Genomic DNA, 72,089 nt, shown 5'->3' with positions numbered 1-72,089 from the left:
TTACAAACATTTCTTTCCAACACCTGGGGCACACTCACTTTAGTCCCTAGACAGAGTGGTTTCAAATTTTTAAAAATTTCTACATTGTGTTCTTCCCAACAAATTTATCTCTAAAAGTGTAATAGCTGCTGATCCCTCAGGTTATTCCTTTAGGTCTTTCTACTTCTTTGTTTTCAGTTTTTCGATACCACAAAAAATATTGCTACTAATATTTTGGTGCATTTTTGTCAATGACCTGCTTGGGGTGTATTCCTGGCAGTGTGATCTGTGGTCAAAGAGTATGGATATTTTTGGCTAGATGATTTATAATATAGTGGAGAGACAGGACTCTCCATATTTTGTATTATAACTTTTTGTACTAAATTATTTTGTAATAATAATAATAATGATAGCTAACATTTATATAGTGCTTTGAGGCTTAAAAGTACAAATATTTTGTCTCATTTAATTCTCACAATTATTATTATCTTTATTTTACAGTTGAAGAAACTGAGGCAGACAGCTATTAAGTGATTTGCCCAGGATCACACTACTAGTATATGTGATCCTGGATTTGGACTTGAGAGAAATGATTATTTCTCTCTTATGTTAATAACCAATTAATATCAGGGGGATCCAGGTTTTTTCCCTTCTTATTTCCTCATTCAAAGTCCAGTCTCTCAAGAAGATTTCTAACCTTGCTCAAAGAATTAACTCCATCTAGACCATCTTATCTAGGTGGGATTCTTACCCCATCCAACCAGAAAACCTTACAAAGAGAATCTAATCTAGGTGAATTCCAGCCCATTGTGTTCTACTGACAGATTTGGGGGTGGGGGTTGGGGAGAGATCCCTTTGTCTGGATTGCCCAAGGATGGGGATGGTCTGGGTAGAGAGGAATAAAAGTGACATAATCATAGTCACATCTCCCAGGCCCTCATTAGAATAGGTCCACTTATTGTTATAATATTACTTCTCTCATTATTTGTTTACCAGTCAGAGTTGATTTCTGCCTGTTGGGAACACTCACTCTTCCAAGGCCATATAAATGTTCAGAAGCCTTCGTGATTCATCTTTGGTTTACAAGAGAAAGCCAAATGACCACCCTTTTATTAGTTATTCACTAGCCATAATTAATAAAATGATTGATTATCCAGAAATTACTTCTCTCAGACTTTTCATTCACAAACTCATGCCTTCCTGATTCTAGCTGCCTATTTTAGATGTGTTCTAGAATTATTATCCTCTCTTTGGCATTTACAATCCTTCACTATCTAGCCCCTTCCAATCCTTCTAGGCCACTTAAACACTACTCCCCTCTATACTCTAGCCACACTGACTTTCTTGCCATCCCTAACACCCAATTCTTCAAATCCTTTTATTGTGCCTTTCCACTGGCTATCTTCCCTCTTCTCTTTTGACTCTTAGAGTTCTTGATTTCCTTCAAGTCTCAGCTCAGAAACTATGTTCTTCAGGCCTTTCCTGGTCTCCTCAGCTGCTAATACTTTCTTTTGTAAGGTTATCTTTCTTCCACCTTCTCTGTACATATTTTGCAAGGACCTATTTATTTACATTTTGTCTCCTTCGTTAGAATACAAGCTCCTTGAGGACAGGAATGTCTTTGCTTTTTCTTTGTAACAACAGCAGTTGGCATTGTGCCTGACATAGAGTAAGTGCTTAATAAATGCTTGTTGATTGGTCAACCTCTCTATATTCCAATAATTCCTATTATTAAACTCCTAGTTACCCACACCAGAAACTATGTCCTGGAGGAACTTCTCTGAGGCTTCCTCTCCTGATTGATGACTCTCAGGAAACACTATTGCAGGAAAACCAACCCCGCTTCACTTTGCCCCCTCCTCTCTGACCACCTCTTCCACAAACTCTCTGTCATCTGCTTTACAGCTTTCCCCCAAATCCCCCAGTTCTGAAACCATAAACTGAGATCAAATCAAATCTGCCATTTTTCCTGAATTTTCAGTCTTCTCCTTTATGGTTCCACTCACCATCTCTGTAACTTTCTGGACCAAAGTGGCTCTCCCTGACTCCCACTCCATATATGTCCAAGGTAAGCTCTTTGAGGACCAAGACTGTGTTGCTTTTGTATCCCTAGAGCTTAACCAGTACAGAGTAAGGCTGTTTTTCATTTATTATTCAATTTTTATTCATTTTATTCATTATTTTTATTCATTATTATTTCATATTATTCCATATTTTGATGGCCTTGACAAGATGACCGTCAAAATTCTTTCTACCTCTTAAATTCTGATTTCATGTGAATAGAACATAGAATGTAGGAGGTAAAGAAAATGACTATGACATGTATGAAGAACAGCGAAGAGACTGCCCTAACTGGCTGCAAGGTTTGCATTGACTATTCCTGGGAAATAAAATTCAATAGACAGATTTTTGCTTCTTCTTCTTCTTTTTTTTTTTTTTTTGGTGAGGCAATTGGGGTTAAGTGACTTGCCTAGGGTCACATAGCTAGTAAGTGTTATACGTCTGAGGCCAGATTTGAACTCAAGTCCTCTTGACTCCAAGGCCAGAGTTCTATCCACTGTGCCACCTAGCTGCCTCCAATAGGCAGATTTTTAATAATTACAACACTCAAGTATTCTATAAATACTAGTTCAGTACTTTACATATCTGATCTCATTTGGTCCTTATAACAACCTGTGAAGTAGCCTTATTTTACAAATGAAAAAACTGAGTCTCAAATGAGCCTCAGGGAGGTCAAATGATTTGTCCATTGTTACTCAGCTAGTTCATAGAATGAGAAGTAGGTTTTCCTTATTCTCACTCTAGAACTCTTTCCCACTATACCTTGAAGGGCTCTGAAAATAAGAGAGAACAATTTGGACTTGATTTAGTAGGTAATGGTTAGCCATTTTGGGTTCTTTTGCAGGAAAATGACAATCATGAAAGCAGCACTTCAGAGAAATTAGAGCAAAAATCAAGCAAAAGCATCTTTGTGGAAATCATTAACTTTTATTGTCTACCAAGAATGTGTTCAAGTCTTTTCTATTACATACTTTTTAATAAAATCCCAAGGTCTTGTCAACATTATGTTGAAAGAAAAATCATAATTAGAGCTTTGCCCTAATAAATTAGGCAAGCTCAGAAAAAAGAGGCAAAAAAGGAGTTTATTATATGGGCCAAGGCCTTGAGCTCAGGTTATTCTCAACCTTTTAAAGACAAATTTTCATAACAAGAGAAATCAATTCTGATAGGTTTATAATTCAAAAGGGAATGGGCTGGTGTTAGTATCAGTGTTGAATTAACAATCCAGGTAGGATGCTAATTTCTAAAGGGGAATCAAAACCCTCATGGGTCTACTCTTTCCTACACTAGGTTTGGCAGGTACTATATTCCCCTTCACAAGAGAGTTGTCCCATAAACCTGTGCAGCCCTCCTTATGAGAGAGCTGTTATTTTTGCCTGTGGGAAATCATGCAAGTTCATGCGACTTAGCTTGTTGTGGCTAAATTCTACAAAATAATTCAATAATCCTGCCATTTGGTGCTAGCTGTATTTTATGGTGCAGCACCACAGTTAGATTTATATCATTTCTGTATCCTCAACTGTATCATCCTAATCTCTGCTAAGTGTAATTTAGGAATTGGCCCAGAGATCAGTTCATTGCACCAAGGCAGTTACCATAAGCACAAATAGCACATGATCCCTCTGAGAGCACACTGAGAAAACCCACAGACAGATAACTTTAGCCAGTGAAAGGTTCTGCATCCCAAACACATCTGTGCCAATCGGCACAGACTGGCAATTCAATCTTCAGGTGTTAAAACATATAAAGTCTTGGTTCATTGGTATTAGTACAAGCAGAAATGTAGTAGTGTACACAATGAGTAACAGCTCCACAACACACAGACACACACACACACACACACACACACACACACGACTAACATTACGAGCAGAGTTAAAATAAGTAAATAAAGAAAATCAAGACAGCAGTAGCTTTAGGGGTGTCAAGACCTTTTGCAGTATTCATGATCTTCAGGGGACTGGCAAGTACTTCCTGCACAGCTCTCAGACAGCTGTGTATGGATCAGGCAGATCTATGGAGACAGTTCCCCAACCATCTCCAGGGACCATATCTAAGTCACTTTTAGAGACTCACTAGAAAATGCTGCTAAGCCCTGCGAGTGATAAGACTTTGTATAATTCAGTAAACTGCGATGAAATCTAATCAGATTGACTTTCCAGTAATTAGTTCATGTGACAAGAACCAATCAGACTGTATGGATCTAACCCTAGTAATAACATAATTAGAAGAACAAATCAGGAACCCATAACTTACCTGAAACTTCAGAGAATTTCTGTTTTTACATAACACTTTCTCTTTCTATCTTCACCCAAACTCTACCTGATATGGACGATGTCATCCACAGGCTGAATTCTTTACAGTTATTAATGCAAATTTACATATAAAATTTCTATCTAATTTCTGAGAATTTATTACCAAAACATACTCAGGACCTGTATATCCCAGTAGAAACATTTAGAAGCTAATTGTAGACAGATATAACTATATAGCTATAGCTATATCTATCTACAATATATCTATATCTACAGTGATATAGATATGTGTATATCTATCTATATATATGATTGACTTTCAAATGTATGTGTATACACATATGTGTATGTATACTATAAGTATACATATATATGTATATACACACACACACACACATATGTGTGTGTCTATATTTCCTAGGTCTTAGAGAGAACAATCTAATCTTATGTCTTCCCAAGTTTACTACTCCATTAAATTTAGAATTTTTTTTACATCCTTGTGTTATTCCCCTTTGGGATATGCATATTATCCTTGCATTATTTTGAAGGAATGAAATACTTTAAGGACCTAATCTTATACATGACTTTATAGCTACCAGCAAGGGAATGGCAAGTTCAAGAACTCATTTATCTAGTTACGTGGGATATGGAGTTGACCACAAATACAGATTAATAATAATAAGCTTTTTCATACTTGCATCCTAATATCATAACTCAGATATTTTGGTATTAATCTATCAATCAATAGATTTATTATTGTAACAACAAACTTCCACTGTTCACTTGCCCTTATCATAGAAATTTGCCATGAAAGAAAAAGAGGGCCATGATTATGACAATAACAAGATGATTACTTCAAGGGCACAGACTAATCTGACATAACAAGGGGAAAAATCCCTTAACTCTGTTTGATTACAGGCAAGAGTCATAGTTAATAGCCAATCTCACAACAAAGTTCCATATTATTCAGGCTCAGAATCAATCAGGTGGGAAAATTTCCTGTCCAAAAAGGAAACTGAGTCAAGAGGCTCCTACCTTAGCCCACACCAAGGTCATCCTGTCAACTTTTCCCAGGGACAGAAATCCACCTGTAGCACATGGCATGCCCCTTGAATGGTGGACTACTGGCCTCATGACAATCCCGGCAATCATACCTGAAATAAAACTTAGAATAGCATCAGATTATAACTTTATGAGATTTCACCTCAAATAGCAAAATTTCACTGGTCACAGCTTAGGGCTAGGTTATTATTTTTTTCCTATTGTCACATCAGTTAACAATGAGCAAACATAAGGACATTTCATTTATCCTTCATTTACAAATTAAGAATAACCACATTCTGGAATTTTATACATACAGTGAATACATGATAGTTAACTCCAAACCCTAGAAAAATGTTGACTATAGCAAGCCTCTAATGTCTACTGCCTATTAACTCCTACGGCAAAATGAAGTCTTTGAATCTAAGGTCTATTGTTACCAAATTGGCTCAAAAATGTAACTTCAATATAGACTGTTTATTAACAGATACAATTTTATAATTTTTCATAAGTGGTGGTCAAATAATATTAGATGAAATTTACTCTTTCCTATAAGCAAAACTTTAAGTTTTCACACTCTGACTGTTAGGTCCTAGTTTTCTCAAACTTTCACATGTGGTCGTTAGAGCTGATAAGATCTTATGACTCAACCCAAATATAAAATCCCCACAGAACCTCACAGATATGGATAACTTAAGGGGTCTATGGTACTTTTTCCCCAACAGTGAGTTATTTTTATTATTATTATTATCCACTTTAAAACCAATCTAACCCACTAAATATTGAACATTTTTCAAATATTTTTACCACATTCCTTTTACAATTGAATTCATAGTATAACAACATACAAATTAAAAGAGAAGTTTTTTTAAACAGCATTTGTGATACAATGGTTTCCCAAATTTCACAATATTAAAAAAAAGTTAGAAACATAATAACATACACAATATCATGTACTTGAAACATGAAATACAATTTATTATCAGTTAGGTGACATCAATTCAATTGAATGCATTTCTAAATTATATTACACAGAAAATCATTCATCTTATCACCTTTGGCATTTTAGACTGATCACATCTAAATCCTAGTATAGAGTTATGCAGTGTGGAGTGATTATATTCAATTAAAGAAATAATAATAACAATAGTTAATCATTCACATAGTCTTGGCCATATGCCAGGCACTATGTTAAGCATTTTACAATTGTGTGATCCTCACAACAGTGGGTGTTATTACTATGTTCCTCATTACAGATCAGGAAACTGAGGCAAACAGAGGTGAAATCACACAGCTAATGAATTTCTGAGACCAGAGTTTGATTCAGGTTTTTCTGATCCCTGCATTTGCCCGCAGTTTTATGCTTTAATGCCAAATAACAAATGCATTTTTTCAGAGTTCTGATTTACCACAATTATCCTAACGGGCGAACACATCTCACTGTAAAAAAGATCAGGATAGGGATAGTTAGGTGGTGTAGTGGATAGAGCATCAGCCATGGAGTCAGGAGGACCTGAGTTCAAATCTGGTCTCAGGCACTTGACACTTAATAGCTGTGTGACCCTTAGCAAGTCACTTAACCCCAATTGCCTTGGGGCAAAAGAAAAAAAAAGATCAGGATAAAACTTCAATCAAATCAAGTTTGGGTTTACAATCTCAAGTGGTAATATTTTAAAACCTCAATTTCCCAAGGGTTCTTTAATCCTAGAACTTCGAATTATAGGGCAGTTAATCTACTACCAAAGATTTAGAGTGACAATCTTGTTTTATCACCCTTCTTTTAGGATCCTTAAAGATTTTCTGAAACATGAAAATTGCAAACATAAACTCTATTATGTTGTAATGAAATTATGAACATATATTACCTACATAAGGACTAAAATACACAATTTTAATATTCTATCCCCAAATAATTCAATGCTGCAAATATGTTTCTATATTTTCCATATCATAAAGAACAGCTAAAGTTTCTCCTATCCTTATTTGAATGAGATAAAAACACCCTCAAACCCTCTCATTTCCAAATTCTAAAACCCTTTACTTTCAAACCCTACTTGCTTAAACCTTCTCTCTTCCTTTCTTTATATATTCCTCCAATGAACTTTGATTAAAGCCCTTCTAAACAAGTACCTGTCTTTTTTCTTTCATATACTTATCTGACTTCCCTTATTTTCTTCTATTTCCTTGATTCTTCTAGTCTTTCTGTTTCCCAGTTGTATCCCAGACTAAATATAGAACTAATTTTCATGGCACTGAATATTTTCCATTACAATTTAGCACTAATTTTTATTACACAATACCAATTAACTGCAATACTATCGCCTTAGGGGTTTAAAAAACTTATAAATGGTCTGTTCAAATACCTTTTGGTGACTTTGCTTCTAGTTTATCTAAACAATTAAGTTCTTTTATGTCATTCACAGAAGAAAATACAGTGGTTACACAAACATTCTTGCAAATTAAATTTCACTTACTTTTTCCCACCCACTGTTTTAAAACCTTTATTGGAAAGGCCACAAACTTTAATATTAAGTCACTGTATTTCTTTGTTCGGTGCTTGTGGGGGAGTAACCTTGGATACAAAAACTATTTTGTTGATTTCCAGGCAAGGCTGGTGTTAACTTTTTGGTACAGTGCAGGTTGTTGGGTAATAACTTAAGTCTCACAGGACCTGATTATTGTCAGGAATTTCTCCCTGAAATTTTCACTCCTTCAGATTTTGCTAGACCTTAGAATTAAGGAACCCAAAGTCTTGGTTAGCCAGGCTATAGGGTGCATAAGGCATAATTCAATAGGTCAGCTTTATTTCACCTCCTTTCTTTATGTGTCCCATTTAATGGGACTATTAGATGCTATTAGATGATGTAGTAGATAGATAATTTGACTTCTACCTTTTCTTCTCAAATCAATGTGTTCAATGAATATCTACCAGGGAATAAAGGAAAGATCAGAGGGCAGAAAGAACAGAAACATAATACCTTCAAATTTTTTTTTTATACCTTCATGTTATATGGTTTTACCCAATTTCTCTTACATTAGTTTAGCCTTACTTTTCTAAAATACTACTAACAAATCATTGCTCCCCCAGTTTCAAATACTCAATGGAAAGTGGAAGACAGAGCATTATTAACTTATTTAACATTTATGAATACAGCATCCTAACAGGTTCTATGTAGATATGGTTCTGCTACTGATTTGCTGTAACCTTAGTTGAGCCCTATAAAAAGGGAGTAAAAAAAGCCTGGCCAGCATTGCTGGGAGGATCAAGACTTGGTGGTTACATAACTTAGACGGCTTTGGCTGACACACGCTACAAAGCCTCATTTTTATATCAATCAATCCTGTTTCTACCAACATCCAACTTTTGTCATTTGTAACTGCAAAATGGGCAGGTGCTTAGAGCACAAAAACTTTACACCGATGGGTTTTCTTTAAGGGCTGTTTAGGAAGCAGAACAAGATATTTTCCCCTCTCAATGTGTATGCATCCGTCTAAAAATGTGACACATGGGAATAATTTCCACCAACTGTTTTTACTATTTAGTTTAGAAACTTATACAAGATGGTAGAAAAAAACAAAACCAAACAAAAACTCCCCAAAACTTTACAACCACTTCCAGTATAGTTTTCCATTGTTCCTACTCAGCTCCAAACCCATTGTGTGCAAAGTCTATTGACCAGGCATCTAAATGATAGATACAGGCTATGAAATTCTTTATTTTATTTGTAGCAGCTTATTCAAATACAAAGCTTCAGGACAAATTGTACACAAATTTTACAACACAGCATTTGAATTTAAAATAGGAAAAGAAAATCTAGCAACTGTAAAAAATTAAGCACAGATACCAGCACTGAAACTCAGAACCCATGTGAAAGGGAATCTTGTTTTCCTTTTGAGTGCTTTATTCTGCTACAGAACAGTCAAAATGAAGATGTAAAGCTTTGCAGTTAGTTTAAATTACATACTCTCTGCAGACACTCTAACAATGTAAAAGTTACATATATAACAATAGATGTCCATCATTAGCTCATCTGGATTGCTTAGACAATCCAGCTGGATTGCTGAGAACAAATCAGGCAAAACTAGAAAGTATTTCTTCTTATGCAACTTTTCTTTCTTTCTTTCTTTCTTTTTTTTTTAAGCAATGTTTATTGGTGAGCACATTGTACTCCAGGTCCATGATGGCTACTTTCCTCATTAGAGCTATCATTGTAGAGCCTTGGCTGCTATCAGACTCCTGAAGATCTACTTTTTCAGTGTCACCAATCACACTAAGAACTTCAGGTCTAACTGGAAGAAGTTCTACAAGTTCAGAAAGTTTCTCTGGGCTAATCCAATTTTCAGGAAACTGTACATCAAAAGTAATGCAAAGATCACCTTTTTCAAAGGGATTACAATACTGTGGCACCCCTTCTCCTCAAACTACATGGACACAGCCTCGTTCAATTACTTTGCCAGGAGGATATTTCACCACAATCTGACAGGTGCTTAAATGTGAACTGAAATCCATCCACACAAAGCTTCAACAAGTCCTTTCTTGTGTGTCATATGTAAATTGTTTCCATCTCTCTGGAATAGCTCACGCTCCTTCTCTTGTAGCAAAAGAACAATGTCTCCTGATTCCACTCCTGGGGCCTGGTCTGCTACTCTAGCAAATGTAGTTCTCTGTCCATGTTTCATGGCTTTATCTACATGAACGTCAAAAATCTTCTTGTATCACCTTCCTCCCTTCATATTTTTTACAATAATCCTTCTCATTAATTACTTTTCTTTCTCCATTACAATTGGAACACACAGACAGTATCTGCTGTACCATCCCAGGAGCCATCTGGCTTATCATTATTCATACACTTTGACCCCAACATGCACCTCTTTTCTGAATAGCTCCTATCTTACCACCTTGCCACTGGATGCACTGCAAAGAATATTTTTGCTAAGTTGCAGTTTGGTAGTCTTGCCATTATAAAAATCTTCTAAAGACACTTGGAATGGGTGCATCACGTCCTCGTCTCTTCTACCATTTCAACTTCTATTTTGATTACTCTTAAAACTGAACAATCCTCCAGCAAATATATGAGAAAAAATATCTTCTGTGCCACTGCCTCTACCATGACATTCTTGAAGGCTTTGCTCTCCATATTGATCATATAACTCCCATTTCTCAGAGTTTAATAAAACTTTATATGCAAAACTTATTTCTTTGAATTTGTCCTCTGTATTTGGATTCTTATCAGGGTGGTATTTCTTGGCCAACTTTTTTTTGGTAAATGGTATTTTTTTCCAATTATATGTAAAGATAGCTTTCAATATTCATTTTTTGTAAGATTTTGAGTTCCAAATTTTTCTTCCTCTCTTTTTCCCCTCCCCTTTCCCCAAGACAGCAAGCAATCTGATATAGGTTATACATGTACAATCATGTTAAATTTATTTCTACATTAGTCATGTTGTGAAAGAAGAATCAGAAAAAAAGAAGAAACAATAACAAAACAAAAAAATCAAAAAAGTGAAAATAGTATGCTTTGATCTGCATTTAGATTCCATAGTTCTTTTTATTTATTGATTGATTTTTTGTTTTCAACATTCACTTCCATAAATTTTGAGTTCTAAATTTCCTCTCCCTTCTCTTCCCCTTCCCCAAGACATCATGCAATCTGATATAGACTATACATATACATTCATATTAAACATATTTTCCCATTAGTTGTGTTGTAAAGAAGAATTAGAACCTATGGGAGAAGCCATGAGAAAGAAGAAACAACAACAACAACAAAAGGAGAGCAAATAGTATGCTTCAATTTGGAATCAGACTCCATAATTCTTTCTTTGGATGTGGATAGCATTTTCCATCATGAGTCTTTTGGAGTTGTCTTAGATCCTTGCATTGCTGAGAAGAGCTAAGTCTATCATAATTGATATCACACAATGAAATAAGCTTTTAGGAAAGAGTTAATGAAGTTAACTGAAGTTCTGAAGTACTAGATAAATGTACTGTGTACAATGTTCTTCTGTTCTGCTCACTTCACTCAGCATCAGTTCAAGTAAGTCTTTCCAGGTTTTTCTGAAGTCCGTCTGCTCATCATTTCTTATAGCACAATAGTATTCCATTACATTCATATACCACAACTTGTTCAGCCATTCCCCAACTGATGGGCATCACCTCAATTTCCAATTCTTGGCCACCACAAAAAGAGCAGCTATAAATATTTTTGTACATCTTGGTCCTTTCCCCTTTTTTATGATCTTTTTGGGACACAGTCCTAGTAGTGGTATTGCTGGATCAAAGGGTATGCGTAGTTCGATAGCCCTTTGGGCATAGTTCCAAATTGCTCTCCAGAATGGTTGGATCAATTTATAGCTCCACCAACAATGCATTAGTGTCCCAATTTTCCCACATCTTCTCCAACATTTATCATTTTCTTTTTCTGTTATATTAGCCAATCTGGTAGGTGTAAGGCGGTACCTCAGCGTTGTTTTAATTTGCATTTTTCTAATCGATAGTAATACAGAGCATTTTTTCATATGACTGTAGATAGCTTTAATTTCTTTATCTGAAAACTGCCTGTTCATATTCTTTGACTATATATCAATTGGGGAACCTTGGCCAACTTTTTATACGCCTTCTTCAGCTCATTCTCCCTGGCATCTGGAGGGACCCTGAGATTGTCATAGAGCTTCATATCATCCATGTTCCCCATTGTGGGGTAAAGGAAGGGGAGATGGCAGAAAACATTGGTGAACCTGGAGCAATGACAGCAGCAGTGGGGTAGACTGAGAAGGAGAAATGCAAAGAGTAATTTTTTTTAACTTTTAAGTTGCTCCCTGATTTAAATAAACTTCCAGGAAAGAGTTAATAATAGGCAGTTCTGAAGTACTAGATAAATTTAAACTATAAACTCATTTAAAAATTCTTTAAAACAAATTCTGCAGAAAGATACCCCCAAACTCATAAAATATATTATCATTTATAAAATGTTCAAACTGAAATTTGAAAATTCACAGTAGAAAAATTATATTTCAGTCACAAATGTAGTCTCTAATTAGTTTGCAATTACATACATTTCTGCAGACTGGGGAAAGTTAATTTTCCTCTGATTTGCATTATCTCTTCTCTGCCTTCCAACTTGACTAGAGTTAGAAGGTAGAGATATTCTCCTTACTGAAGGCCTTGAAAGTTCTGCAGTCCAGTAAGAACAACTTGACTTCACCCTTCTAATACTTCCCTCCCCAATTTGGGTTTTTTTTGGCAAAAATGTAGATTTTTGGCTCATGATGAGAAAGAACTTTCTAGCAATTAAGAAATGCACAGAAATGTTATGGATTGCCTTAGGAGATTGTGAGCTTCCTGTCACTGAATGTATTCAAGCGTGGCCTACATGACCACCCATCCTAAATACAGTAGAGAGGATCATTTCATATGATTGGGGAAGTTGAACTGAATGATTTCTAAGGCTCCTTTTGAAAAAACAAAGCTCTTGGTTCTATAATTCTACAGCAAAAAGAAGGGTAGAGAATGGTGGAGGAGTTAAAAACCAAATAGCTTTATAAATTTCCAGATTTGGTAGCTAAATGATGAGTTGATTGTATTAATATTAATTCAGCACTTTCAAAGAATATAATGTTTGCTTTACAAATAATATCCTTATGAGTCAAAATCAGACATTTAATATGTAAAGTATCACTACAAAGTTTTTTTCCCCCAAGAAGAAAATTTTATCAAAACAAGGGAAATGAACATAAATCATAGATGGACAACCATTAGTTACAAACATGTATGTAAATATCCAAAGTCATGTGAAGTTCTCATGTCCTCCTAAGACTTTTCTTCTTCATGAGTTTTTTCTTTCTTTCTCTTTTATTTTTCATTTTTTTCTTCTTTATATTCCCCTTTCCTTCCATTAATCCATTTGTGGCTTGGACCTAAGGCCCTTTATCATCATAATTGGCTTCCTCTGGAATTTCTGCTTATGAATGTCCTTCCTAAATTGTGGCAAGGTTAAATGAACTGCCTAAGTCAACACAATAAAGTTAGTAAACTTTAAATTCCAAAATGCTGACCTCAGGCCTCCAGCTGAAAAAATAAAGGAAGCAAGATGTTTGGGAAGGAACATTTAATGTTCCAGTTGGAAGGCTTGGATTCTTTAAGTTGTGTGACTTTGTGCAAATCACTTTTCTTCTCCAGTTCTCCATCAATCAAATGGTTCAAAAAGATAACCAACCTATTAGCTCCAGAGCACAAATCTCAGCACTGATGTAAGCCTCCAAACTGGGCAAGTCACTTAATCTTATCAGTCTGCAAAATATAGATAATAGTATTTGTACCCATCTACTTAGGAAACCCCAAGAAGAGTCAGATATGACTTAAAACGACTTGATAAAAACAACTTCATAGAGCTGTGAGGAAAGCACTGTACAAGACTTTAAAGCACCGATTTTATTAAATGTAGTGGGAGGAGGGTAAGAAAAGACATATAATTCCAGGTTTAGAAACACCCTCTTCTGATGCAGGTCTGTTAAGTCATCATCCCAGAGCCAGCATTTTAACATATTTAATATCATGGATGTCTTTGGCAGTCTGGTGAAGCCCACTGACCGTTCTCAGAGTAGTGGTTTGTGGCTTACATTCATAACCGAAGGAAATAATAAATTTCAGTTAGACGTTTGTGAAAATAAGGATATATTTTTTCCCTCCATCTAAGTATATGGACTCCCTGAAATCTAACCACAGAACTCGTGGATCCCAAGTTATGAACGGCGGTCTTTGAGATTTGTCAAGAGCACAGGAGAACAGAGCCACTATGAAAGGTGAGATTTTGAACTCAGGTCTTCCCAGGAGACTATCCCTAGGTCTTGATACCTCATTATTATTAATTAGTATATTATTCCAAAGGAAAACACGGTCACCTTAACCCCCAATGTAGGGAGGAGGCTGAAGCCAAGCGTTGCAGGGATTCTCCCTCCACGCGGACCCGCGATTTTAGGGCCACGTCCAGGGGTCAAAGCCAGGAGTCTGTCACTGCTGTTTTCTTGGGGTAAATTGTAGGCATCACCGCGCAGGGGCCCGAAGGTTAGGGACAGTCGGGGAATTGGGGCGTTAGGTCGCTGGGGGAGACCCCACGCACAGGCACGCGTAGTGGGGGAGAAACCGCTTTAGTGACACGTGGTTCGGGAGAGGAGGGGCGGCCAGCTCAGGTAGAGCTGGTACCTTCTGTCCCACATCCTTCATCCCTCATCCCCGGCTATTCTACGGGGTCTCAGAATCACGGCTTTCCATTGGTCTGATGGGAGACCCCGGGCGCTCCTATTGGTCCTCATGGAAGGCGAAGCGCCAGGCGGAGCAGATGCGCTCCTCGGCCTCATCCCTCACACCCGTACATTCTTCGCGCGCTGTCTCAGAATCGCGGTTTCTTATTGGTCGGATAGGAGACACTGGGGTGCTTCTGATTAGTCATCTGGAAGTGGAGTCAGAAATACGATCCAAAGCCAGGTTCGGCCGCGTTCCCTCCCGGCCCGCCCCAGCCTCGCGTTTCATTGGTGGACAGAAAACAGACCACCGCCTCCAGAGAACGTCCATTGGCTTGGCCGCGAGTCCTCCAAAGTCGGGGATGGTCGGTTTTATACGGAAGCCGGCACGGCGGGAGAGGGCGAGTCCTGCCACCTGAAGTCTACCTCGCTGCCGGGAGCAGGCGCCTCTCGTCTCGATGGCGGCCGAAGGCGGCAGCGGCAGCATGGAGGGTGAAGAGCCCAAGGCCGAGGCCACCTACTACCGGCTCGAGGAGGTGGCGACGCGCAACTCGGAGAAGGAGATGTGGATAGTGATCCATGGGCGAGTCTACGACATCACCTCCTTCCTTGGCGAGGTGGGGCCCGGGCCGGGCTGGGGGGAGGGGGCGGAGGAGGTCCCCCGTTCTGGCGGCCCGGCCCGATGGGAAAGCACGAGGCTTGGGGGGCCGTTCAGGCCACGTGCGGGGCTCGGGCCCGAGCGGCTGCCCCTCTCTCCGGGAATGCCCAGTGCCGGGGGCTGCCCCCAAGGCGCGTCACCCCGGCTTTGGTGGGGGAGGCGCTCGGGGGCTTCGGGGACCGGGCTGGACGTGGTGCAGGGGGAGCCGAGTTCGAGTTCTGCCGCAGGCCCTAGGTCTGTTTTGTGAAATCAGCAGCCTTAGAACACTGGAGTGCAAATTCTGCTTCTTACACATACGCGCATCAGGACCCTGCGGGGCTCAGCCTCATCATAGGCCTGGAGTTCAATAATAATAGTAATAATAATGACTAGCATTTATACAGCACCTAGTCAGTGCTAGGCGCCACACTGTGCTAAGTGCTTTCCAAATATGATCTCCTTTGATCCTCATCTCTCCACGCGAGGTACGTGCCATTATCATTCCCTTTATTACAGGTGAGGAAACTGAGGCAGACATAGGGTAAATGACTTGCCCGAGGTCATACAGTTAGGACGGATGAACTCAAGTTCTTTCCTGACTCCATCCCAGAGCTTTATCCACGTCATTTCAAAAAGTGTTTCAGACGTAGTTAGCTACGTCATGACCCTGAGTAAATCTCTGAACCGTCCCTCTCAGCCTCAGTTTCCTCATTTGTAAAATCAGGATCATAATAGCACTTGAGTTCGGATCCTGCTTCAGACACTACTAGCTATGGGCAAATCACTGGGTTTCCTTGTCTGCAAATTGGGGATTAATAGTAGAACTTGAGTTTAAATTCAGTTTCAGACACTTATTATCAGTGGTACCCTCGTGGCAAGTCTGAAGCCCTCATCTGTAAAATGGGGATAATTGCACTCAAGCTGAGCTACCTACTAATGGCATGCGTTCCTCTTATTTCCTCCAACTGATTTACCGTCGGTGTGCCTGTGGGCAAATAACTTTACTGTGTCCTGCTTTCTTTACCTATAGATTAGAAACAGTCATACATGAAGCTTACTTACCTTACAGGGTTATTGCGAGGAGTAAATGAAGAAGTGCTATATGGATGTCAGTTGTTAATAATGTCAACAATTCAATGTAAGAAAACGTTTATTCAGCCCTTGTAATGTGTAAGGCAATATGCTGAAAGTTGGAGATAAAAAATTTTTTTTTAAAAAGGAAAATCTTTGCTCTTCTGAGAGTTTTATTTTTTAGGGCCACATTCTAGGCAGTGTGCTAAGTGCTTTGCAATTATTTGGTCCTCAAAACAACCTTGGTAAGCAGGTGCTATTTTTATCCCCATTTTACGGGTGAGGAAAAAGAGAGATCAGATAGTACTCTGGAAAAAAAATTGGAGAAGGGATCATTTTCAGTTGAAAAGATAATAGAAGGTGTCACTGAGGGTCACAGTGTTTTTGGAGGCTAATTTTAAATACCTTGTTCTATAATGAAAGGCTCCCTAGTGTCCTCCTCGTCTCTTTCTGTAGCAAGAATAGTTGAAATATATTTCTGTTAATTTGGTTAAGTTGTGGGAATGTATTTTCTAACTCCTGATTCTAGAAAAATTTCAATACTTAAGTTCTACAGTAGGGGCAGGTAGGTGGCGCAGTGGATAGAGCACCGGCCCTGAAGTCAGGAGGACCTGAGTTCAAATGCGGCCTCAGACAAAACACTTGACACGTACTAGCTGTGTGACTTTGGGCAAGTCACTTAACCCCATTGCCTCACCAAAAAAAAAAAAGAAAAGAAAAGAAAAAAAGTTTTACAGTGAAGAACATTCTGCATATTTTTACATAAGTTTTACAGTAAATTAGCTTTTAGACACTAACTTCTAATTATTAGTATCATTTATATACTTGTGTAATGTCCTCTTCCCAAAAATGTTTTTACCTTATTTCATTTCTGCAATAACTTAGAGAGCAGATTTATTTCCATTTTAATAGATGAGGAAACTGAGGTTAAGGTCATATAGCTGATTAATGGTAAAACTTGGATTAGATAAATCTTCTAATTTACCTTTTAGTGACTTTATATTTGTTGTAGTAGCTTTCATAGATGATTTTAACATACACTTTGGGAGACACCTTGTATGAGTTAAAAATAATACAAGGTTTCCCCAGAGATGCAAAGGAGCCCTGCACAATCCCAGGACCATTTCTTTTGCTGTCTTTCTTGGTGCTAGTGACCTCATTTACAGTATGGCCTGTAGGTTGAAGAATGATTTATAATGGCTGTGGAATCACCTTTTCCGTTAGTGGTTTGGCTTTTCTTAGAGTCCCAGAGGTGGGGAGCCTGTGGCCTTGAGGCCACATGTGGCCTTCTAAGTCCTTGGGTGAGGCCTTGTGACTGAATCCAAGTTTTATAGAACAAATCCTTTTATTAAGGGGATTTGTTCTTGAAGTTTAGATTCAGTCAGAGGTCCCTTTTGAGGACCTAGAAGGCCACATGTGGCCTTGAGGCAGAAGGTTCTCCACCCCTGACTAGTCTAAGCTTTTTGTTTTTACAGTTAAAGAAATTGACACCCAAAGAGATGAAGTAACTTGTACAAAGTCAGTAGCAGCTGGCATGAAAGTTCAGGTCTCCAGATTAGCAGTTCCACCTGCTTTTTACTATACTGATTTCCGTGAAGTGCTTTCTAATAGTTCTTCCCTGTGATTCTGCCTAGTTTTGCTTAAGACTTGGATTCAAATTCTGTCTCTCTTAGCACCTGGGTGCTTTTAGGTAAAGAGCTTAACTTTGCTTGGCCTCAGTTTCTCAATCTGCAAAATGAAGGTCGTAGGCTAGATGACCTCTAAGAATTACCAACTTTATTTTGATAATCTTAAAAAGGATAATTGATAGCTTCTATCTGATTTACACAACATGCCACCATTTTACCCAAAGTTTGATTAAAGAGATTGGATGCCAGTTGTTAAGGTGTAAAGAAGAGAGCAAGAGGAGAGAAAGTGGGGGCACCTATTACAGATGAGGGCTTTAGTGAGAAAAGGCAGAAGAGAGTTATAAGGTGATGCTTAGCAGGGATAGAAGGATCAAGGGAAGGATTTTTTAGGCCAGGGGAGACATAGGCATATTTGTAGGCAGTAGGGAAGGAGCTAGTAGACAGAGAAAGATGGAAAATAATTGATTGACAGAAGGGCCCTCTGTTGGAGGAGACGGGAAGGAAGGGGATCCCTTGAGTAGGTAGAGGGTTAGATTCAGTAAGGAGGAAGGCCACCTCATCATGTGACACAGGTGTGAAGAAGGAGAGAGGGGCAGAGGGGAGATGAAACATGTGCAAAAATATTTCAAATTTTATGTTATGAGACAGTATATGGTCATGGCCATGAGAGTATGTAATGATACCTATAGGTAAATAAAATCTATTAAAATGTACCTTGCACAAAATATACATTTACAAAAATTTATTGACTTGAAAAATGAGACTTTATCTTGGTTATTGATTCTATTATATAATTTAATTCTCAAAGAATTTTGTCATAAAATGGAATGTAACCTTAAAAGGTCAACTAGTTTCCCTTCAGTCATCCCCTCCTTTTCCCTAAATTCCCAGCTGTCCTTATCCATTGCTTCCTCTGTTGCTTTCAAATATACTCAGATCTACTTCATCCTTTACCTTCACTTGAACCCATGTTACTATTGAGGGATTGTTCTAGATCTTTCCTAAAGTCCTAGAAATAAGCTATGTACATTTGTTGCCTTCTCATTCCTCAGATCTGAGAGGAAGGACCTGTAGAAGATGGAATTTTAGTTGGGACTTACAGGAAGCAAGGGAGGTCAGCAGTGGGAGTGAAGGAAAGAGAGTTCCAGGCATGGGGAGAGCCAGAGAGAATGCCCAGAGTTGAGAAATGGAGTGTCTTGTTTGTGGAAGGCCCAGGAGGCTAGGGTCACTGGATCTCAGAGTATGTGTTGGGGAGCAAAGATCTACGACTGGAAAGGTAGGAGGGGCCCAAGTTATGAGGGACTTTGAATGCAAACAGCATTTTGTATTTGCTTCTGGAGGTGATAGGGAGCCACTGGAGTTTATTGAGTAGGAGGGTGACGTGGTCAGATCTGTGCTTTAGTGACCGAATGGAGGATGGACTAGAGTGGGGAGAGACGTGAACCAGCCCGACCCACCACTAGTAGGCTGTTGCAGTAGGCTAGATGTGAGGTGACGAGGGCCTGTACGAGAGTGGGGGCTGTGGCAGAGGAGAGAAAGGGGCAGATGATTAAAAAGTGAAATTAATAAGAGGTGAGGTTGATAGACCTTGGCAGCACCTTGAATATGGGCGCTGAGAGATAGGGAAGAATCCAGGATGACTCCTAGCTTTGGGAAGGACTGAGAGGATGGTGTTGCCCTTGACAGGAATAATAGGGAAGGAATGGAGGAAGGTTTGGGGGAAAGATAGTAAGTTCCATTTTGGACATGTTGAGTTCAAGATGTCTACTGGACATCCAGTTGGAGATGTTTAAAAAGCAGTTGGAGATGTAAGTTTGGAGGTCAGCAGAGGGACGGGGGAAGGTTAGGTAAATTTGTGAATCAACGGCACAGAGATGGTAATTAAATCCATGGAAAGCTGATGAGATCACCAGGTGTAGTGGTATAGAGGGAGAAGAGAAGTGGGCCAGGACACTTGTGGTTAAAGGGTGTGATTTGGAGGAGGAGCCAGCAAAGGAGGCTGAGAAGGAGTGGTCAGTTTGAAAGGTAGGAGGAGAACCAGGAGAGAGGAGTGTCCTGCAAACCTAGAGGGAAGAGAGTATCAAGGAGGAGGGGATGATCAACAGTGTCAGAGGCTGCAGAGAGGTAAAGGAGAATGAGGATGGAGAAAAGGCCATTGGATTTGGTAACTAGGATCATCAGTCACTTTGGAGGGAGTAGTTTGAGGCAGTAGGGAAGGAGCCAGTAGGCTGGAAAATAAGTGAGAGAGTGCGAGTGACAGAAGGGCCATCTGTTGGAGGAGACAGGAAGGAAGGACAGACCTTCTCCTTTTCTCTCTACACTTTTCTTGGTAAGCTCATTAACTCCAAGGAATTCAACTATGACCTTTATGCAGGTAATCCCCAAATCAAAATATTCAGCCTTCATCTCTCTTCTGAGTTCCAGACCCACATCTCCAACTGCCTGTTTGACATCTCCACTGGGGTTTTCCATAGGCATTTCTAACTCAAACTGCCCAAACCTCAGGGTTCCTCCCATCAGTCAGTAAGCATTTGTTAAGCACCTACTACTGCCTGGCACTGTGCTAAGCACTAGGAATTCAAAGACAAAAGGGAAAGCATCTACCCTGAAGGAGGTTTCTATCCTAATAAAAGCATATACATAATGTATTCAAAATGAGTACCAGCCAGTTTTGGGAGGGAATGAATTAGCACCTGAGAGGATCGTGAAAAGTTCCGTGTAGAAAAGAGGTGCTTGAACTGAATATTGAAGGAAACCACAGATTCAGAGTGGATGTGGTCATGCTTCCTTTTACCCACATTTCCAACCTAAAAGTCACCCCCAGCTGTTTGCTTTCATCAATGCTAACTCCTCGACATCTGTTGAATCCATCTCCTTTTCTAACACCACAGCTACTCTCATGGTGGCCCTCATCACCTCTCACCTGGCTTGTTGCAGGAGCATCCTCCGTGGTCTCCAACATCCAGGCAGTCTCTTCTCCCATCCTTCTTCTCTGCATAGCTACCAAACGAACACTCCTATAACATAGGTCCTGCCCTGTCACTCTCCTGCTCAGGAAGCTTCAGTGGTGCCTTGTTGCCTTTGGGATGAAGTCCAAATTCCTCTGTTGGGAATTTTAAGCCCTTCCTGATTGGATTCGAGGCTGGCTATACTGTACTCTATACTACAGCCATTCATCACAGGAAGCATTCCATCTCTCCCCTCCATTCCTTTGCCCAGGCAGTTCCTTAGACCTGAAATGCTCCACCCTCTCACCTCCGCTTCTATCTTAGAATCTCTAGGCCCTTTCAAGGCTTAGCTGCAATGCCACTTCCTTCAGGAGACCTCTCCTGATTCTCTTATGTATTTTTTGTTTATAGCTTACATTTACCTATCCTTGAACATGCTATTGTATCCCAGTAGAATTCAGGGTCCTTGAGAACACTTTTGGATTGGTAATCCTAGCACCAAGTCTGGTGGCTGTCATATAGCAGGCACTTAATAAATGCTTGTCAATTGACTATATCCATCTCCCAGACCTGCTGGGGCAGGTGTTCTTCACCTTTTTTATGCCACAGACCTCTCTGGCAATCAGTCTGGTGTAAACTATGGGACCTCTTCTCAGAATTGTGTTTTTAAATATGTATTAAAATCATAAGATTTACAAAGGGAGAGGATTTTATTAAAACATAGTTATCAAAATATTTTTTAAAAACCAACTGTACGGATCCCAGATTGAGAACCCCTGATAAGCCATCTAGGATGGTTGTATTTCTTATTTTCTGAAGACAAGGCCTCCAGGGATGGAAATTTTATAGTTTCTTTTAGAAACTTAATCTAGTTCTTAATCTTTAATAAGCAGGTCTAAAGGAGCTGGACCCAGCAAGCACTGAGCAATATCACAAAATGAAATGGCCAGCTATTAGCAGATAGGAATGATTGCATATTGACGTGAAGCCATTTCAGAGTCTTTTGTTTATGTGCAGTTAGCAAGTGAAAACAAAGGTCAAAGTCGTGCCAGCTTAGAAGGAAGGAAAGAGGATGGGCATCCACTGCCTGCTATTAGAGGCTCGTCCAGCCTGTTTAAACAAACTATTGACGCTGAGAAATGGGAAGTGCATCAAAGAAGAGACCAGAGTCTGATTGTAACCATTTCTTATAGAAGGTCATAGGATTGTAGATTTTTGAGACATGAGTGACCCTGGATATCATCTGCTTTTTAGCCCAGTCATTTTATTGCTGAGGACATGGAGGCCCAGGGTCACCTACGCAACTAAGTAGCAGGGTCAGGATTTGAGCTCAAGCCCTCTGGCTTCACACCTAGCAACCGAGTGCTCTTTCTAGGGCACCAGGAATTAATCTGACTTAAAAATAGGTGTGATAGTGAGTAGGCCTGGAGAAAATCCAGAAAGGGCCTCAGCCAGCAGACACTTGAGCTCCTCCAGTTGGAAGGTGTGGCAGCCAGAAGGAACACTGGTTTGAGGGCAAGCTAATTTGCAAAAGATCCTGGAGGCAGAATATTATAGGATGTTTATCATTTTGGAAGAACTTCAGAAAGTTATGGAAGAGAAAGCAAATTTGCTGAGAAGTGTTAGTGAGCCCGTCCTTCCCAAAGCTTTCCCACTGGGGATGACAGCTGGAAGGGGGTAACAAGGAGAGTCTGAGTGAAACCAAGTGTCAGGATTTCTGTAGCAGTGTTCTTATCAGTGACAGCGGAATCACTGCCTCCATCCTGTGTGCTGTTTGAGGAGGTGAAAATGGCACTTAGGACTCTAAATTGAGAAGAGGGGCTCGACCTGACGGAGACTAACAGAAGAAAGGGATTTTTAGGGTGGCTGAAAGAAAGCAAGATATCAGAAGAATGGGGAAGATTGTGGGCTGTATTATTACCTTCCCCCAAAGGTGACTGAGAATATTGTTATATTTGAAAATAAAGGTAAATCGAGAGACAGTGTCTGAGCATGATCAATATATTAGTTAGGCTAGCAGTAACCAATAAATTGGGTCAATGGCCTCAGTGACCAGAGACCCTGCGGTAGGGCTCACCAGCCTTAGTATAGTTTTGGGGAGTACAGAGTTAGTTAAGTGGGGAAGAAAACAATTGGTTAAAGGATAGACAGCCATCTGGCAGTGGAGACAGTATAATTGGTCGTAGTAAAGAAAGGGGGCTTGTGGGGCCCACCCGTGTGGGGCTAGTGACCACTGTTCTCTGACAATTAAGAAATGTTAGTTATGTGTGTGTATACGTATATATGTATATATGTATATATAATTTTTTTTTGTACTTTTTGTACCCATCTTACAGACTTTGTTATTAGAACTGAGTTAGCAGACTCCCTGGTGTCTAGAAGGGTTTGTTAGGGAGATAAGACCCTCCTTAATTGTACAATGGACAATATACCTTAGGGGTTTGATCATAAGTTTACTTGTAGCTTTAAACTAACTCAGGAAAAGCTGACTCATTTATAAAATTGGTACAACATAAAATCAGTTAAACTTATACCAGAGAAACTACAGGTAATATTAATTTTGATATTTTCAGTTTTACCAATAAGAATGATTCATATGCCTACTTTCTCATCTCTCTAACAAACAACTTTATGAGAATGGTCCACACCTTCATTCCTTCATTGATGTTATCCTTGATGAAAGTATGAGGGTAGTGCACATAACTTTTTCAGTGATAATGAACTTCTTTGTGATTACCAAATTCACTTTTTAATACCACATTCTCCAGTAATTTATCATACATGCAATGTCTAATGACAAGGTATTACATTTTGTTAAATTAAAATTTCCTTCAAAATTCACAAAACTAAATGTGTAAAAGAAATTTAAATAATTAAACTTTCTAATGATGTATTTGTGATTTTGTAGCATTTATATTTCTGAAATTATTAGAAGCTTAAAACTCTTTGAAAGCTTTTGGGATACCCTGTATTATGACATTCTACTTTTTTTTTTTTTTTTTTTTTTAGGTGAGGCAGTTGGGGTGAAGTGACTTGCCCAGAGTCACACAGCTAGTGAGTGTTTGTGTTTGAGGTCAGATTTGAACTCAGGTCCTCCTGACTCCAGGGCCGGTGCTCTATCCACTGCACCACCTAGCTGCCCCAACGTTCTACTTTTCAAATGGATTAGTATTCTCCACCATTCTTGCATTCCGAAAACAGTGCAAATTGTAATCTGTCCATGCCAGCCCATTTTGTGCAGCTCTTGTCCAAGGCTTCCTATGATCTTCTGCTGGGGGGGGTGGCGCTGGTCCATTCTGCTGGGTTGGGGGTCCATCCAATGTGTATGGGACCTTTCTTAAGTTCTCGTGACAATTCATGGATGCCAGTGGAGCTACCATCCACTTGATCTTTTTACCACTCATATTTCTCTGACTCCTTTTCTAACTTGTAGTTCCTCTTTGATGATGTGCTTATGGCCACCCATGTGTGGTTCTCTGTTGTCGTTTGGCTGAACCTCTCTTGGGTTCTTTGGAGGCTGTAGTACCTTTTTCTTTAAAAAGTTCTCTCAGGGCAGCTAGGTGGTGCAGTGAATAGAGCACTAGCCATGGAGTCAGGAGGACCTGAGGTCAAATCCGGCTTCCGACACTTGACACTTACTAGCTGTGTGACCCTGGGCAAGTCACTTAACCCAGATTGCCTTGCCAAAAAATGAAACAAACAAAAAGCTCTCTCTGTCTACTCTGTATTGCAAGAGACTCCACTGAGTTTCAGAGTTCTTCTCCATGGGACTCAAAAGATTAAAAAGATACTAGAAACTTCAGCATCCTCTTGCACCCATTTGCAATTGGAAAATTCACGTTTGAGTATTTCATTGGATCCACAGATCTTCAAGAGTTTGCGTTTCAAGAGTTTTCATTCATTTGTTATCATTTATCCAGTAATTCTTAATGCGTATTTGATTTGTGAATTTTCAAACTTTTAGGCACGCTCTTGTCAGGAATCTCCATCAGACTCATAGATATTAGTGTGGTATAAAGCTACTGCTAAATGAAAGGAAAGATTTTGAATAAAGCTTAACACGGATTTTAAAAAGTGCCTGCTTTTGTGGTAGATGCCCTGTTCAAGGGAATACAGAGGTGGAGGGAAGCACCTTTCCTCATTGCTGTGATTCAGGGGTTCAGCTTCCTTTCGGTGTTGCTCTTGTTTATATTATTGTCATCATTGTGTATGTTGTTCTTGTGATTGAGCTTATTTTACTCTAAGTCAGTTCATAAATGTATCTCTGAATTCCTCACATTAATCGTTTCTTACTGCACAATAACATTTCATTACATTCATGTGCTACTTTCCAGTTTAGAAAGATTATTTTGGCAACATTATGAAGGATAGATTACCGAGTAGAGATACTAGAATCAGGGAGATTATAAAAGGCTATTAACAGTAGTCTAGATGAAAAATGATGAGGCCTGAACTAGGGGACATCATAAACTACTGAAATTCTCTTCTGCTGCATTATAGTAGTGTGGAGATGAGGCTGAGTTGCTGAAGGCAGTGGTGATACTGTACAATTTCTGACAAGGTGGAAGACTTCAAATAGGGGTTAATGAGCGTTATTTGAGGACCAGTTTGTATAGGTATAGAGAGGTGTTCTGGGGATTACTTTATTAGTGGCATAATTGCTGATTGGCTCTGACCAAGAGCCTCATTCTTTTTCTAATTTCATTTTCTTACCTCAGTTTTTTAAAGTTTCCTCAACATAAATCTCCAGTAGGTACATTACTTTGATGGATCTCCATTCTCATCAAGTGTAGGCACTCACCTTAATGATGTGGAACATCACTCTCCATGCTTTCTCACCCATTGCAATTCTTGTAATCATCCTTGGGTAGTTTCTCCACAGAGGACTTACTGCTCACTGGAGGCCATTTATCATGCCGTGTTCTTGCTGTAGGCCTAGCCTGCCTCCTTTTCTCATTATATCTCTATCCTTGCTGATCACTTTTGTGCCACTTGTCCGGGGGTAGTTTATTGCATCTTACAACCTCCACCCACCATGCATCTTTCCATTGTTCCATGTGTCACCTGCAATTTTGGTTCTTTGATGTTGTAATGTGGAATAATTCATAGCCTTGGAAAGCATCACTGGGGAAGTATTGATGTTAGAAAAGATGGGCTTTTGAGTCCTTTTTATGGTGGCAAAAAATTAGAAATTGAGGGGATGCCCATCAGTTGAGGAATGGCTGAACAAATTATGATTATGATGTAATACTATTATGCTGTAAGAAATGATGAAGGGGATGGTTTCAGAAAAAACTTGTGAAGACTTGTATGAACTGATGCAAAGTGAAGTGAGTAGAATTAGGAGAATATTGTACACAGTACGATGTTGTAATGATCTTCAACTGTGAAAGGTTTAGCTGCTCTGATCAATACGATGGATCAAGACATTTCCTAAGGACTCATAATGAAAAATGCTGTCCACCTCCAGAGAGAGGTCTGATGAACTCTCAGTGCAGATTGAAACATACTCTGTTCACTTTCTTTATGTTTCTTGCCTTTTATTGATTTTTTTTGTTGCAATATGGCTTATATGGAAATGTTTTACATAACTTCACATATATAATTGATATCATATTGCTGGCCTTCTCAGTGGGTAGGGGAAAGGTGGGAGGGAGGGAGAGAATTTAGAGCTTAATTAAAAAAAATGTTAAACATAAATAAAAATGAAGAATGCACAGCTAGAAGAAAAAAGGATGGGCTTTGCACTAGATAGCTGCAGAGGCATGTCCCTTCCACCTCTCAGATTCTATCAGTAAATAGTGGCTTGGACTCCTTGAAAGAACTGTGGGATTTTCTGGCCCATTTGCCTCCCCTTCAGTTCTAGGTCTAGTTCACTGTTCAGTGCCTGGCAAGGTAGGTACATCAGTGCTGATATATAACATTAAATTCCGTGCAAATATTAATTACCTACTGTATGCAATGTAATATACTGGGGAGGAGGGTGGCTGGCAGGGCAGCATATAAAGTTTAGACATGGTCCCTACCCTCAAGGAGCTTACAGTCTAATAGTGGGGATCACCCATATTCAAAAACTAAAATAAACAATACCTTATCTGTCTAAAGCAACAGCCTAAGGCCGTATACCTCAACCAAGCCAATCTAGCTTTTCTTTAAAAGGTATTGCAATCATCCTTGAGCCATCTAAAGGCTGAGGGGAGTGAGATGGTCTTCTGTCACAGCTTGCTTTTGCACAAGCCAGACTGCCGTTCTGACCATGTCCTAATTTAGGCATAGTTACTAAGATGTACTCCTTGATATAGTGGAAGAAATCCTGTATTTGGAGCCATAAGAACTGGGGTTAAATCTTCCTCTGCTTATCACAAGTGTGACCTTGGGTAAATATCGTTTGACTTCTCAGTGAGTCAGTTTCCTCATTCATAAAATAAGGGAGTTGGTCTAAAAGGGTGGGGAACCAGTGGCCTGGATGATGTCTGAGGTTCCTTCCATCTCTTATTAATATATATGTCAGTGATAAGATTGTCTGACTTGTGTGTGGAAGGCTTCTAGGCATGTGCCATTTTTTTTGGTTTCTTGGTAGAAGGGAGGAAGCTATCTGTTCTCCACCCCCACCACCTCCCCCAACTGATGAAGGACTGCAGGTAGTCTCTAATAGTTAGTCTTGGAATGACCCTGTAGTGTTAGGAAATGCACTTCCCCATAGCTGGATGAGATGTGTACTTGGAGTTGAGATGTCTCACACTTACTTTGAGCTAGTGCAATTCTGCTTTGCTTATAGAGCACAGCGTCTTCTTTGATGAGGGCACACCATGCTGCGTGGTCCTGTGACAGTGTCCCTCATGACTCACAATTGATTCCAGAGTTCTTCAGAGAGACCTTGAGAGTGTCCTTGTGTTGCTGCTTCTGATCTCCATGTGAGCACTTGTCTTAGTGTGAGTTCTCCCTAAAATAGTCTTATAGGCAAATGTACATTTGGCATTTGAACAACATGGCCAGTAGAGTCTGAATGCTTGGCAATTCAGCTCAGGAAGGGACTTCAGTGTCTAGTACCTTATATTGCCAGGTGATCTTCAGAATCTTCCTAAGACAATTCCAGTGGAAGCAATTAATTTTCCCGGCGTGGCCCTGGTAGCCAGGTTTCACACTTATACAATAATGAGGTCAGCATAACGGCTCTGTAGACCTTCAGTTTGGTAGAAGTTATTAGTAGATAATAGATTTTAGAAGTTTAAAAATAGTATAAGCAGGCTTATATATTTTGTTTTGTTTTGTTTTTAGGCAGTTGGGGTTAAGTGACTTGCCCAGGGTCACACAGCCAGTAAATGTCAAGAGTTTGGTCTGAGGTTGAATTTGAACTCAGATCCTCCTGACTTAAGGGCTGGTGCTCTATCCACTGCTCAACCTAGTTGCCCCAAGCAGGCTTATATTTTTAAAAGTTTATTTAAAACTGAAATATGTAAAAATGTCATTTACAGATTATGTTCAATTTAGATTCTATTCTAGCTACATATGCAGATTATGTCAGAATGGTGTCTATTCCCTCTAAATGCAAAATAAAGAAAAGGAGTATTCTCCTGGACAGGAGAAGTACTTATTAAACGATATGGTATCTCCATTAGAGTTGAATTCTTTCTTACTCAGCATTTTTTTCCCAAGAATATGCCTATTACAATTACTATTGAAATATAAATGACAACCAGTACTAAAAGACAGCCAAACTTAGATTAATTGGAAAATAGATGATGAAAAAACACACTTCTATCTTCTTTAAAGGAAGGTCAGGAACTCTCGGAGCAGAATGTTGCATATGCTATCACAATGGGTCATTTTCCCCTCTTTGTTTTTGCCTAACTCTTTTTCTTTGGCACAAGGTAAGTAAAATTCATGGTGAGGGGCAGGAGCAGTAGTCAGAGAGGGTTGATATTTGGAAATGATTATAGTATCAAAGTAAAAGGCAAGAACGAAACTTAAAAAATAATATCGTTGTTGTCTACTAGAATTCACTGAATAGACTTTCTTCAAGCGTTGGGAGCCATTAGATTCTTAAGAATTTTTCATTTCCTAGTTTGTTTTGCAAAAGGGTTCTGAAGGAAGGAGAATTTTATAGTATTTTGGTTTGGCCAGTTTAGTTTTTTAAACTGGACTGCTGGTATATCCTTCCATGGAATAAGGTAAATAAATCGTTAAAATTCTCTCGGTCCTAGATATCCTCTTACTTCCTTTGGAGAAACTTCGATGCTTAAATCATATATGTTAATTAAGTGCTTGAAATGGAAATCATCAGCTATAGGGCAAATGCTGGGAAATTAGGAGTTATCTGGGTGTGTCTCAGCCCTTTCCTTTGGCCTCTTGCTAAATTTATTACACAGTCTGATTCTTCCTATTGTGCCTTCTTGTTTTATTCCTGTGGGACTAAGAGTGAAAAGGTTTATCTCTTTTAAGGTTGATTTCCCCTTTACTTCATGGAATCCAATTTAATATACACTCCTCAAACTAGGGAAAAGAAATTCTAAGTACCAGCTTTTGAAGTAGTCATTCCTCATGGTATCAGCATGGAATGAGATTTACCTTTTGAGTAGATTTAGTGAAACTTAAGGTCTTTTAAGTGCCAAAAAAAAATTTTTTTTAAGTTACATTTTTTTGTTGCCATTCTTTGAAAGTACTGTGACTGAAAAGCCCTTCCTCATTTTTTGCCTGTTAGATTCCTAACAGTCTTTTAAGACCCAGCTCAAATCACGTCTTTTCTCCTCCCTGAGCTTCTATATTATTTTCCTTGAACCTTTCTTCTCCATTTAAACCATGTTGTAAAAGACAACGCCTGGCTCAGGTTTGAAATTAGAATGAGGTATGAGACACTTGTGGACTATCTGCTGTTGAACAAAAAGTGGTTTCCTTAGCTATGGCGGAGCAAGGACATTCAGCAGGGAGACAGACAGCAGTGATTCATTTGGGGGGCTTTTCCCTGTCTCTCTCTGCTACTCAGAACCCTGAAGGAGGAGCTGGCTTGTACAAAAGCAAGCTGTGACAGAAGACCATCTCACTCCCCTCAGCCTTTAGATGGCTCAAGGATGATTGCAATACCTTTTAAAGAAAAGCTAGATTGGCTTGGTTGAGGTATATGGCCTTAGGCTGTTGCTTTAGACAGATAGGTATTGTTTATTTTAGTTTTTGAATATGGGTGATCCCCACTATTAGACTGTAAGCTCCTTGAGGGTAGGGACCATGTCTAAACTTTATATGCTGCCCTGCCAGCCACCCTCTTCCCCAGTATATTACATTGTATACAGTAGGTAATTAATATTTGCACAGAATTTAATGTTATATATCCGAGTATATAGTATGATTGATGTAGTAGAAAGAATTTTGGATTTAGAATCAAGAGACCTGGATTCAAATCCTTATTCTGCCATGTGACCATGACAAGTCCTTTAACTTTTCTGAGCCCCAGTTTCCTCATCTATAAAGTGAAAATAATGCTTGTGCTTTCTGCCCCACAGAGTTGTTGAAAAAGTGCTTTGTAAACCTTAAACTGCAGTATAAATATGAGTTGTTGTTAAGATAACAGAAATGAGCCTTTTGTTGGTGATTTAGCCATAGGCATTATGGATATACTACAGAATCTCAGTCAGTAAATATTCAACACTATCAGTGTGCCAGGCACTATGCTAAGTGCTTTACAATTATTAACTTATCTGATCATCACAACAACCCTGGGAAGTAGGTGCCATTATTATCCTCATTTTACAGATGAGGAAACTGAGGCAAACGGTAGACCCTGCCATGAAGGAGCCCCTAGTCTAATGGGGGAGATGACGAGAAAACAAATATGCATACACAAGCTATGTACAGGATAGATAGGGAATGGTTAACAGAGAGAAGGCACTGGAACTATAAAGGATTGAGAAAAACTTCCTGTAGAAGGTGGGATTTTAGCTGGGCCTTGAAGGAATCCAGGAGGAAGAGATAATGTAGGAGAGCATTCCAGGTATGGGGGACAGCCAGAGGGAATTTCCCCAGGGAGGTAGAGGGTCTTATTTGTGGAATAAGGAGGCCAGTGTCATTAGATTTGTGGAATATGGGGTGAAGGGGAGGTGTAAGATGTAAGAAGACTGTGTAGAAGGGGGTGTGTATGTGTGTGTGTGTGTGTGTGTGTTATGAAGGACTTTGAATGTCTAACAGGATTTTGTGTTTGATCCTGGAGGTGATAGGGAGTCACTGGAGTTTTTTGAGGGAGATGCCATGCTCAGATGGTCACTTTAGGAAAATCACTTCGGTGGCTGAATGTATTGGAATGGCAAGAGACTTGAGGCAGGCAGACCCTTCCTCTCCACAGTTCCCTCCCCCTCAAGGAGGCTGTTGCAGTAATCCAGCTGTGAGGTGATGAGGGCCTGCACCAGGGGGGTGGGGCACTGTCAGAAGAGAGAAGGGGCATATTTGAGAGATGTTGCAAAGGTGGAATGGACAGGCCTTGGCAACAGATTGGATGTGGAGAGCTATGGAGATATAGTGAGGGATCCAAGATGCCACTGAGGGTGGTGGAGGATGGTATTGCCCTTTACAGGAGTAGGAGCGGGGAGGGTTTAGTGGGAAAGATGATGAGATGTATTTTGGGCATGATGTCCCAAAAGTCTAGTGAGAAGAGACGGTCAAGAAGAGGGTGATTGAATTTGTCAAAAGCTGTAGAGAGGTCAAGGAGAATGTGGATTGAGAGAAGGCCTTTGGAGTTGGACATTAGGAGAACATTGGAGGGGACTTCAGAAGTCTTCTGGTCCACTTCATAGCTGAACAAGAATCACTTTTATAACTTGAGTACCTCCACGTTCTAACTGGCTTGAAGTGAGGAAGCATGAATCTCAATACTCTTGCTCTTTCTGTTTTTTCTACCAGTTGTATACTTCTGTGCCCAGGAAGATTTTGTCCATCTGTTACAAAAAAAAATGTAATCTCAGTGACCCCTTGGGCAACACTGAAATTCATGCCATTGCTTCAGGCTGTGTTTTATGATGAGATGCCTTCATCTAGACATTTTGGAAACGTCTAGATTGAACAGATATCCCGATCCCTTTACTGCAACATGCTTTCTGTTCTTGTTTTTTTAATTTAAAAAAAATTTTTTTTACACATTCTTTATTTGTTTTTAGTTTTCAACATTGACTTCTAGGGGCAGCTAGGTGGCACAGTGGATAGTGCACCGGCCCTGGAGTCAGGAGGACCTGAGTTCAAATCCGGCCTCAGACACATAATACTTCCTAGCTGTGTGACTCTGGGCAAGTCACTGAACCCCAATCGCCTCACTAAAAAACAAAAAAAATTCACTTCTATAAGATTTTGAGTTCTAAATTTTCTCCCCCTCTCTCTGCTTTCCCCTCCCCAAGACAGCGTGCAATCTGATATAGGCTATATATATATATATATATATACACACAATCATATAAAATATATTTCCACATTAGTCGTGTGGAATTAGAAGAATTAGAACCAAAGGGCAAAACCATGAGAAAGAAGAAACAAAAAAAAAAAGAAAAAGAAAAAATAAAACAGTATGCTTCAATCTGCAATCAGACTCCATCGTTCTTTCTCTGGATGTGGATAGCATTTTCCATTGTGAGTCTTTTGGAATTGTCTTAGATCCTTGTATTTCTGAAAAGAGCTAAGTCTGTCATAGTTGATATCATACAATGTCGCTGTTACTGTGTACAGTGTTCTCCTGTTCTGCTCACTTTACTCAGCATCAGTTCATGTAAGTCTTTCCAGGTTTTTCTGAAATCCACATGCTCATCATTTCTTACAGCACAATAGTATTCCATTACAGTCATGTACTGCAGCTTGTTCAGCCATTCCCCAATTGATGAGCATCCTCTCAATTTCCAATTCTTGGCCACCACAAAAAGCTGCTCTAAATATTTTTTGTACATGCGAGTTCTTTTCCCATTTTTATAATCTCTTTGGGATTAGACCTAGAAGTGGTGTTGCTGGGTCAAACATCTGTTCTTGTTTTTTTGATGTGTATGTGATGATTTGATTCATTGAACATCATCAAGAAAGTGATTTTCCCCAGTTGGCCAATTGCTTAATAAAGGTCTGAACACTTAGCAGCTAGATGAGTAAGTGCTTTTTTTTATTACGTGACATGACATGCCTGACAAGTGGGCACTTTAGCCTTTGCTTGAATATCTTCAGTGGGGAGAAAATCTTTATCCTGAGTAATTGGCTGTCAATTATTTTAACAGGCTGTTATTGAATAGTTTTTTTGTCCCTTTCTTGGGGCCCCCAACCAGACATCTTTTCATCATAACCTTTGAATTAATTTCCAGTTCAGAAACATTTCCATAATCTGCTTTCTCTACTTTTCCAGTTCTACAAAGAAGTGCTAGGGGAAGATAGAGACCTAGCCCCCTGCAATTGATTTCATGCTGTCTTCCTTTAATTTGACAGTCTACTACTTGGTGATCTTACTAAGAGTCACATGTATTTTTGCATTTTACAAAGCCTCTTCTGCACAGCAGCTCTTTGAGCTAGGTAGTACAAATACTTTTGTCCTCCTGAATTTATAGGTGGGGAAACTGAGGCTGAGAGGTCTGAGTATTTGAGCCCAAATTATCTGACTGTAAGTTCAGTGCTCTTTTCACTGTGTTATACATTATACGGCCTCATTTTCTTACTGGCACAGTACTCAGTTATATTCCACTCTCCCATGCACACTTTACTGAGAAGATGGAAGTCATTGAGCATGAGCACCTTCATTTATTTACCTTTGTATTCTCTTCCATCGATCTCACATCTATTTTCTTATACTTTGACACAATCTTAGAAGGGATGATCCATAGCCACAGGATTTACTTGATGAGCAAAATGAGGTCCTGCCAAGTTAAGTAACGGGCTCTGGGTCACCTGAACAGTAAATGACAGGGAATGACAGGGACTCCTTACTCCAGATCCAGTGTTCTTTCCACTGTACGGTGTCTCTTCTTAATAGTTAACCTCTCTGTGTTGTACATCCCATTTCCTCCTCCATCATATCGACTATTGCCCTTTTTACTAGCTATTTGCTCTGGGCATTGACATATATATACACACATATACATGTATGTGTGTGTGTGTATGTCTCTATATATATACTCTCTAACATACATACATACATACATACATACATATTCATACACACACACACATATACATATACATATCTATTCTCCTGACTTGAAAAAAATTTGCTTCTTGGCCCAGGTGCCCCTTCTACCTCCTGTCCTATTTCTCTGACAGACTCATCCACGGGACCCCATTACATCCTTAGCCCCCTGTAGTCTTACTTCTGTCCTCAAACCTGAATCTGCCCTCCCAGTCAGCAAATCTAATATGGTTTTCTTAGTCCTCCCTCTTCCTTTGACCTCTCTTAAACATTGGCCGCCTCTCCTAAATGACATCTCAAGTTATTATTTGGGAGCTCCAGAGAATTGCATTGGTGCTATTGGTAGAAGTGTCTTCAGGACCTAGATCAGGAATGGGGAACCTGTGGCCTGGAGGCCACACGTGACCCTCTAGGTCCTCAAGTTCTGCACTTTGAATCCAGACTTCACACAATTCAGTCAAAGGCCCGCACTTGAGGACTCAGAGGGCCACATAGGGCCTCGAGGCCCGATTGCAGGTTCCCTGCATGGACCATGGCAGGTACAGGAGGCACTTCACCAGGTTCTTCATTTCTTCCTTTGTTCTTGTCCTCGTCTTATGGCTATTAAAATGCAAATGGCCTTCTGTGAGGGTCACAACCTTAAGCAGAGTTCTGAGTTATCAATTAATCCCTTAGTATGAGTGGGAGTGGTGACTCATTCCATGTAAACCCTGGTCCTAGAGGAAGCTGAGGTTGGTAGGGGCTTCTGAGCCACAGGAGAACTGAAGCCTGTTGAACATCTGTATTAAGTCTGGCACAAAGAAAATGTGCCTCCTCCCCCCGCCTCCTCATGTCCCCTACCCCCCCTTAGCAGAGGGCCACAAGGCTGCCAGAGAGGGCTGAGAGAGCCTACGTCAGAAATCAGCGAGTATGGAACATTTGAAAAAGAAGGGGGCGGCTGTCAGGATTTGCCACTGAATTTGTTTTTCATCTGAGACAAACTTTCCCCAGCTCTCCATAACCCACCACTGTAAATGATCTCTTTCTGCTACCTTTGTCACTCACGTCATAGGTTTTTATACCATCTCGGTGTTCTGCTTTCTGATCCCTCTTCCAGTTCCTGTGATTTCCCCTGGGTATCTAATTGTGGGCCTTTGTGGGATCCGTTCTCATTGATCTTTTCTCGTGGCTATCCTTAAGCTCTTTCTTAGGGCCGTTTCTTTATCTTCCATTTTCCTTTGGAATCCTCTCATCTCTTCTAACTTAGTATGTCCAAAGTGAAACTGTAACCATCCCTGTGCACACAGTTCCCATCTCTTAAGTTTCCTTCTTCTGTAACAGGTACCACCACTGATAATCTCCCAGGTTTGAAGTCTCCCAAGTCACCTCTAATTTATACTTTTCTAAACTTCCACACTTAATCATTTGTCGTCTTGTCCTTTCTTCTAAAGTATCTGTCCCTCTCTCTTCTTTTCCCGGTCTTCTCTTGTCCAGACCTTCACTGCATCACACTTAGTTGTAGTAGTAGACAGATAAAACATTTATTAAGCACTTACTGTGTGCCGTGCACTGTGCTAGCTGTAAGCTCCTGACTCCACCTGTAGCCAAGATAGCCTTTTTTTCCTCTGGAAATGCTGGGACACACTTCACATTGTGTCTTAAATATAGAACTCACTGCAACACAGTTTGAATGTCATTATTGTAATAGATGGTGGGGGTGAGAAGGAAATAATACCATAGTATAGTGGAAAAAGTGGTTGTCTTAGAATCAGAAGACCTGGGTTTCAGCCCCAGGTCTGACAGTCATTAGCTTTGTTAACCTGGGCAACTTCCCTGAGTCTCTGTTTCCTCATCTGCAAAATAGGGTTTAACACTTTGATAATTCAGTGAATATTAAGTGCCTGCATAGGCAATGTGCATTAAAAAATTGTTTACCCACCTTACAGGATTGTTGGGAAAGACAGTGCTTTGTAAACCTTTTTTCCTTAAACCAATTTGGTTTTATTCTTTTGTGGCTGGCATAGATTCCTCAAAATTATTAATTAGAACAACATTAAATTATTGTAGGTAAGGTAGAAAATTCAGTGGTACCAATGCCAGTTAACCCTCAGGGCTCTGGGCAGTTCTTTAAGACTCTGAAGTGGCCTAGCAGGTGCTGATCAGTCTGTGGTAGAGTGAGATTCCTCCCCAGGGAGTTCGCTGCACCCATGAAAGCACTAGTTCATGGGGCCAGCTAGGTGGTGCAGTGGACAGAGCTCCAGTCTTGGAGTCAGGAGGACCTGAGTTCAAATGTGGCCTCAGACACTTGACACTTATTAGCCGTGTGACCCTGGGCAAGTCACTTAACCCTGATTACCTCACCAGAAAAAGCAAAAAAGAAGAAAGAAAGAAAGCACTGGTCCAGACCCCCCCTTCATTCCTGTATGTTCCCCTCCCCCCCATAGTTCCCATTTACTTTAAAGAAGTGGTTTAACTGGCTGGGTTTTTTAATTTAAATTTTGTTTTTGTTTTTTGTTTTTTAAATGATGAACTTAATTATGTCAGTATTTCCAAAAAGCCATCATTTTGGCTCTGGGTTTTCCTTCCAATAACCCAGCATAATCCCTGCATACCACAGGAGATGGTTTTATGCAGTGCTGTGGCCAGAGAAATGAGCTTCGAAAAATTTAGGTAGGCTAATCTTTGGATGTGCTTTTTCATTAGTGGGTGGAAAAACACAGAAGAATTCTCCTAAAAGGTAGCCCACAAAGTTATTGCTAATTGAATGGTCCCCATTCAATTTTACCAGAGATTTATTAAGTGCCTGCTACATGCTAGACACTGTGATAGGTGCTTTGGATACAAGACAGACCTTGCCTTCAAGGAGTTTACATGCAGCCATAAAGGAATGAGACTTTATATAAAAAAACCACAAACTGGGGCTCCATACTTTATTTTTTTTTGCTTAGGCAATTGGGGTTAAGTGACTTGCCCAGGGTCACACGGCTAGTAAGTGTCAAGTATCTGAGGCCACATTTGAAGTCAGGAAGGCCGGAGCTCTTTCCACTGCGCCACCTAGCTGCCTTGGCTCCATACTTTATAACCTTACTATGTATGTATGTGGTCGTGTGTATGTATGTGTGAAATTTTAGAAAAAAAAAGCCTTCGGGAATCACCTTGGTTTTTAATTGAAGAAACAGTGGAATCCCTTCGGTTTGACTGTTAGAAAATATTTTCCTGGAGTCTGGTGGTAAGTTTAGATGAGACTGGTATTCTACTTAGTCCCTCCCATATTAATATTATTGTGATGTGCATTTTCTCTAACATTTTGAGGATTCTCCAGCCAGAAGCAGCAGATTGTAGAGATTTAATTTTTCAAATAGAAGGCATAAGTCAGGACAGTGGATTTTGTTTTTAAAAATCTTTTGCCTTTCTTGCCTTTGGAAGAAAATGCGGTCTTCTTAACTTATTGGTGACAGGTGGTGTGTTCCTAAATGTTGTTGTTTCTCTTGAAACTGTCCGACTGCACTGTGGGCAAATATTTTACCTGTCACCGTAGTGCTGAGCTGTTCTGTCTGGATTAGTGGCTATTATATGGATGATTGCTTTTAGTTAAATATATAGACTAGTCATTCTTCTTTGAAGAGTCTAAGGTTAGGCCAGGGGCAGAGCATTTTTATGGAACCATTCTTCCCTTTCCTGGTTTCCAGTGGAGTTAAAGGAAGACCCCAATGCTGAAGGATCTGTGCTGCTCTTTTGCGTAGACAAGGCACCAAAGTGAACATATACCTAGTCTCTTAATGCTAGAGATCTGAGGAGGTTCGATGGGAATGACTCATCAAAGGGACCCATCAGATGTGGATTTGGAGTGTTCTGGGCTTAAGCCTAGGTACACTGAATGGCAAGTAAACAAAAAAGACAAGGACTGAGGTAAAATGAAGAAATGAAGCTAACAGTAAACTCAAGGGATGTCCTGTTGCACACCAATGCATTTATTTACTCTTTTCTGATTGACTGTTACATTGTATAGCAAAAAATTTTTTTCTTTTCTTAAGCCACCTCTGCCACCGAAATTTTCCCCCTTCCTCAAGAGAGAACTTGGCCTCCTCCTTCAGTTTTACAACAAAATTCCTAGAAAGAGCTGTTTATAATTCTCACCTCTACTTTCTCACTTCCCATTTATTTTCAGCATTTTTAGTCCCAACTTCTGCCCCTTTGACAGAAACTAGCCTTTCCAAGGTTACCAATGATTTCTTTGTTTGCAAATTGGTTTTTCAATAACCTAATCATAGAAAAGGGGCCAGATAATAAGATATTTTGCCGTAAAGTAGGGCCATGCCAGGTGATCCTTTTATCACAGGCAAATCAGTGCCTTGAGTAAATGGAAAGGGGACCGACTGGATTGGATGGAGAATGATGGATTTACTCACCTCACGCTGACCTTTAAAGGTCACTATCACTGAGATAGCCGTGAAGCAGAACCTGCCTCCTGAAGGGAGGGGCAGAAGAAGCATGAAACTAGAGGAAGAAAAGGGGTAGGAAGCCAAATAGAGCTGAGGCAGCAGTAGCCAGTGGGGGCATTTTCCTTAGAGAAAGGGACCAGGACTCTGGGAGTGAAAGTTGCTTGATTGGATCGGGCTCGAGCTTTGTCTGAACAGAAGCTGTGTCACTGAAACCCCCAGATTACAGGCTCCCCAGCAGTGATCCTGTTTTTCCTTTTTCCTCTTGAGCTCCTTTGTGGGAGTCTGAAACCTTTCCTTCTGGGTGCTTTCTCCCATCTGGATTTTTGTGGTTCTTTTCCTTCCAGTCTGATTTGTCCTTCTCAGGCACCTTTCTCTTCTGTCTTTTCTGTCGGTGATCTCTGCAGCTGCCCTGGATTCTACTGTCGACTTTTAACTTTAATAATTACATTATTAGCCGTAATATCTTTTCTGAGTACCAGTTCCACACTGCTTGCTTGACACCTTCATCTTGATATCCCCGCAAGCATCTCAGACTCAACATAGGTAGCTAAAACAAAGCTCCTCTTTAATCCCGCATCCAGCCCCCAGGTCTTGTAGATTCTACCTCCTCATTTCTGACATTCCTCCCTTACTCTCATTGCAGCTGCCGTAGTGTAAGTCCCTTGTCTTCTCTTGCCTGAATTGTTGCAGTGGCCTGCTGTCTTTGAGTGCTGTGTCTCCCATGTTGTGTCCAGCCTCCACTACGCCACAATTGCTGGACTGATCGTCCTCAAGCACAAATCTGCCCAGGTCGCTTCCTTATTAACTCTGGGATAAACTACAAATTCTTGCACTTTACATTTAAAGCCCTCCATCCTGGTTCTTGCCTGTCTTTCGTGGCTGTTTAAACATTGCTCCACCTCACCGTGTGTTCCAGTTGTTTACAGTGAATGAGCAAAATGATATTCTATCTCCACCTCCATGCCTTGGCATAGTCTCTCTGGGCTTGGAATGCTTTCCCAGGGAGACTAACTTGCCTCTTGGGGTGCCCAGCTCTTTTCAAGAGTCAGCTATCTTCTTCAAGAGGCACAATTAGTACACCAGTATCTGCCCTCTGTTATGTTTTTATATATCTTGTATCTACTAACCTGTAAAGATACTGTACCCTCTAGAGTGGAATATAAGCTCCTCAGGGACAGAAAAGGACTTTTTCTCCTGGCCTGGCACATTCTGCGCCTGGCAAATAATAGCTTATTGATTGATAGATTAAAGAGAGAGTCTTGCTTTTAAAGCCTGGATAGAGCTTTGAAACAGCCAGAAATTCTGTTTTTTTTTTTCTCTAACTGCAGGGCAAAAGTAAATTAAAAATTTTTAAATTAATATCTTTTGTTTTTATATCACCTTTATATTGTTCCTATAGCCTGCAAAATTAGCATCATCAGCCAAGTTTTACATTATATGTATTGTTCCGCACTTATAAACACCTCTTCTCCACAAATAAGGGAAGGGGGTGTGTTTTCTCATTTCTTAGGACAAGCTGATCATTATAATTACACAGCCTGTACTTTGCTTTTTTGTTCTTTCCATTTACATTGTTGAGAGTAATTGTGCACATTATTTTCTATGCTTACTTTACTTTTTGGTCTCATACAGGTTTTCCTTTGCTTTCCTGAATTCTTCATATTCATCATTTCAGTACAGTAATATTCATTCTACCTCAGTTTCCTCTTCTGTAAAGTGGGACTATTACCTACCTCATGGGATTGTTGTGAACATCAAATGAGATAATGTATGTAAAAGCGCTTTGCAAACTGTAAAGCATTATATAAATACTAGTTATTGTAAGTGTAATTCATCTTTGGTCTTCTAGAGTGATGGTTGTTCATTGCATCGATCAGAATTCTTATCTTTCAGAGTTGTTTTCCTTTATAGTGTTGTAGTTATTATATAAATTGTTTACCTGGTTCTGCTGCTTTTCTCTGCATCAGTTCATAAAAGCCTTCCAGGTTTCTGTCAGGATTTTGCTTTCTGTCCCTTTCGTTGTTTCTTATGATGCAAGATTATTCAGGTGCATTCATATACTGTCGTTTATTTGCTCAGCTATTCCCAGATTGTTGGGGAATTAATCCCTTTGTGTCCATTTTTCTCCTGTAATGTCACAAAACCAACTTCTGCCTTCCCAATATAAATTCTGCTTGATCTATCAGTAAGCAATGACAGTTAATCTACAGCTTCCTTATGACAGCCCTTTGAGAGCTTGAATGAGAATGATCACAACAACAGATAACATTTGCATAGTTCTTTAAGGATGTGGGGACAAACTCTGGTTGAGAAGGGGGCCACTAATTCTTCCTGGTCACTTATGAGTTTTAAATTGTAATATTATGTATGCTTATTGTATTTTTTATTTATTATGTTAAATATTTCCAAATTATACTTTAATCTAATTTGGAATGTTGGGCCACTGTGCCTGTGTGTGGCACCTCTGCTTTAAGGTGTACCAAGCACCTTATCTTCTTTGTCTCTTTTGAGTCTCACAGTTACGGAGTTTTCCCCATTTTACAGACTAAGGAACTCAGGTTCAAAAAGATTAGAGTGACGTGGGGGATATCCGAGGTGGGAATTACACATCGGACTTCCTGACTTCCAAGTCCAGCCCTCTGGTGTCATTGACCTAGTGAGTGTTACACTTGGGAGTCAGGAAGACTCTTAGTTCAAATCCTGCTTCAGATGCGTAATAGTCCTGTGCCAGTAAGGGAGTCACTAACCTTCCTCAGCCTCAGTTTCCTCATCTGTAAAATGGGAATAATAATAGCATTTACCTTCTCCAAGGGTTATTACAAGGATCAAATGAGATAATGTATGTAAGGCACTTTGTAAACCTTAAGGCACTATATGAAATCCTGGCTTATTATTACTATTATTGACTTCTGTGCTTCTGGGCCACTAATCAAATTTTTTTTATATGGAAACTGTTATCTAGCCACATTCCATATTTGTAAAATTAATGTTTGGAATTCAAATATTGAATTTTACATTTATCCCTAATTATATTTTATCTTATTTAATTTGGCCTATCATTCTAGCCTGTCAAGATATATTTGGTTCTGTATTCGATCACCAGCTGTTAGCTAACCTTTGTGGCAGATGCAAATTTGACAGGCATGATATCTCTGCTTTCAATCCAAGCTCTTGATACAAATGTTGAATGTCACAGAACAGGTGACACATTCTTGGAACGGTTCCACTCACTACTTCTTTTCCCCCAATTGACGTTGTCCCATTAGTCGTTGGGTCCGGTCCATTTAGCCAGTACCAATCCACTTCGCTGTGCTGTTGTCTAGTCTAGTTCATGTATTTCCATCCTACTGACAAGCACAGCATAAAAGAATTTGTCAAATTTATCAAATGCTTTGCTTTAACCTAAGTAAGTATACTGTGTTTTTTGGCACTCCTCACATTGACCAGTCTAATCATCCTGTCAAAAATAAGATTTACCTGGCATGATCCCTTTTTTTAAGGAGTCATAACTGTTAGTGATCATTGTATCTCTTCCTAAGTTCTCACAAATGGAAGTCAATTAGTCACTGCTGTATGGGACTTCCTTCTTTATCATTCACACTTCTCCAATTCTGTGGCTCCTCTCCCTTTCTTCAAGATGTTTCAGAAGTCACTGAGAGCCTTTTAGCAGTGTTTCCTGCTCCTTCCTCTAGGATGGAGCTTGACCAGGGCTGTTAACTTGGATACTCTGAGGGCAACTAAATGTCATTCTCCTGTCTTTTTAAAATCTGAATTTGTAGATTCTCATTCAACAAATGTTGTGCATCCATGTTAATGATCTCTTTAGACATCTCCTCTTTTTCCTCCTTACCACAGTATTTGTGTCAGAATTTCATTCTGGAGAGCTTCCCGCAAAATATCTTGGACCACCGGTTTTAAGTGATACCTATGATGTCAAATTTGCCTCTTTCTGTTATGATCTCTACTTCACTCTGAATGCATTTGTGTCTAGATATTTGAGGCTGTGGGTTTTATTGCTGACTTCTGTTTTGGATATATCTGCAGTGAATGTATGGTGGTTCTCCCTGCACTGTAAGCTACTCACTGTGTGTGTGTGTGTGTGTGTGTGTGTGTGTGTGTGTGTGTGTGTGTTTCCACAGTTTTCTCCTTCCTTTATCCTCTACATCTTAAAGCCCTTTCGATTAGATTCTCTAGATTGTAAGCGAATGCATTCTTACCTTCCCCTGTTAGGTGCCCCTCCATTCCTGGCCAGGACGTTAATCAGTCTTTGTTTATTTTAAGCCATGGATGGTCCAACAGTTATCGGATGTCATCATCTTAATCAGCTATTCACTTCCTAAGTAGACTTTTTTCTACTGAAGCCTTTGCCTTTAATTGGCAGCAGTGGTGCCAATACCATCTATGCCCCCTAAGGTCTTCATTTCCTTGCCCAAGACTTTGTAATCTCTAGAAATGCTTTCTAGGTTCATTCTGGCAATACTGCTTGTGCCCATATGAATGACCAGATATGGATAGTCGTCTTAATATTTGACAAGTCACGTGGCTCTTTCATTTGTGAAAATGCGCCCCAGGAAGACAACAGACTTCACTTGTTAACAGGGCAACACATAGCTTCCTTGGTCCTCTTCAGTACAGTTATCAACCCACATTACTTGTCTCTTCTTCTGTGAACCTTACTGGATAACCTCTTACCTAACAGTACCTTTGGAGCCATATCATCATTTCCTTGAGGACATGTAGCTGTTTCCTCCTGAGAAACTTTGGGGATCAGAGTGATCCCTCCTTCGTACAGCAGAGCTATTCTTTCTTAGATGAAGTGGCTGGGTCTTAGAACTGTGAAGTGACTTGTACCCAGAGAAGCCGAGTAAGTGGAAGAATGGGGCCTGGACCCTGGGATTACAGCCCTTTGTTCTTTTTGGGTTTTTTCCCCCCTAATATGTGTTTAAAATTAATTATATAGAATCTGTACCAGTTGGTAGACACAAGTAAAGATACCAGTTGTGTTCACAATCCAAATGCCATGGAGCTCACAATCTCAAAGTACTAAATATGGAAAGACCCATCACTTCCGTTCAAAGCCCTTTTTAACTTCTCTTTTGTGAACATCTTGGATTACTTTCAGAATCTGACAGGAATGTAAAATGTAGGGTTAGATCTAAGCAACTTATTTGGAGGTCAGATTAAGGAAGTTTTTAGGATTATACCCTTAGTCATCCTGGGACCAAAGCAATATTGACTGCAGCTATCAATTTATGTGTCAAGAGTCTTTGTCCATTTTGATTAAAGATTTAAAATTATTTCCACACGTAGGATTCTGAAACTGCAGAGAATGTGTTGTATTCTCTTTCCTGTCACATTCTAAACGTCATATAGATCACAGGTGAAATCTTGAATCCATTTCCTTGGGGGACCTCCTTCCAGTGCACCAAGGGCAGCTTAACACAATGTAGGCTTGAAACTATAAACAAGGTATAAAGGAGAGAAATTTGTTTCAGTGGGAGTGAGTGTCCGATCCAGATGCCTAGTGACAGTATTAAAGTTAGAGATTCACCTTACACATTTACCTTAAAAAGCAAGTCTTTATTTGATCCGGGAAGCCATCCTTATATTCCCGCTTTTGCATCTTAACAGGAAAACTAAGGTTTGTTCCCTGGTCAGAAAGTGTCCCACGTAGTTCAGAACCTTTTTTTTTTTTTTTAAACTATATAACAACAGCAAAATTTTAATTTTTTTTTTTAAAAGAGACACAACTCAGAATCACTGCTCGTCTATATTTCAGGGAATTTGAGATACTGTTTCAGAATTGTCTGGGTAAGTGCACGTGCTCACTGCTATGTGCATACAGTTACCCTTGCTGCTGGTGGGGGTGGGGTGGGGAGGTGGTGGTTGTTTGTCCTTCATTCTTTTTTTTTTTTTTTAATTTAAATTTTTTTATTTTTAACATGTGTTTTTAAAACTTTGAGTTACAAATTTTCTCCCTTCCTCCCTCCCCACCCACCCTCATCAAAAAGGCAAGCATCTTGGTACAGGTTATAGATGTGTAGTCATGCAAAAACACTTCCATAGTAGTCCTGTTGTGAAAAACTAAGTATATTTCCCTTCATCCTATCCTACCCCCCATTTGTTCTGTTCTCTCTTTTGACCCTGTTCCTCCTCAGAAGTGTGTGCTTTTGATTATCCCCTCCCCAAATCTACCCTCCCCTCTATCAACCCCCTGCTCTCTTGTTCCCTTCCCCCTTATTTTCTCGTAGGGTAAGATAGATTTCCATACCCCGTTGTGTATGTTATTCCCTCCTTAACCCAAAGCCTATGAGAATAAGATTCACTCATTCCCTCTCACCTTCCCCCATTTCCCCTCCACTATAAAAGCCTTTTCTTGTCTGTTTCACATGAGATATTTTACCTCATTCTACTTCTCCCTTTCTCCTTCTCCCAGTATAATCTTCTCCCACCCCTTAATTTTATTTTCCAGATGTCACCCCTTCATCTTCAACTCACTCTGTGTCCTCTATCTATCTATACAAACATAATTTTTTCCCTCCCACTACCCTAATACTGACAAAGGACTCATGAGTTACAAATATCATCTTTCCCTGCAGGAATGTAAACAGTTCAACCTTAATAAGTCTCTTACGCTTTCTCTTTCCTGTTTACCTCTTCCATGTTTCACTTGAGTCTTGTATTTGAAGGTCAAAATTTCTATTCAGCTCTGGTCTTTTCCACAGGAATGCTTCAAAGTCCCCTATTTCATTGAATGACCATTTTTTACCCTGAAAGATTATACTCAGTTTTGCTGGGTGGGTGATTCTAGGTTGTAGTCCTAACTCCTTTGCCCACTGGAATATCATACTCCATGCCCTCCAGACCCTTAATGTAGAAGCTGCTAAATCTTGTGTTATTCTGATTGTGTTTCCACAATACTTGAATTGTTTCCTTCTGGCTGCTTGGAATATCTTCTCCTTGACCTGGGAATTCTGGAATTCGGCTACAACATTCTTAGGAGTTTTCCTTTGGGGATCTCTTTCAGGAGGAGATCGGTGGATTCTTTCAATTTCTATTTTGACTTCTGGTTCTAAAATATCAGGGCAGTTTTCCTTGACAATTTCTTGAAAGCAGAACCATTTTTTGATGAAGGGAGTATCTCACATCACACACGGTATAGGTTGTTTTTCTAGTGACAAAAAAGGGTTTCCATCGAACTGTCTATATTTTAACCTAGTCTTGGTTGTGACCAAAGGCACACATTTGTGAGAAGACTAGTCAGGTTTAGGGGTATAATTCATAGCTGTGGAATAGAATTTCTTTTCTCTGTGGTAAACCACTCTTCTATTAATCAACAAGCATTTATTAAGCTTTTACAGAATGCCAGGTACTGCTGTATGAGATGATGAGGATATAATTGTAAAGAAGGAAGTGATCCTTACTCCTAAGGACTTGTACTGGAAAGGTTCATTAACTCCATAAATATGTATGTAATAAATATAATAATATATAATAAATAAATACACAGTGGTTTGGGTGGGGGGATCTGGATAGACTTCGTGTAGGAGGTGCCACTTGTGCTGCATGTTGAAGAAAGAAGTGGATTCTGTGAGGGAGAGGTCCCTTCTTAGAACAGCAGTTTTAAATATCTAAAATAAAATACATCGCATTACAAAGGAAACCAGTAATATTGAAATACAGTTGTTAGAGAATAAAAAAAGTTCATGGGCCCCAGGTTAAGAACTCCTGGTGTAGGGGAGAGAAAAAAAGTGGGCCTAGGACAGAATTTTGGGGAAATCACCCACCGGGGACATGATATGGAGCAAAGGAGAATGAGAAGAATCAGTCAAGAAGGAGGAGAACCAGGAGACAGCAGGGTCACAGAAACAGAGGAGAGGGTGGTCAGCTGTGTCAAATGCAACAGAGTTTAAGAAGGATAAAGACTAAGGAAAGATATTAGATTTTTGTCATTGAGATTGTAATTGTAATTGCATTAGTAACCTTTGGAGAGGACCTCCCCCCCCAGTCACTGCCTCCTCCTGGTGGAAGGACTTGCTTAGCTCAGTGAAACAATGAGCTGTGCCCTGCAGGGTTATCTAAGATGGACAGGTAGAGTTCTGATAAAAGGTGATCCACTGGAAAAGGAAATGGCAAGCCACTCCAGTATCTTTGCCAAGAAAACACCATGGACAATACCAAGATAACATTGGCAGATGAGCCCCTCAGGTCAGAAGGTGTCCAACATGCTACCAGGGAAGAGTGGAGGACAACTGCAGATAGCTGTGGTACTAAGGAAGCAGCTGGGCCAAAGCTGAAAGGAAGCTCAGCTGTGGATGTGTCTGATGACAGAAGAAAAGTCCAACGTCGTAAAGATCTGTGAACCAAGGTAAGCAGGATGTGATCAAACAGGAGATGGAAAGATTAAACATAAGTATCTTGGGTGTCAGTGAACTTAAAGGGACAGGAATGGGTGACTTTAAGGTGATCATTGCATATTCTGCTGTGGGTAAGAATCCCACAGAAGAAATGGAGTAGCCCTCATAGTCAGTAAAAGGTGAGAAAAGTAGTACTGGGGTATAATCTCAAAATTATACTGAATAATATCTGTTCGAATCTGAGGCAAACCGTTCAACATCACAGTAATACACATCTATGCTCCAGCCACTGAAACCAAAGAGGTCAAAGTTCTAAGAAGACCTGCAATATCTTGTAACAGTAATACAAAAAAAGATTTCACATTCACCATAGGGGATTGGCATGCTAAAGTGGAAATCAAGAGCTAATTGGAATAACAGGCAAGTTTGGCCTTGGAGTTCAAAATGAAGCGGGGTAGAGGCAGGGAGTTTTTGTCAAGAGAACTTGCTGGCCATAACAAAACACTTTTTCAGCAACCCAAAGGCAACTCTATGCATGGACGTCACCAGATAGTTAGTCTTGAAGTCAGATTGATTATTTACTTTGCAGTCAAAGGTGGAGAAGCTCTAGACAGTCAGTTAAAACAACACCTGGAGCTTAACTGTGGCTCAGATCATGAACTGCTTATTGCAAATCAGACTTAAGTTGAAGAAAGTAGGGAAAACCGTCAGACCATATAGGTTTGGCCTAAATAACTTTTCTTATGAATATGAAGTGGAGATGATGAGTAGATTTTAGTGATTAGCTCTGGTAGATAAAGTACCTAAAGAACTACAGACAGAGGTTCACAATATTTTACAGGAGGCTGCTACAAAAAACATTCCGAAGAAAAGAGCAAGAAAGCAAATTGGCTGTCTGATGAGGCTTTACAAATAGCTGAGGAAAGAAGGAAAGGAAAAGGTAAAAAAGAAAGGGAAAGATCTATCCAACTGAATTTGGAATTCCAGAGGATAGCAAGAGAGAGAAAAGTTTTCTTAAAAGTACAATGCGGAGAAATAGAAGACAACAATAGAATGGGAAAGATAAGAGATCTCTTCAAGAAAATTAAAATGTGAAGGGAATGGTTCATGTGAAAATGGGCATTATAATAGACAAAAATGGTAGGGACTTAACAGAGTAGAAAAGATTAAGAAGAGGTAACAAGAATATACAGAAGAACTACACAAGAAAGATGTTACCATCGCCCATAACTGTGATGGTGTGGTTACTGAATTAAAGCCACACGTCCTGGAGAATGAATTCAAGTAGGCCTTCAGAAATTTTGCTAACAGAAAGGTTAGTGGAGGTGATGGGATTCCAGCTGAGCTATTTAAAATTCCAAAAGGTGCTGCTGTTAGTGCTGCACTCAGTATGCCAGCAAATATGGAAAACTCAACTGTGGCCACTGGATTGGAAAGATCAATTTACATCCCAGTCCTAAAGAAGGGCAATGCCAAGGAATATTCAAATTAGCAAACAATTGCACTCATTCCACACACCAGCAAGGTTATGCTTAAGATTCTGCAAGCTAGGCTTTAACAGTATGTGAATCAAGAATTACCAGAAGAGCAGGCTGGTTTTTGAAGAGGCAGAGGAACTAGAAACCAAATTGCCAACATGCGCTGGGTTATGGAGACAGCCAGGGAGTTCCCAAAAAACATCTGCTTCTGCTTCACTATACTAAAGCCTTTACGTGGCTTACAATAAAATGTGACAAGTTCTTAAAGAGATGGGAGTACCAGATCATCTTACTTGTTTCCCGAGGAGCCTGTATGCACACCAAGATGCAACAGTTAGAACTGAACATGGAACAACTGATTGGTTTAAGATTGGAAAAGGAGTATGACAAAGCTGTATATTGTCACCTTATTTATTTTAACTTATGTGTATAGTACATCATGTGAAATGCCAGGCTGGATGAATCAAAAGCCAGAATTGAGGCTGCCAGGAGAAATATCAACAGTTTCAGATAGGCAGACAATACCACTCTGATGGCAGAAAGTAAAGAGGAATTTAGAAGCCTCTTGATGGGAGTAAAAGAGGAGAGTGTAAAAGCTGACTTGAAGCTTAACATCCAAAAAACTAAGATGTTGGCAGCTGGTCCCATCACTTCCTGGCAAGTAGAGGGAGAAGAAATGGAAGCAGCGCCATATTCTATAGTCTTGGGCTCCAAGATAACTGCAGACAGCAGCTGCAGCCATGAAATTAAAAGGCACTTGCTCCTTGGAAGGAAATCTATGACAAATCTGGACAGCAGATTAAAAAGCAGACATATCACCTTGCTGACAAAGTCTATATCGTCAAAGTTATGTTTTTTTCCCAATATCAATATGTGGCTGTGATACTTGCACTATAAGGAAAGCCGAGTGCTGTAGTATTGATGCTTTTGAATTGTGGTGCTGGAGAAGACTTTTGAGAGTCCCTTGGACAGCAGGGAGGTCAAATCAGTCAGTACTTAAAGAAATTAATTCAGGATATTCACTGGAAGGTCAGATATTGAAGTTGAAGCTTAAATACTTCAACTACATAATGAGAAGATGGGACTCATTGGAAAAGACCCTGATGTTGGGAAAGATTGAAGGCAAAAGGAAAAGGGGACGGCAGAAGATGTGATAGATAATGTCATGGAAACAATAAACATGAACTTGGACAGGCTGCGAGAGGTAGTGGAGGAGAGAAGGGCCTGACGTTCTGTGGTCCCTGGAGCCATGAAGTGTTGGACACAACTGAACTACAACATGGAGAGAGCAATTTCACTTGAGTGATAAGGTTGGAAGCTTTATGCAAAGGGTGGAGGAGAGGAAGTGGAGGCAATGAGTATAGGTAGTTTTTTCAAGGAGTTTGGCTAAAGCCTTAGTGTAGGGCAATAACTTGGAAGGGTGGGGTCTGTTGATGATTTTTATTGGATGAAGAAGACTTGGGAATGTTTGAAGGCAGTGGGGAAGAAACAAGAGACAGGGCAAGGTTGAAAATGCTAGATGGGGAAAGATTGAGAGAAAAAGAGAGGGTGAAGGAAGAGAGAAGGATGATTTGAAGTCACAATCTGCTCTTGAACAGGGGTGTCAAACTCACAGAAATGGGGGCCACTGAACTATAGTTAATGATTCCTGTGGATCCTTACTCATTTAGTTTTAAAAATGTAATATTATCTGTGTTTCATTGTATTTTTTAAAATTTTGTTAAATATTTCCTTATTACATTCTGATTTAGGCCGCACTCGGGAGTATTGTGGGCCATGTGTTTGATACCTCTTCTTTAGAAGAAAGGAGGGGATTGGATTAAGGGTACTTGTTGAAGGTTTGGTCATGGTAAGGAGAAGGACCATCTCATTTTAAGAGACTTAGGAAAAGGAGCGTGTAGTTGTCAATGATATCCAGATTTTGAGAAGAGAAAGACAACAAATTCACATTAGATGGTCTCAGTTTTCTCAGTAAAGTAAGAGGGAGCTGAGAAAGAGGGGAGAAGAGAGAGGTGTGAGAGACTTGAGGAGGGAAGAGAAAGTTTGGAATAGCTTCTGTGGTGAACGAGATGGGGAATCAATTAGTGAGAAATGAAAGGACTGCCTTGCTGCAGTGAGAGCCCAGTTGAAGCTGGATAACGTCAATGAATATTGTACCCAGGCAGTCCTGTCATCCTATTTTGTTCAGCAGTGGTTGAGCACCATATGAGTAAATATTTTTTGGCTATAGGAATTCACAAAGACTTAGAAGGGTTACATTCTGTGATGGTGAAATGAAGTACTCATACTGACAAGACCACGACTATTTTACTTATTGAAAAGTGTGGAAAAGATTATGTGGAAATTGAGTTCTTGTTTATGATTTCCTCAGTACCATTCTCTAATTTATTTAGCCCAGCTGCCACAATGGAAGTTTTAACAGAAGATGACCTTGGAGAACAAACTTGTACTTTGACATACTTTAGGTCATTTCCCCTGCCTCTCACAGCAATCATTTTGGATTTTTCTAACCCAATTCAGGATGAATTAATTAAGCTTATCTATCTTCACAGTTGGTTTGGTTAATTATTCATTTTGAATAAGAAGAACTGGTTACATGTTATGGTTTTTTTCTGAAAGGTGGTCAAGGTCTTCTAGACCATAAAGATTTCTTTGAGTAATAATTTAGCATTAACTGATGGACTATTGTTTTCTTAGTGTATTTAGAGTACACCCAAGAAGAGCACAGTGTGAATGGAGCCCTGAACTAGGAATCAGGAAGTCAGTTTTGGTTATGTGGTTTGGGGCAAGAAATTGCCTTGTGGATGTCAGTTTTACTTATCTATAAAATAAATAGGGTTGGACTACATAATAGTAAGTTAATAAAAAATAATACCTCTTCTAGCTTTAATACTTGTAAATATGAGGGATGCTCATTTTTTTTGAAGATACAAATAATCAAAATTGTATTAAATTACTTTCAGCGAAGTAGAATTCAATTCAGCAGACACTTATACGAGTCCATTATGCAAAGAACTTTGCTAGGAATATAAGCACAAAAAAGAAAAAGTTTCTGCCTTCAAGGATTTTATGTTCTACTGTGGAACCCCTTGAGATATTGGCAGGGGTTAGAAGTGATACTTTATAGACTGCAGATTATATCAAGACTGTTTTTTACTATATGTAGTTATATTTCGGGGAATATAATTGGATAGCCACCCTGCCTTTGTAATAATTTTAATATCTAAGTTCATGCACTGTACTGACTCACGAAGATAGCTTTATAACTCTTACATTATATTAGTTTCTTTATATATGAATATTTATCATCCTTTTTCCTCTTATACCTCTTCCTCTAATGGAGGTCAGGTGGGACCTCCACACCTGAACTGAAGGCTGTAGTGTAAGTGTGATTTATGGATCAAGTTCTTTCTGATGAAAGGTGAAATGGTATTATTGATCCTTTGTGCTGGAAGGGGTTTGCTGCTAGTGAAGCCGGTCAGGCTGAGTACAGAATGAATGCAGGGACTCCCCCTTTCTCCTTCGTAGGATTGCCTCAAGGCGAGGGTAGACCCCTTGGTTTCTAACCAGAAACATCTTGAGCTTGTAGTCAGAAGCCACTTTACTAATGTAAAAAAGGTGAAGGTGATGGGAGGAAAGGAGTTCATACCTTACTTTTGCTTCCAGTGAGCCTTGGATTCAGGGGATTTCTCTTCCTTTTCTTTTCTCCCAGCATCCAGGTGGAGAAGAGGTTCTGATGGAACAAGCTGGTCGGGATGCGACTGAAAGCTTTGAAGACGTGGGACACTCTTTGGATGCCAAGGAAATGCTCAAGCAGTACTACGTTGGGGAAGTCCATCCGGTAAGCGGTGTGGAGCTGGAGGCTGTGATGGGGAAGGTGGGAGAGGCACATTACCAAAGAGGGTGAAATGAATTAGAGGATAATTAGATTAGAGGATTAGAGGTAATTCTCCTGATAAACTCCTCTGACTGCTCTCAGTACATAGTCATGTTCACAAGGCTGAGCACTTAGTGTTGGTTCACAATCCCAAGGAACTGGTTGTGAATTTTTCTCATGTAATGAAAAGCACCTTCACTGCCTGTGATTTGGCCCGTGTGCCGTTGTCTGGTGGCTCCTCTTCCATAGAGCAGCTGGCTCTGCATGTCCCTGTTTCTTCATTATTTGGATATTTCTTTAAATTTAATTTTTCTTTTTTCCAGAGTGACCTTAAAGGTGAAGGATCTGAGGTAAGAAAAGCATCAATTTTTTCTGTCCCCCTGAAGCACGAAGTGTCAGAACACAGTCCCTCAGTAGATCTACCAGTTTGGTGTATGCTTTTAGTTAGATATGAGTTGTGTTGTTTGGTTTTTTAAAACCAGGCAGAAGGACCCCCCCCCTTTTTTTTGTAAGGAATTTGAACTAAATTCCAACATAGGAGAAAAGTTTTCAATAGTAGAGAAAATGTCCTAAACATTCAATTTCTAAGCTAATTAGGATATGGGAATGAAGCAGACGAATTTGGGGCTTGACCCTGGAAAAACGATATCATCTGGCATGATGAACAGGTGATTTTATAAAAGTCTTGCTCTGTTCTCCGAGGGTGGTTTTGTTTTTTTGTTTTGTTTTGTTTTTTGGGAAAAGACTTAGAACACCAGTTTTTATCTCTCTCACCCATCCTCTCCTTCTCCTTTCCAAATACAAATATATACACATACACATATCCTCCTAATTTTCCATTTTAAAGAGTGGTGGAATGAATCGACTTGCAGATGGCCTTTCTACTCTTTACCCAGTAATCTACTTCTCTTACCGCGTAAAAATATGGAGGCTGCTTTGCTCAGGAATATGTTCCCTCATCCATTCACTCTGGTTTAGCAGGAAAGGTAGCATCAGTCATCAGTCAGTACTGTTGAGAGTCAACAAGTACCTCCCACTGTTACCACGCCTAGGACAGAAAAGATAAGGTCTTTCTTAGGCTCTCCTGCTCCAGGACTTCTGTTTCTTCACTGACCATCCCCCACCCAGCCCTGCCTCCTTTTCCAGCTTCACCTTTATAGGTGATAGAGTAGGAGCATCATAAAATCCATATGTCCTTTTCCCTGTGTCCCCATCCCCACCGAGCCTGAATTGCTGGGCGGGTTTGCTGCAGCAATTAGTGTTGACCTTGACACAAGTACTGAAGCCTCAGTTGCCTCAGAATGTCTGTGCCTGAGCGGCTCAATCCACTTCTTATGCCCCACACACTCACTATGCCAATGTATTAAATCATTTTCAGAAAAGGAAAGACTTGTCTCTACCCTAACTCTGAGCAGTGTTGGCTTGTAATGTGCATCGCTGCACCCCCAGCCTGTGTTCTTTGCCCCTGAGCTCTTGTCAGTAATGTCGAATTGGGTGGCTCCAAATGTTCTCATACAGTTTATTGAACTTGTCCAGAAAGCATTAGCAGGTCAGAGGTGGGTCTGTACTTCCTGCGGGTGTGTCCCTGTTTGCCCAGCAGATGTGTCCCGGCTTCTCGCTCGTAGATGCATCTTTGTTTACACCCCTAAAATAGGTTCAGAACATAAAGAAATAGAGAAAGCCTTATTTCTTGCACCTTTTCCCATGTGATTATAGTTTCTTTCCAATACCTTGTAGGAGACTAGAAAGAAGATACTGTGCAGAATTAAGGTCCCCCTTGCGAGTAGAGCCAGAAGCTGCGATGGGCTCTGAGGGTGCCGGCTGAGGATGGTGGCTATGACTTAGGAATACCCAGCAGGTGCTAGTCACAGGAAGGGGCTGTGTTTTCAGTTGAAAACTAAGGAAATATTCCTCCGGGAATAGAGAGCAAAGTCTTATTTCAAGTAAGGATCCTGCATGTCTGTGCTAAAGAGACTTTTTATTACAAAGTGTCCTGAGAAATTTTGACTATGGCCTTGCTCCTTTTACAGGATTTAGATAAGTAATAATAACTGGCATTTATGTAGCACTTTAAGGCTTGATTTATATACCTGTGCTGTCTCATAAAGCATAATCTCTGTTGTACCTATAGAATATTAATGATAGAACACTGGATAACTGTATTATAAAAATAAAAATAAATTCTTCCAGCTGGCAGTTTAGCAGATGACTAAATTATATGTAACAAGATTCAGTTTAGCAGAGTGTTGGGTTTTACTGATGGCCAAAGATACAGTTATGGTTACTGAGACTCAGCTTTTCCTCATGTTCACTGTGTTCACACGATTCTCTCAGCTGTAAAGAACGTGATTCTGTAGGTTACATAGTTCCTCTAAAAGTGATGTACATCCTAGATCATCATGTTTGCTTTTAGTTTAGGACTCATGGACAGTAGGTGGCCTTTTGGACACTTTGTAAAGACAGCTGGTGTAGTGGATGGAAGACTGGGCTTGGAGTCAGCAAGTCCTGAGTTCCAATTCCTGCCTCAGACACTTACTGGCTGCGTGACCCAGAAGAAGTCATGTGATCTCCGTGGGGCTCAGTTTTTTCATATGTAGAACAAGGGGATTGGACTTTGTGACCTTTAAGGTCCTTTCCAATTCTGTGATTCAGTGAACTCATCACCTCCCAGAGAGACAAAGTCCAAACCTGGTTTTCAGTTCCTCAACCCGCTTAAGAAGGAGTATTCTCTCTCTCAAGTTATTAGACAAGGCTTCCAATCTGCTGATGTTTGCTAGAAGAACTGTCATTTCTGGTGATTTTTCTGGCTTATCTTAACCAAGAGAAAATGGTAAAGTTTCTTCTTTTCATCACATCTTTCTTTTTTAGGTCCCTGGAAGGCAGGGGCAGAGTAAGCTTTCCCAAAGTAAAGTTTCTAAAAGTTTGAGGATTTTACCCTCTTGGATATAAGGGTTATGTCAGTCTTTGTCAAGAAGTTTTAGACCTGTTGAAGGCCAAGGTTTTGTTTTCATCTCTCCTCTATTTACTTTTAATGTGGAGAGAGTTCTCATTCTTGTTCTAAGTTTTTTGCAGGTAGGGGGAGTGTGGAATGTGAAAGGGGCTGTGGGAAAGTCTGCTTTTCTACTTCAGGTCCTTTCTCTTTAGGACATTAAAAAAAAACAATCAAAATTAAATGTGTAAAAATAACAGCTATCTGTTTGGTTAGATTTATGCCAGTTTTTTCAATGTGTGATCAGGGTGAAATTCCCTGAAGTTTACCTTTCTGACTTAAAGCTCAACTTTATTTGGTTAGTAACCATTATTCTATTTTTCTAGGGGACTCCTCTTCATGTTCTTTTCAGTACCCCCTGTCCCGGAGACATGGTCATTTCTTACCCTGATTTAATGTCAGATAACTCACCAAGGTAGCTCAGGGGCCGGGGCACCAGAAACAGACCCAGAGGGCTTACCGTCATTCATGTCTAGTTTCTGGCGTCTTTCAAGCTTCTTGAGATGAAGTGCCAGATTGTAAGGTAAGACAGCTGAGCAGATCCTCTTTCCTGCTCCGGACTAGTTCAGGTAGTGGGCTGACAAGCCTCTTTGATTGCTATGACTGAAAAGCCTACAAGCTGCTGTGCACACTGAGCTTTCCTTGCTGGGCAGCTTTGCAGTGGACACTTGTCTTGGGAATCACCTTGACAGTGTAGCAAATCTCTTCTGATCAATCATTTGCCAAGACAGTTAACTTGGGATTGTTCAAATAAAGCCCACAGGTTTCGATCTTCAGACTGACTAAGCCTGTAGTTTCTGTTAACTTCTTATTGAATTTGACCAGAATTATGGTGCATGTAGACAGGTGGGATGAGCTGTCTTTTCTCTCCCGGCCTCTCCACAGTGGGGAAGTGAAAGTGTAAGGAAGTACCCTCAGTGGGTCAGCAGGGGTGAGCTTCAGGAAACCTTCCCCGTTCCTTTGCTATGTGGGTGTCAGAGGTTAATCTACTATTTCTGCCGATGTCACAAAGTCCTTGGCATAGAGGTGGCCTTGGGCTCTGTGACTATGGTAGATGAGTACAGGTTTTGGCCACTTCTGCAGAGCTGGAAATGCTTTGACCTTGATGGATCTGGCACCAGATTGTATGGCTAAACTAGTCTGTATAACCTACACACAACCAGCCCCACTTCATCTCAAGAAGCTTGGCCACCCAGTGGTTTGCGTTTTCTTTTTTGGTCACTGCCACTCATAAAACTGTAAATAAAAGAGGAGTAGTTGATCTAAATTGGTGGAGGGAGCTCCCATGCTGAAGAAGTCACAATCCCAAAAAGAGTTTGTTGTTCCTTGCTTTATGTGGTCTATTCCTGACAGTTTTGGGGAGATAAAGATGAGTTGACTTTACATTCAGACCCTCACTCATCTGCCTTGCACAGAGCTCTCTGCAAACAGCTTTTGAGGTCTAATTGAATGTTACTTCCTCCTGCGATAGTGTCAGTCCTGCTTCCCACAGAACATGGCTTTACTGCCTTGTCTGTAGCAGCCCTTTTTGTTTTGTGACACAAGATGAAAGAAGAATACCTGGGTACAGTGGCCAAATGTAGCCATCTGGAACTTGAACAGAGTGATTTTGGGGAGCTATAAATTATATCTATAAAGTTATTCAAGTGGAGAAGAGGGCAGAGTTTTTATGAAGACCTTGGCTATACACGTGCCCTTTGGCTAACAGTGACTGCTGCTTGCTGAGGCATCATGTCAGGGTCATCAGATTCTTCTCTGCTTATGTTGAAGACTCCTGTTTTATAATGTTCTCTTCTATTCTGAAACTTAGATCAAATCCAGTGGACTCTGTTGAAAACCCAGGTGCCCTTCATCTCACATCTTGAGACTGCTCTGGAGTCTGCTTCTTCGTAAAACACTATTCAAAGTTGATCAAGAAAAACAAAGATTAGCAGAACCCAACATCCTTCTCAGAACCAGCACTTTAATTTTGTCACAGCCTTCATTCTTAGGTCCCAGTAGAGATCATCTTGTGTCTTCATTTTAATGGGTTTCATCCCTTCTACCGAAGTCCTATTTAGATGTCTCATTGTTGCCCAGAGGTAGTGACCCTGAGTCCTCAAAGGCAACAGGAACACAAGTTTTGGAAAGATTTCAAGTGTTGTCTTAGTGATGGTCTGTTGTCCAAAGACAATAACCGTGTTAAATGGGGAAGGGTCTGAGTACCAGAAGGTGAAGACCCGAGGTTTGTTTTTTTGTTTTTTGTTTTGTTTTTGGCTACAGTAACTCAAAAAGATCATCCATTGAGGTAGGAGTGGGCAGTCACCCACCCCGATGAAAACACAGATCTTTTGAAGTAACTAAAATACATGTATTATTCTTCATTTAGTTTACTGAATTCTTGAGGTTTTTTCCTTAAAAGTTTTTTGAAAAACATGCTCTTATTTATATATAGGAATTGTGCTTTCATTCCTATGAAACGATAGTGCAGTAATAAACAGAATGATTTTCTTAGAGATCAGCATCAGTATTTTGCAAAGTAGTAATTGGAGCAGCCCAAATCACCTAATATTATCTACCTGGACAATAAGATTGAGTAACTTTGAGTAGATTAGAAATGTTAGTTGTTTGTCACCTCACTTTAATGCTGGTTCCCCCATGTCCATACCACTGAAATCTCCACATAGGTGAACGTATATTTATTGTTGTTTTTGGAAACAAGTGTCTGAGGGCACATTTGAACTCCGGTCTTCCTGACTCCAGGGCGGGTGCTGTCTCCATTGTGCCACCTAGTGGCCCCAACCCTAGGTGAACTGTATGTTTGAAGATAAACTGAGAGCTAGGATTTCTTTTAAATGGAGTTCAGGATAGAGACCCCACCATATGACAAATACTGTGCTAAAGCAAGGTTTTAATGTACTTAGGAAGGGAAACTGACATTTGTGTCAGGCCTTAAAAGTCTTGAGTTTTTCTCAGGAAGAGTTGTCCATGAATATTGAAAATTTGTATTCTAGTAAGATAAGACTCCCAACCAGGGCACCCAAATATTCATTATTTTTCCTGGAATCCTCCCTGTGGCTTAGAACACTTTTTAAGTACTTGGATTCATAAACAGTCAGTTTGTGACTTAAAAATAAGCTCCAATAAATGAATACTCTAAAGTGCATTTTATTTTACTTTAACCTGAGAAATCCTAGATGTTCAGTATTTTAGTTGGAAGTGTAGAGGTGTGTGTGTGTGAAATATCTTCCCATATACATAGTGACTTTGTATAGCCTAAAGATTGCTGCTATTCTGAGGTGCTGTTCTTTTGCTAGATTTATACTCTTGTAATAAAGGATATCCATTCTCTAAGAATGGGTACTTGGGTACACATGTGACAAAGGATGCCTCTGTAGCAAAGGATACCCAGTCTCCTCCAGGTAGGGCTATGCTGCTCTCCTGGATTAGATATCCTAGGGAAAATGGTTTTGTTGTACGTGACTCCCTAAATGGTTGTCAATTCTGGATGCCCTATGGAGCTGTCAGGGCCACATAAATGGATTTTATCACCCCAAGGAAATAGGGGCAGGCTCTGAACTTTTAAACTGGAAAGGAATCAGCTTGGTGCAGTGCCTTCTCATTCCATCTCAAGGGAATGCCCTCACTGCCTAGTCTCTAGAGAAGCTGGCTAAGGATTACTGTCATGGGGCTGACTTGTGGCCATTGGTAAGAAAATGATATTGGATTAGTTGAATTTGACATGAAAGCAATAGAATTTTAGAGATGGAAGGGACTTTAGAGATCATCTAATATAACCTCTTAATTTTGTAGACGAGGAAAGAGAAAAGTTAAAAGACTTTGATTTGAAGCTGTTAGACATAGTTCCTGTAACAAGCACCTTTCTAGAAGGGCCACTCAGTTATTATGAAATATCTCCTTTCAATTCACCAAGACCATCTATAGTGTCTCAATTTCCCAGAGTTTTAAAAATCGTTGCCCAGTGTGTTAATGAAGCTACAACTGAAAGGCCTGATTTTCTTTTAAGATTTGGAAACAAATTTTTTTTTCTTACTTAAAATCACAGTAAGTTTACGATGAGGTTTGTTAACTCTTAATCATAGTTAACATCCGAAATTCCATTGAGAGCAATAAGGAAACATGCAAAGGAATTCCTTGGTCTGTTGAATGCTGAAAATACTATTTCAGATTTTAGTTTGCTCCTAGCACTTCTGTTTCTGCTCTGTGTGCCACAGACGAGACAGCTCTGAGGTTTATAAGAGTCACTGTGTTCTGCTCCCTGAAAATCTTGTATGTAAATTCAAATCAGGGGAGGGTCATACTAGCTGGATTTGCCTCCGTGGCCAAAAGTCTATATTAAAGGGACCTCTAGGGGTTTCTTTTAAAATCCATTAGGTTGAACATAAAACTTTGGGAGTGATGATGTAGATTGGGAAATGACATTTGGAGGGAGGAAGGGGTTGAAGGTAGACATAGGTGTTAGTAGAATCATTTAAGGACTAAATGTCTTACATTTTTTTATTTTGCAAAATTAAAAGTAACTTATTTGGCTTCTTTCCAAGCTTGGCTGAGGGACTTAGCTTCTAATAGCACTGCTTTAAACAACTCTTTCGTTGTAGTTGATTACAAGTGGGGCCCCTGTAGCAGGGCATTTACTTGGCTGAGAGTATCCTTAAGGGAGAGCAAATTTTTTACCTTCCTCCTTTTACTGTGCTCTGTTAGGTAAGATTGTGTCTTCTCTTCTGGGGGTAGATGGTTATGATCACAATAAGGGCATTTTGAGGTCCTTTTGGTTTAAAAAATATATGTCTGTATGTATGTATGTATGTTTGTATGTGTGTTTCTAAACATTAGTTAGGAAGTAGTTTAACAGTTAAGTCCAAATTTCTAGCCTTAGGTTCCTTCCTTCCATTTTTATAGGCCACATTTGAAGGTGAGCAGAAAAATCTTCGGCACTTTCCATGTCTCAGGAATTGTAACCATAATTAAGGGGAGAAGCTAATGTTCCAAGTTTGAATCCTAGAAAAGGCTCTATATGAATAGTGTACTCTCACAATTCTAGACTTGAGTGCTACAATGTGTAACTTGTCCTTTAATTCCTTTGTTTTTGGCCAGAGTTCAAAATTTCTAGCGAAACATCTTGTTTCATAGCCCCTTTACAAGTCTATTCTGTCAAATACCAATATGTGTCTGTGGAGAAAAATCCCAATGTAACTGTTAGATAGATTTAGTATGAGACCATTGTTCTTTTCCTGATGCAACCAGATCATATGTGCCTGCTGTTCAGAAATTTAAAAAATAAAGGATTAGGCAACATTATAGGTGATTAGCGTAAAACAGTTCTCAAAATTGAGGCTGTGAAGTTTTCATTAGACTTTTTCACATCATTCCCCATAAATACTTAATGTACCCAATGGCCATGGATCGAAAGACCCTGTATGTCATCTTAGTTATCATGGACCATTGAACAGTTTTGCTTTTTTTGCAGCTTAATTTCTTTCCGGTCCTAAGGAAAGGCTTGGATTAATTTGCATAGTTTTAAGTCATGGGCATGCAAGATTGAAACTTCATTCCACATAGGATCTATATAGGTTTGCTAGGAAGTCTTTCACTAATTTGTTGTCAGAAACTTGCAGACTTTACGCATGGGCAATAATCATATTTTGAGAGGACGTACCTTAGATCTGTGAATTGTTGCCCACTTTCAGTTGTTATACAAACTTTTTGTGTAATAGCGTTCATTTCTGGAATTACCTGCCACCTGAAAATAAATATGAATGGGATTTTTGGATTCAGGGTTGTTGATATCTTATATGAAGGTGGATGTTCTCCTTCCCTATTTTCATTTCCTTGTGTATGGTAGCTCCACAAATCGTATACTCCTTGGTCCTAGTTGTACTTAGTATGCAGTTAAAAGCATCAAAAGGAAGTCACTTTTTTCTAGAAATAATAAAGTCTTGATATTCTTGTTATGTGGAGGATTGCATAACTAGCCATTGTATTCTAGAGGAATTTTTAAAATTTTGATCTGTTCCTCTAGGAGAGCATACGGTCTTATCTCTTGACAGTGGCAAGCCCAACTCGATTAGGTAGCCTAGTGGGACCATGAGTCCACTTCACTGTAGTGGCTATCCCTGAGTTCCTCTCATCTTGTATACCTACTCATTAAGGAGTTTTATTTAGTTTTATTTTAGTTTTATTTAGTTCTAGAGCTGGTCTAAAGTATAGTTTGGATTCATGTTGCAGTTTGTAGTTTTAAACAAGCAATGCTAACCATATTTCCTTTCTTTCTTTTTGTTTTTTTTTGTTTACATCTCCAGAATTCAGGTTCAGCGTGCAGAAGGTACAGTATTACTTCAACAAACTTCCTTGTATTTTACAAGTAAAGTCTTAATACAGAGGTCCATCTCTAGTGATAATAAGTACATAAGTACATACTTTCTGTAATGTGATATAAGGTTACAGCTTGGAAAACCTTGCTTTTTAAAAGGGAGGTTGCTACCTGATTGACAGGTTTAACTTGTCTCTCATACCTTTAGATTTCTTTTCTGCCATACATAGATAAAGCTGGTATTCCCCCCATGTCATATTTGTTCACTGACACAAGAAAAAAATGTGTTAATTGAATCTGTTTGGGCCCACTTTTAAAGGCTTTCAAGTTATTCAGCCTCATTAGCTACATATATCTCAAGTAGAAGGCCAGCCAGGCCATGTGGAACCTTAGGGACCTGTTTGACTCTTGGGACCTTGAGCTGTATTAAAAATAAATATTCTTCTTTCAAACAGTTTCATTTTAGTTTTGAAACTTATACAGAAAAATCCATGCAGTACCTTTGGCTGGGTGTTCATGCCTTTCAGTAGCCATTTTCTTGTAGTGTTATCTAGATTTACATAACTTGTTGGAGAAAGTCCTTCTGTAGAAATCTTAATTATTACTAAATTTGGCTGGATACTATGGCAGTTAAAAATGTTAATTCAATATTCACTAACATCTTGTTGTTTAGCAGCTAATATTTCCCAGTTTTTTGCCTAGAAAAGAAAGTACTGATTGTGCAGAACATTTTGGATAAATGTGTATAACTTTATTGCACTTTGTTTTGTTTTGTTTTCTCTAGTTGCTGGTCAAATTGGATTATCCCTGTTGTGGGTGTTGTCCTCTTAGCTGTCATGTATCGTTTTTACATGGCAGAGAGCAAGTTGTCCTGAGCCAGCTTCTTTGAAACCTGGAAAGTGAATACACTAGAGAGAGAAAAAACATGCAGTCCTGCTCTGGTAGGATTGCTGGATTCCCCCCTCTTTGAATCCTGCCAATTTTATCGCCCCCCTGCTAAGTCACAATGGGCATGCCAACCGTCCACCTCTGAACTAGGCCAGCGCGCCTCGTTATACAGTTGCAATGCCTTACTTACTCCCAGAGGCATCCTCATTGTCAAACATTTCATTCTCTGGCCTGTCTATTCTTCCTGAAGTTTTTGTAAATTAACTCTTCATTCCACAATTTTCTGTCAACCAGTTCGTTCAGGGAAGTGGAGAAGTCATTTGAATGTGTATATGTAAAACAATTCTGTGATTTTACAAAAAAAAAAAAATACTGTCAGTTTACAGTGTCTTTCAATAAAAATGTCTTCTGACACTTTGAGCTTGGAGTGGGCATTCTCAAAAGAAGGACAGCAGAATGCCTAGTTTTGAGGAAGAGAGAATGTTTTTTCTTTTTTCTTTATATATTGGTAGCTACTTTTAAGCAAATACAATTTTTAAAAAATTACAGTCTAACTTAATGCCATTAATTTAGTTATTTCTGTGATACTTATCTTAAAGTGCATAGCTACTGTTATCTGGAACACAGTTTTCTAAATTGTCGTTTTTGAGACTAATGTTGTATCCTCATTTCCCCACAAGGGTAGCACTTGGCCTCTGTGGTCCCAGTTTCTTTTCTTTTTAAAGTGGTGTTTGAAGTAAGCTAGTGTCTCCTTTGGTGAGTGAGTGGATTCTTTTAGGCTCTGATGAGTTCATAGGAGCCTTGAGGGAGGGCTGGGTATGGAGGTGGGAAGGCGTGACCGTGGATTTGAGTGAAAAAGTTTCTGAGTTACTTCTGAGCAAGTGGTTTGAGGAAACAGTAACCATTCCTGTAGCTTGGTACTTTTTTTTTTTTTTGGTCTATTAAAAAATAACAGCATATCTAAGTTCAGAGTAAGTCTGGCGAGCTTTCTCAGGGTATTTGTGTAATTTAGTGGATTTTGGAGGAATCCTGATTGTTTAAGAGACCATGACTTCAAATATATCCATGACATTTGGGATGAAAAATAGTTGGTACAATAATATGGCATTTGTGGGTGGAGTAAATAAGAGGAGAAAATGTTTGAGTTTATGCTTCTCTCTTTGACCTCTGTGGCTCCCAGGTGTTTGTAACCAATCCTGTTGGAATGAACTACAATAAAAGAGACATCCTGTTTTTTTTCTTGGCATGGGTGTTTTTACCTGTTGCTCACTTGTCGTGCTTCCTAGAAGCAGATTGTCCCACACCCTAGACTTTCTCCTTTCTTCTCGGAGCCCCTGTGTACATGCTAGACTAACTGTATCCCACTATTTTTGTTGACGATTCTTACCTGTCCTGTGAGAATAACCTCATCCAGCAGGGAGGCACCACCAACTCTGCCCATTTCCTCCTCCCTTCCTTCTTCACTCTGCCAGGGCCCCGACGAGACAGGAAGCTGCTCAGCAAACCTGTGTCTGCCCATGCAAACTAGTCAAGAAAAAGTTCAACCAAGGTCTTGTATACTCTGATTTAGCAGATGACTGAATACAGAATTCATTATATAATATTTATCAACTTTTACATGCACATATCTAAAGGATATCTAAAGGGTTTCTGGAAGAAATTTTATGGATTTCTGGGATATGTATGATGCAGCCTTTCTTTTGGAAAATGTATTGGCATCTATTGCAAACCCCCTACTTTAAGATGTGAGCTATATGATTGAGAAAATCTTTTAATTGCTCTTTGTAAAGGAACATTAGCCATCGATTCCTCTAAATTGTGTAGGATGAGGATGCCTTGAGTAAAGGGATTGGCAACAATTAATGAGGATAAATTGGTTTCTCTTAGAAATGTAGGGGTATTTTTTGTCTTTGGCGGGTGGGGGGAGGGAGGAGAGGATGCTGGGTTGGAGAAGGAAACATTGAAAGTAAAATGAAGCCGGAAGATAACCCAGATACATTAGAGAAGTACATTGGCAATATTCAAAGTTGAATGAAAACCAGCTGGGTTCTAAGAAATTTTATAAAACTATCCTCTTGTAAAAATGGTGTTTTGATATTTTAGGGCAAAACAATAATGTGTTTTTCTGTTTTGTGCTGGACATCTTTTCCTGTTTACATCTGGAATTGTTCTTCCCCAGAGCCAGAAGAAAATTCTTTGGTCTCATCCCTATTACACATTAAAAACCACACAAACTTTGAGTTCCTTTTTGGACTCCGACTGCTCATATCATGTCTTTAGTGGTATTATTAAAACTGCTCTTGTGTACATTTGCTACCATATTGTATTGGAAACACCTGTTCTGGGTATCTCTCTAGCAAGAGAGCCCATAACACCAGTTGCACGCTAACGGCTTTGTAATGGATTTGAGCAACAAGATGATCCAGTTAACTCCATTTGTGCTGTAAATAAAAGCCAGACTACTCATCAATTTCAGCATTGTTGGATAGATAGCAAAAGCTGGTCTAAGGTATCTGTGAAATAAGTCCCCTTTGGCCCCAGTGCTCACTGGCACTGGCCTCGGGGGTATTTTCTTGTTTATTCTGGAGGAAAATTAGCCGTCGTGTGCTAGCTACACTGAGTCAGAGGCGTAATGTCTAGGGAACAAATCTAGGAAAGAGGCAGGGGGGAGCTGGTGCCACCAAGAATACACACTGTCGGCTGTGCCAGTTGGCCAGTCTTTGCGCCAGGTCCCTAGAATTCCCTCACTCTAGCCCTGGAGGAATTGGTTTCAGTGACTTCTCTACTTGTTAAGAGAGGGAGGGGGCAGAAACAAAGTCAGTATTGTGTTTCTTGGGAATAGCTTCACCAGAAGCAAAATCCATTGGAACCTGTAATTTCAACCTCTGGAGTTCGTTCCTTTAGCAGAGGTCATAAAAGTAAGTATGGTGAAATAAGAGCACTGTTGAGTTCCTATTCACTTGTGAATATTCCTATTCAGTTGTGGGATAAGGAAAAGTATTTTACAGGCCAAGTATGTCATTCCAGCACCTCATGCTTAAAATCTGAGGTGATGCCTCTCTAGTTTAAATTCCATTTTAGGAGGTGGAGATGACATAGGCAGAAAATGAGAACCTGCTCCTACTCTCCTCAAGCAGGAGGTAGTCAATCCTGACTTGTCCCAACAAGAATTGGTTTTGTCGAACTGTCTTCCTCTGTAGTTGCCCAGCATGACAAAACCATTGGAGAGTTTAGCCGGATTTGGCTCTCTTAACTCCCCAAGAGCTAGGGTTGGAATGTGCGGGGGTGATGCAGCCTAGAAATGTTTCTCCAATTACCTGTTATGTTCTGGGTTTGGCACCTTAACTAGCAACTTTGTTTTCAGCACATATGTCTTAAATTTGCCCAATTGGGGAAAAATACTAGTATAATTTAAATTGCCTTTCTTTATAGCATACATGCCTGACTGACAGTAAAAGTGTGATATCAGCATCCCTCTTGTGTGTTCAGTAATGGAATGTGTTCACCTTTTTAATTTCAGAATATTTTACACAAAGATCTTTGTCTATTTCTAATGAGATATACAGACAGTGAATGTTTATTAGAGTGGACACACAATAAAGATACTGTTTTCTTTTTTCTTGACTTGGTGACAGTTCTTTAAACATTAAAATCAGGAGTCTGTTAGATTTTTATTCTTTTTTTTTTTTTTTAAGTGAGGCAATTGAGGTTGACTTGCCCAGAGTCACACAACTAGGAAGCATTATGTGTCTGGAGGCCGGATTTGAACTCAGGTCCTCCTGACTCCAGGGCTGGTCCTCCATCCACTGAGCCACCTAGCTGCCTCTAGATTCTTTTATTCTACGGTGTTTTTGGAGACCATGTGAATATAATCTGAGGCTATGCTAAAAATTTCTGGTTAATGTGACTCCTGATTTGAAACTGTTGGTCTGAAGGATTTCTGCTGCTGCTCAGGGCCTGAAGGAAATGCCTCTTCTGATGTATACAAAAGATGGGGGAGGAAACCTCAAAGACTTTTGGACAATAGTAATGTAAACCGAATGTAGACTTCGGTCTTCTAAAGTGAGAACATTATGAGGTAATGGTATGTTCTTTGTAAAGATGACCAAGCAAGGTGCTTTGGGAGAAATTTCAATTCTGGGGCTAAAGTTACAGTAATTATAAAATCAAAATAAGGAAACTAGTGTGCTTTAACTGCTTCTGGCTTCTCAGTACTGAGATGAGAGTCTTGTGAAACTACTGATTACGCTCATTAACACTGATTTTTCTCGCCCTGTGAATCCAGGACCTTTTCTTCCATTAAGTCTTGCAGCCATGTCCAGTGGGAAAAACACGATCCTTGGTCTGATAATACCTGGGCTCCAGGTTTTGCCACTTAACTCCTGTAATACCACTGAGTCATCTTTTCCTCATTGGTCAGACTGGGCTGATACCTACACAGCTTATCTCATTGTAGTGGAGTATAGTCCTTTGTAACTGAAAAAAGCATCATATTTTTAAAAAGCCAACATTTTAGCAGTCAGTTTTTTTGCTCGCTGATCAGAAGAATCCCTGTTCTGTTTCTGCAAGCACCAGACCCATTTTGTATAGTGCTTCATGGTTTTCAGAGCACTTGACATGCATTATCTAGTCAGTCTTTGAAACAACTGTCTGAGGAGTAGATGATTGGTATATTACTGTCCCCAGTTTACAAATGAGAAAACTGAAGCCCAGAGACATTGCCTTGCTTGTGGTTACACGGTTTCAAAGGTGCAATTTGAATCCATCCAACTCCCAATCACCTGTACTGTTATCTAGTACTGGCAGAAAGAGTGAAAGACTGGTTCTAAGGATGCCATGTTGCTCTGTTTTCATGGCCAAAAGGTGATGGGATGAGTTCTAGAATGGAAGTGAGTTCTGTATTTGGAGTCGGAGCAATTGGATTCGAATCCTGGCTCTGCTAATTACCAGTTCTCTGAGCCTCAGTTTCCTGATGTGTAAAATAAAGATCGCAGTAAATGAACCTATAAGTACTGTAGAAATGGGTGCTGATGGTAGTAATCAGGTATTTTCTAATCATTGATGGATACGTCAGTGATCAGAAGGTATCAGGTTCTACCTTTGCTGATATTTCCTTGCAGGGTAGTAGCTTATCCAACCATGTGTTCAGTGTGGCATGCTAAGCTTCCATAGTAAGGCCAGCTAAGTAAACAAAACTTGAGTTACAGAACAGGAATGCCAGCCTAGGCCCAGCCTACTAAGTTTTGCTGATCTCCATTGGGTATTAATTATTCTCTCTTTGCATATTTGTTTCTACGTCAGGTTAACTACTTACATTTCAACTTCATGTGTACCGATGCCTATTTTAAAAGCTAAGTAATTTTGTAGATGGTTTTTGAGTGAAGAAAAACAAAAGCCCTACTTGAAACAATACATCCTCTGAAATGACTCCCTTGAGAAACTTGTGATAGAACTTAATGCTTGCTACATAGAATCTGATTTTGAAATTTTATCAGATCACGTTGCTTGGTGGGGGAGAGGTGGGAGAGAATTTGAAACTCATTTTTTTAAAGAATGAATGTTAAAAATGAATCTATTTTTTAAAAGAAATCAAAGCTATTTCTCAGTTTTAGTAAAACTACCTGCTTAAAAGGTGGGGAGGAAAGAAGATTAGGAATCTTTATACCAGCTGGAGTAAAATAAAAATTTGGTTTGCTTAACTGGGTGAAGTTGTGAGTCCTTGAATTAAAGTTTTTTATACTTACATGGGATGAGATTTACCTTGTATTCTAAAGGTCTTGCTCAGTGCCACTGACTGGTACATCATTAAAGAATTATTAAGAGACTAATGAAACCATTTTTAGAAGGCATAAATCTCCCTTTGCTCATCTTGTTCTGGGTTCATAGCTTCTACAAATTGGAAACGTGAATGAGGTGGGAATCTTGGACCTAACCTCCAGGAGTGTTACTTCCAGCTTTGGAGACATCATAATGTGACAAGCTAAGGTCGTTGGGAAAAGCGGCCTCAACAAATCAAATGACAAATGTTGTTTGTTAGCCAGCATAACAGATGGCATTTTCAGTCCAATAGTGCCAGTCTCAAAGCAGCTTCCTATTGTTCTTGTGTTTCTGGTTCTTATCTTTGTGACTCAGACACGCCCATGTTAACATTAGAACCATGTGGATGTGGAAAGAAAAGGGCCAGATGTTTGGAATTCACCGTTTCTGGAGTCAGCTTTCTTTTAGAATCTTCCTGGAATCTTAACCAGTTTTCCTCTTGTGCACCTTGACTTTACCTAAAATGTGCCTGATTGAATGGCATAATAAAAATGAGTCACTTTATTAATTTGCTCTGATTATTAAATTAATAGCAGTAACTTATTGGAATTCAGTGGAGGAACTACACAGAGGGAGGTGTGGCCCATTGAGAGACCATCAACCTTGTGCCTTTCATGTCATAAGGAGGGCTTAGGTTAAGCAGGAAAAAGTATAGATAATACAACAGGCCGTTCCTGGGTGAAGACGTTACTTCCTCTGGATGGAGCAAAAAGGCATTGTGATTCAATGGAAAGGACTCTAGATCAGGAGAAAACCTGGGTTCAGATTCTGGCTTGGCTACTTGTACCTGCTGAACACAGTGCTAGGCCCCTGGTGCAGGTCCTCATCACCTTGCAATAGCTTATTACCGCAGTAGCCGCTGGTGGGTCTGCCTGCCTCAAGTCTCTCCCCATTCAGTCACCAAAGTGATTTCCCTAAAGTGCACATACAACCAAGTTATCCTCCTATTCCAGTACCTCCAGGATCAAATGTAACATTCTTTTTGACATTCGTGGCCCTTCATAACCTATACCCCATGCCTTCCAGTCTTAAATTCCTCCATGTTGCATTCTCCTATTTCATGAATAAGACACTCCATCTCTCAGATCCAGCTGTTTTCTCTGACTTCCCCATCCCTGTAATGCTGTCCCTCAACTCCTGGTTTCCTCCAACTCCTAGCTAGAATTCTACCTTCTACAAGAAGCTTTTCCTAGTCCTTAATTCTGGTGTCTTCTCTCAGATTATTTTCTATTTATCCTGTATGTAGCTTGTTTATACATAGTTTATATGTTGTCTCTCTTCTCCCCTACTCCTACCTCTGCACATTTGACTGTGAGTTCCATGAGGTCAGGGACTGTCTTTTGCCTCATTTTGTCCCTTCGGCATTTAGCACAGTACCTGGAACATAGTAGGCATTTCATAAGTGCTGTCTGCTAACATAGGAGGATTGTAATAAGTACTTATTGACCTTGGTCATACCACTTAACTTTTTTGGACCTCAGTTACTTCATCTGCAAAGTAATGTGGTTGGATTGCAGGACCTCTGTGGCCCCTTCCAGCTCAAAATCTCTGATCCCAAGAACGCTGAGAATATTAGGATCTAACCCTCATGGAGAGAAAGGGAGGGATTGCCTTTCAGGATCTGTTGTGTTTTTTTTTCTTCCCTTCTGTCTTCCTTCTGGGAATTTTTCCCAACTCTTATGCATGCTAATTTCCTTGCCATGGCTCACATTAACTGCTTGGTCTTCTCTTTTTAAATTTCATGTGTTTTAGGGTGATGTGAAAGAGCCGTAACACTTTTAAAAAAAATGCTCAGTGGTCTTTCTTGAAAATGTATGGGGGTGAGGGGCAGCTCAGTGACACAGTGGATAGAGCACTGGCCCTGAAGTCAGGAGGACCTGAGTTCAAATCTGGCCTCAGACCAAACACTTGACACTTACTAGCTGTGTGACCCTGGGCAAGTCAGTTAACCCCAGTTGCCTAAAAAGAAAAAAAAGAAAAGAAACTGTATGGGGATGAGAGGAAAGAAGATATTGTAATGCTTGAGGTTTAAAACTGATGGATGATTCAATTCAATTTCAATTCCAGAAGTGTTCCAAGTACCTGCTGTATATCCAGTTGAAAAACAAATTTGAATTGTTAATGTCTGGTTTAATGAATTCCGTTGCTCCTTTTTGGCCCTAAATCTTGATGACATTTTATCAAATAAATTGCAGAAGGTTTCAGATGTAAAATGTGACTTGATGGAAAGAAAATGTTATTTTGGTCAGATAGGAGTGAGTTGACATGGAACACTGATCCTATTTTCCAGTGAGTGTGTTCCTTTCCATTTCACACTATACATCCAAATAACTGGCAGCTATTTCTACTTGAATGTTTCCCCATTACTTCTATGCTAGGTGCCAGGAATAGAAAGATAAAAACCAAGATGGTCCTTGTCCTCAGAGAACTTATTTTATATTGGGGGTGGGACACTCACGAGATAAGAAAACACAAAATAATTCTAGGGAGAAATCAGAACACTAACAACTGAAGGTGTTGGAAAAAGCCCTAGGTCAGAAGTGTAGTCTGATATGTGCCTTGAAGGAAGCTCGAAATCCCAGGAGATGGAGGTGAGGAAGTCATTCCCAGAGCAGGGGACAGGCTGTGCATGGAGGCAGGAGGAAAATTGCGAGAGCAGGAAACGTGACATAAATCGTCTTTAAGCTAGATTGGAAAGGCCTTTACTCGCCAGATAAAGGAGTCTGTATTTTATTCAAATCCTAGTCATTCTTCCGAGGTAAAGGTCAAATCCCATCTCCTCCATGAAGACTTCTCGGACTGTTTCAGAACAACTACAATGATTTTTTTTTTTTCTGACCTTACATAGTTTTGTTCTACTCTAATGCGTTAATTTCAGTAACTCATTATGAAGCACTTAGGTGGTGTAAGGCACTTATTTCTCATAAGTGTCATAGTGACTTGTATTATTATCTTTATAGATACATGCCATTTTTCTGATTAGATCATAAGGTTCCTAACGACATGTATTATGAAATACTGCTTTGTATCTCCCAGGACATAATAGAGAATTAACTTTTGTTAATTGTTTTTATCTTCAGAAAGATCATAGATCATTCTATATTTTTTTATTTTTTATTTTTTTTCATTCTCTACTTTTTGTTGAGCTCATAACACTCCTTTAATCTCTTAATCATATGTGATTATGTATTGTTGAACTGTTTGGTGGGTATATGTCCTTAAGAGCAGCTAGGTGGTGCCATAGTGCACAGAGTGATGGACCTGGAGTCAGGAAGACTTATTTTCCTGAGTTCAAATCTGACCCAAGACACTTACTAGTTGTGTGACCCTGGGCACGTCCCTTAACCCTGTTTGCCTCAGCTTCCTCATCTGTAAAATGAGCTGGAGAAGGAAATGGAAAACCGCTTTAGTATCTCTGCCAAGAAAATTCCAAATAGGGTCATGGAGAATTGGACGTGACTGAAAAATGATTAAGCAACAACAACAATGGATATATGTCCCCCCCAACTTGAATGTAAATTCTACAAACAGAAGGCTGTATCTTATTCTTGTGTATCCCTCCTGTCATCCTGTACAGTACTCAATAAATCGTAGAATTGCTTAGCTCTAAGTAACCTCCTCACTGGTGCTGATTGTACTGCCAAAAAATCAAGAGTCAGTAATATGGTAATTTTTTTTGTTTTTTAATTTTATTTATATTATTCTGAACTTAAATAAAACAAACATTTCCTTAACATAGAATAGAAAAAAAGGTGATTATACATGAAACTAAATCTATTATGTACAACTTGCTATTCCTTTTAAATTATAATAAAAGTTAATCATGTAACTTTCTTTTTTTTTCTTCTTCCCTTTATTTCTAACCTTCCCCCCCTGCCCTAGAAATAGTTACCATTAGACACAAATGTGTATGTGTGTGTGTGTGTGTATATATATATATATACACATATATATATACACACA

General features: G+C 39.7%; 1 protein-coding gene across 1 annotated transcript; it reads left to right on the top strand.

Moving 5' to 3' along the window:
• The first annotated feature begins 14,960 nt into the window (after positions 1–14,960).
• Positions 14,961–63,573, top strand: LOC114032393 (cytochrome b5 type B). The gene is made up of 5 exons (XM_027847668.1): positions 14,961–15,193; positions 51,958–52,086; positions 52,446–52,472; positions 61,411–61,433; positions 62,206–63,573. Exons 1-5 carry the CDS (start codon positions 15,035–15,037, stop codon positions 62,294–62,296), a joined length of 429 nt encoding a protein of 142 aa, XP_027703469.1. The 5' UTR covers positions 14,961–15,034; the 3' UTR covers positions 62,297–63,573.
• The last annotated feature ends 8,516 nt before the right edge of the window (positions 63,574–72,089 follow it).

The sequence above is a fragment of the Vombatus ursinus genome, unplaced genomic scaffold (genome assembly GCF_900497805.2).
Source record: "Vombatus ursinus unplaced genomic scaffold, bare-nosed wombat genome assembly UNPS02005286.1, whole genome shotgun sequence".
NCBI lineage: Eukaryota > Metazoa > Chordata > Mammalia > Diprotodontia > Vombatidae > Vombatus > Vombatus ursinus.
This window is presented reverse-complemented; position numbering and strand designations above follow the sequence as displayed.

Excerpts from the sequence above, each read along its gene's own strand:
- LOC114032393 (XM_027847668.1), top strand. The coding sequence starts at position 15,035 with ATGGCGGCCGAAGGCGGCAGCGGCAGCATGGAGGGTGAAGAGCCCAAG. Across the intron at positions 15,194-51,957 it reads TCACCTCCTTCCTTGGCGAG|CATCCAGGTGGAGAAGAGGT; the intron begins GTGGGGCCCGGG and ends CTTTTCTCCCAG. Across the intron at positions 61,434-62,205 it reads TCAGGTTCAGCGTGCAGAAG|TTGCTGGTCAAATTGGATTA; the intron begins GTACAGTATTAC and ends TGTTTTCTCTAG.